The sequence below is a fragment of the Phocoena phocoena genome, chromosome 4 (genome assembly GCF_963924675.1).
Source record: "Phocoena phocoena chromosome 4, mPhoPho1.1, whole genome shotgun sequence".
Lineage (NCBI taxonomy): Eukaryota > Metazoa > Chordata > Mammalia > Artiodactyla > Phocoenidae > Phocoena > Phocoena phocoena.
The window spans coordinates 15504280-15576368 of NC_089222.1; the positions used below are offsets into that span (position 1 = coordinate 15504280).

Here is a 72089-nt window from a genome sequence, read left to right on the forward strand (position 1 = left end):
AAATATAATCCTCTTGTATTATTATATTATAAATAAAAGACACATTTTTCATTTTCACCAAGAACTTTATTGAACGTATTCACCCTTTTGTTCCACTACCTTCTGCCATTTTTCAGGCAACTTCATAATTCCATCTTCCCAAAACTTTTTATGTTTTTGAGGAAAGAACTATTCCAGGTGCCTTCTACAGTCTTCCAGGGAATTGAAATTTTTTCCATTACAAGAATTTTGTAAAGACTGAAATAAATGGAAATCCGAAGGTGCAACGTCTGGCGAATACGGTGGGTGAATCAGAACTTCCCAGCCAAGCTATAACAGTTTTTGCCTGGTCATCAAAGAAACATGCAGTCTTGCGTTATTCTGATGGAAGATAATGTGTTTTCTGTTGACTAATTCTGGACGCTTTTGATGGAGTGCTGCTTTCAGTTGGTCTAACTGGGAGCAGTACTTGTTGGAATTGTTTGGTTTTCTGGAAGGAGCTCATAATAGAGAACTCCCTTCCAATCCCACCATGTACACAACATCACCTTTGGATGAAGATTGGCCTTTGGTTTGGTTGGTGGTGGTTCATTTCACTTGCCCCACAATCTCTTCCATTCCACATTATTGTACAGTATCCACTTTTCATCGCTTGTCACAATTTGTTTTAAAAATGGAACGTTTACGTTTAAGTAGAGAATCACATGCGAAAATACGGTCAGGAAGGTTTTTTTCACTTAACTTATGTGGAACCTAAACATCAAAGCAATTAACATAACCAAGCTGGTGCAAATGATTTTCAGCGCTTGACTTGGATATTTTGAGTATATCGGCTATCTCCCACGTGGTATAATGTGATTGTTCTCAGTTAATGTCTCGATTTGATCCCTATCAACTTCAACTGGTCTACCCAACCGTGGAGCATAGTCCACCGAGAAATCTCCAGCATGAAACTTTGCAAATTACTTTGACACGTTCAAACAGTCACAGCACCTTCTCCATACACTGCACAAATCCTTTTTGCGTTTTGGTTGCGTTTTTACCTTTCTTGAAATAATAAAGCATATTGTGCTGAAAATGTTGCTTTTTTTCTTCCATCTTCAATATTAAAATGGCTATACAAAAATTCACCAATTTTGATAAATCTTTTTTAAAATGCACACTGATATGATAGCTGTCACATACAATGTAAACAACATTGTCACGAATGAAGTTAAAGACAACTAAGTGCTATTAGATCCATCTTAACGGAAAAAAACGAACGAAACTTTTGGCCAACCCAATATACACTGGAGTGGGAAAAAAAACTTTAAATTCCACTTTTATTCTAAAACAGTGAAATATGGTTATTACATTTTTCACCTTTACAATTAATACATGTTGGAATCTTACAAGTATTAAAATTGAAGATTTTATTTATATATAAATACATAAATGGTACAAAACATTATCCCAAATTGGCAATATTTATAAAATCTATAAAAATATTTAATTTTCAGTATAAAATGGCCAACTAATTTGAGTCCAAGATAAATGAAGACATAGATTTAGGCCATTTAAGAAAGAAGGTCATGTCCATATTTTGGGAAAGGTCAAAGAATGCCAAAGAGCTTGACCTGTTACTGCATTAATGACTTCAGATTGTGCAGGTACATTCTACACAGTAAAAACAATATACAGTGTAGAGAGCATGGAAAGCAGAGGGCTTGGCCCAATCTGCTGAATGAAAAGGTAGAATAAAAAAAATGTAGCAGTCAGAGATTCCTATTACTAGTTCATTTTACAGAAGACAATTCATACTTTCCGTCAACATTATCCCTTTACTCCTTGAAACTTTTCTTTGAGGTAGAGAACTGGGCCAGACTGCTGCTGAAAAGCAAGATGAGGAATGATGAGGCTCAAGTAACTTGAGAGAGGAGAAGAATCACGGAATTCTTGAACTGCTTGTCTTGGCTGCTTTGCCAGCTCTTGTAGAACAGAGACCAGTCTACTCTCCATGATCAACTCTTCATGTCATCTTAGGATTCTAATGTGTCTACATCCTTGGTTCCCACACAATAGGAAAATTAATTCTTTTAAAGAACTAAAAACAATCATGACTCAAACTTCAATGTAGTCCAATACAATTTCATACAAATATTAGTTAAATCACACAAAAATAAGTTTTCTTAAAAACTATTTTTATAAGTTTTAAATTCTAATGTTCCAAATGTTTCTTAATTATTTTATCCTAAGTTGCATTTGCAATGAATTGTAGTTGCTGCTATTACCTTTGTCCTTGATGAAGGAAAACATTAGGAGAATGGGTTGTTTTTAAGCTAACCGTATCTCCACTTGATGAATGTCGGGAAGGAGCTTTTCCACCCAAAAGAGATGTTTCTGCTTCTTTTATTTCCATTGCCCTTCTGTATAGTTCAGCAGCTTTTTCGAAATCCCCTTCTTCATAGCTTTGAGACAAAAAAAATTCTCAAAATGAGATTATAACCTTTTAACAATTTTAGATGATATTATAGGATACAGAAAAACAAGTTGTTAATAATTGCTCATTTTTTCCAGTGCATTCATTCAGGCAGACCAATAAAACAGAATACCCAAACTCTTCTCCTTTCTGTCTTGTGCTGTTAAGTGTCTCATAGGGGCACCATTAAGACTATGTTGTAATGGATGCAGTGAAACTGCTAAGGGAAGTTAGCATCCTGAGATAAACATAACGTAAAAATCAACATGTACTTAATGGTAAATCAGCTTTGAGGAGAGCAAATTGCCCAGATTACCCTAGAGCCAGTTAGCTGCAAATGTAAACCGTCCTTCTCTATTTGCCGTGATACACTCCTCACAAAATAGATCATGTCACCTTCATTCCACTCTGGATATTACTTCAGTATCTCTTGAAGTATATAGATCAACCCCAAACAACCCCTCCCACTACAAGAGAAAGCATATCAGCAATAAATATTTTGTGGAGCTCTATGATGAATCGAAGATGTTTTAAAAGGGGTTTTGGCTGCATGAGGAAAGTGAAAAATTCTTACCTAAGCACAGCTAAATTTTTTAATGTTTCTCCAACTCGAGGATGCATCCGACCCAGGCTGTCCTCATAAATCTTTAATGCTCTTTCATATAACGGCAAGGCCTCAATGTGTTTTTTCTTATTAAAAAAGAAACAATGGTCACTTGAACACACTGCGTTTCTGAAATTACTGTTAAGGTATTCTAGACTAAGCTGACCTACTTGGGTAATAAGCACTTTTAAAAAGTTAATATCCTCCTATAAGATGTGGATAAACAGATTAATTTAGGAATAATAATGGGAGAAGCAGTATAATAAAAAGTCAGAAACTTCAGTTTTAGACTCGGCTTGGTAACCAATGACATTAATCCAATTATATAAGCACAAACCTGTTTTTGCCCACAGGGTACCATACCTGTTTTTCACTCATCACAGGCAAATGATAGAGCTTAAGAACAATATTAGATATAGAGATGTAGGGAGTCTCCAGAATTTAAAAAAACTAAGCCTATGCAATGAACTAAACACTCAGTGTTTTACACTAAGAGGAAGGGACTATCTTACAAATATAACTTCAATAATTTCTCAAGTATTAAAGGGAACATTAGTAGATAACCTAAATGTCCTTTAATTATTTTTACTATGCCAGATCTAATACATGTTTACCTATATTTCATACGTTAAAACCATTCACTTATAAAGAATTACAGTGTGGGAACTTACCATTTGGCTATAAAGAACAGCTAAGTTCACCAAGGCAGTAGCTACACTAGGGTGCTTTGGGCCAAAGGATTTCTGCCGGATTTCAACAGCCAGCTCATACAAAGGTACAGCTTTGTCAAGTTTCCCCTAAAAAACAAAAGTGAAATCTAACAAAAATATTAAAGCAATAAATACTTTCTGATCAGAGCTTGTTCTATAAATACAATTTTCTATGAACAAGTAATTCTGAGGTAAAAAGTTCAGAAGCATTTCCTCCCAGTTTAATGGTTAAGTTTATAGATAACTGACATCAAATAGAACATGTAAGTACAGCTACACTGAATATGAAAACATTTTCTTTGATAACTCAGAAAGTCCTTTAGGATCATCCATTATTACTATTTCTGATGAAGTAAAAAGTATGTTTGCTACTGTACATAATTTAGAGATAGCATCAAAATAAGAACTTGTTTTCCACCAAATCCTTTCCAGATTATTCTTTCTTTTTTACTTGAAAGTTAGGCAGAAATAGCAACTATGGATCCTTCATACTAAAACATCAACTTCAGTACCAGGAGGACCAGCAAGGTTCCCACAAACAAAGTCTAAATACAGTCTAACTCTGTAACTGTGCTAAATGAAAGACTTCTCTGCTTCTCTTTCTTTTTTTTTTTTTTTTTTTTTTGAGAACAGCTATAAACACTCCAAATATCACTCAGGCTAGAACCCTATGGTAAAGAATGGTTACATTTAATTGCAAGCAAAGAAAAGAAAGAATGAAATTAAAATGGTCATTTAACCAGCTACAAGAGACTCCTCCTTCAGCCCTAACATTTGGGTGATTCGTTATGTTTCTGGTAGCTTAACACAGCAAACCTAATCCTGGTTGAATTTTAGAACTTCTAAAATGTAATAGAAGAATAAGTTCTAATTAGAGTGCTGACAAATGCATTTGTATTTAGAATGTATTTTTAAAAACTAAACCAGTTAAGTCTGAAATAATATTTTTATTTTTTAAAATTAATTTTTATTGGAGTATAATTGCTTTACAATGTTGTGTTAGTTTCTGCTGTACAGCAAAGTGAATCAGTTATACATATACATATATCCCCTCTTTTTTAGACTTCCTTCCCATTTAGGTCACCACAGATCACTGAGTAGGGTTCCCTGTGCTGCTGAACAGTAGGTTCTCATTAGTTACCTATTTTATACATAGTAGTGTATATATGTCAATCCCAATCTCCCAATTTGTCCCACCCTCCCCTTCCCCCCTTGGTAACCATAAGTTTATTCTCTACATCTGTGCCTCTATTTCTGCTTTGCCAGTAAGTTCATCTGTACCATTTTTCTAGATTCCACAAAAAAGCGGTATTATACGATATTTATTTTTCTCTTTCCAACTTACTTCACTCTGTATGACAATCTCTAGGTCCATCCATATCTCTACAAATGGCACTATTTCATTCCTTTTTATGGCTGAGTAATATTCCATTGTATATATGTACCACATCTTCTTTACCCATTCCTCTGTCGATGGGCATTTAGGTTACTTCTGTGTCCTGGCTATTGTAAATAGTGCTGCGATGAACATCGGGGTGCATACCTCCTTTTGAATTATGGTTTGCTCTGGAGATATGCCCAGGAGTGGGATTGCTGGGTCATATGGTAGTTGTCTTTTTAGCTTTTTAAGGAACCTCCATACTGTTCTCCATAGTGGCTGTATCAATTTACATTCCCACCAACAGTGCAAGAGGGTTCCCTTTTCTCCATACCCTCTCCAGCATTTGTTGTTTGTAGATTTTTTGATGATGGCCATTCTGACCTGTGTGAGGTGATGCCTCATTGTAGTTTTGATATGCATTTCTCTAATACTTAGTGATGTTGAGCATCTTTTCATGTGTTTGTTGGCCATCTGTATGTCTCTGGAGAAATGTCTATTTAGGTCTTCTGTCCATTTTTGGATTGGGTTGTTTGTTTTTTTCTTATTGAGCTGCATGAGCTATCTGTATATTTTGGAGATTAATCCCTTGTCATTTGCTTTGTTTGCAAATATTTTCTCCCATTCTGAGGGTTGTCTTTTTGTTTTTTAATGGTTTCCTTTGCTGTGCAAAAGCTTTTAAGTTTAATCAGGTCCCATTTGCTTATTTTTGTTTTTATTTTCATTAATCTAGGAGGTAGATCATAAAAGATCCACCTTGGCATGTAGGCATGCCAAGGATTACTTACCATTTTCTTATACAAGACTGCAAGATGCTTCACTGTATAAGCCAAAGAAGGGTGATCAGGAGCTAATGCTCGTCTCCGAATGTCTAAGGCTCTTTCATAAAGTTCTTCTGCTTTATCATACTGTTTCTTTTCATTGCATAGAGCCGCCAGATTATTCAAAGACTGGGCACAGTCAGGGTGATCTGGTCCTAGAACTCGCTCCCTCATCTCCAAGGAACGCTTCAGAAACTGGTCAGCTGTTCTATGAACAAAAGCCACAAATGGTTTAAACAATTTATTCTCTAGAAGTGAGAATCCCTAGCCATAGTTAGGTGGAGAACTGAAGCACTTTTATTCTTAAATCCAAGATAGTTAAAATGAAGGATTCAGCTCAAAATCCTCTCCCCCTCTTTCCCACCCCCTCATCTCTTCCTGCCCTTTTCCAAAAACTAAAAATGCTTTCCTGATAGTGTGAAAGCCTAAAGTATCTGGACGATTGTCTCAATTCTCCACTTCACTTCTAAAAGACAAACCCATAAATAGTTTCCAAAACAAATTTTTTTATCTTTAAAAATTACTAGGCCAAACTCAAAACATTTTGGTATTCTTTCTTTCTCCCTTTGTAGTACTAAATAATTTTTTAATAAAAGAACCCTTTGTGAAGTGGGCTAAATATTGTTGTGTTTTTCTGGTATCCAAAGTGTCAAATTTGTTATATTTTTCTGACATACAAAGAAGTCCAAAAACACCTCTTTGTCATAAATATTAATGCCTTTGTGAGTCTTTATGCTCAAATAAACTGAAGAATAAAAATAGCAGCCATCTACATTATTTAGTCCCAAGTTTGTTCTTATGTGAGATCTTACGTACAATATCTACACAAACTCACTTTTCATAAACATATAACACATACTAGGGAAGCTAGAGAATAACTTTTTAGTTACTAAAGAAACAATGTGAAAGGAAACAGTAGAGAAAATGTCATGGTCCTTGTTAAGTGTGGCCATGTTCATAACATATCATACATGAAATTTGGCATGGTTTCTATCAATTTTTTCTAGCTTAGCTTGATAGAAGTGTAAAACAGCTTTGTATCTAAGAGACAAAATGGATACCTGTTTTCATTATTAACACCATGGTACTCACTCCAGGTTGTTCTGAAGATAGTAGAGCACACCCAGTTCATTGAGGGTCCGAGCATTGTCAGGTGTATCCTTACCTAACGTGAGCTCTTCTAACTGTAGGGCCCGTCTACGTAAAAGGGTAAATCCATACTGCAGCAAACACAAGAAATTCACAACAATCACCAAGTAAGTGCAATCTTTGATTCTGAAGCAATATACTAGGGTTCTGAAAAAATCCTTTCTCCTTTTTTTTCCCTTTAAAGTAGATTACAATTACTTTAAGTATCATACTGAATTAATCTAATGATTTATGAAAATATATATACTTCCATGTAGCATCACATTCTTAAATTCATTAAAAAACTATTTTGTGAAAATAATTATGAGATTATTTTAGCAAAATGAACTGAATCCCAAAGTGCTTCAAAAAGATTAGGAAACAATTAACATGCATATATTTATTAACCCTATTACTAAACATTTAAATATCGGGTACTTAAAATTGCAAATAGCACTTGCAACTAGAAGACAAATAAGTCCTGGAGCTCAAATGTACAGCATAGCGAATACAAGCAAAAATACTGTATTAAAATCATCAAACTTGCTAAGAGACTAGATCTTAATTATTCCCACCACAAAAAAGAAATGATAATTATGTGATGTGATAGAGGTGTTAGCTAACGCTATGGTAATAATCATATTACAATATATAAATGCATCAGATAAGCATGTTGTACATCTTAAATTTACACAATGTTAGATGTCAAATATATTTCAATTTAAAAAATTGCACATAGCATTTTAAGTTAAAACAAACAAATATGCTATATTTAAATTTTACTAGCAGCTTAGATAAATGAAAAATTTTTTGCACTCAAGGGTAATAATTTCTTGGCATTTGAATCTAACATAAAGTGTTTACTAATTTTTTTTATTCTGTTTTTCAACACTTTAAAGAATTGATACAGCTTTTAAGTCCATCTTCTAAAATCTTAATTAACTTTAAATTAACTCAATAGTTCTACTTTTTAAAAATTAAAAAAAATTCTCCAGATTTATTGATGTAATTGACATATAACATTGTGTAAGTTTAAAGTGTAAAACATGATGATACGTATGTAGTGTAAAACGATTACCACAATACATAGTTCTACTTTTTAAAAGTCTACTAATTTGTACTTCTCAGTGATACTAATATTTAAACGTGTATTATAAATAAGAAAATGTTAATCAGTACTTCCGTAGAAGTCACTTTAAAATCTAAAGTTCTTAAATATGTGAGGTTTATGCATCTACATTATGATATTCAGAGATGTTCTAATTCCTTTTTGTTCAAAAGAAATCTGCATTACCAAGTTGCCTTTTCTCCTTGTAGCTTTCTGACGAATTTTAAAAGATTTTTTTCTAAAATGTTCAGCTTGTTCATATCTTAAAAAAAAAAAAAAAAGTCAAACGAAAGAAACATATGTCCAAAGTGTCATACTTCAGTGAAATGAAACCACCAGTGTAAAGTTTTTTTGGCTAAATACAGCATTATTTCTAGAAGTGATAGTCATATGGAATTAAAAATCTTTAACAAAAACTTTCATAAAACAAAATCTAACAAAACAAATCTAGTCCTCCAAGTAGCTGACATTTAACTGTTTTTAACTGATTAAACTCATTTTGAATCTCTAAAGGGTGATCTAACTAAATGAAAATCCAAAACTTCAGTTTGCTATATCAGCTTCCACACAGGTTATTTTTTTGTCAATCAGAAATGTGAAAATCACACAAAATCTGTGTGAAACAATACTTCTAGAAGTTAAAAGAAAAAGTTCCAATATGTATCATTTCTGACTGAGCAAAACAAATGATTTCACATAGAGGAAGAGATATCATTCGGAGGGATTATTACACTAGGGATCAGCAAACTTCTGTAAAAGGCTAGATAGTAAACATTTTCAGGCTTTGTGGGTCCTGTGGTCTCTGCTGCAAATACAAAACTGCTGTTGAAGCATGGAAGCGACCACAGACAATATGTAAAGGAAAAAATGTGGCTGTGTTACACTACAACTCTACGTCCCAAACAGGGGACCTTCTGGACTTGGCATGTGGGGGACAGTTTGCTGCCCCCTGTATTAGTAGTACACTCAATATTACAGAGCTAGCGAAGAAGCCCGGTTTCAAACCTAACTATATGACTCCAAAGTCCATGCTCTATCCTTTGCACATCTTGAAATAGAGATGAATCTTGTAGTTCTAATATTTTGTTCACCCTCCAGACCAAGAATAATATTTGAACATGGTGGATTCGAAAGAATATAGGATAAGGAAAATATGGGATATGGAAAAATACACAGCCACAAAACAAAGCCTCCCACATAAGTACATTAAGAACTGTAACTCCCTGTCATAAAACCAGAGAATTACCAATTGAAATCTTACTTATTTTGTTTCTGGTACAAAGTTGCAAGTGCTTCAAGTTCGCGAGCAATATGTGGATGGTCCGCACCATAGGCATTTTCTGAGATTTCCAATGCCTGTTTATATAGTTGTTCAGCATTGCCAAATTTCTTCCACTGCACGTACACACTCGCTAGTTGGTGGAGGGACTGAGCTACTTGTGGGTGATCTGGATCTAAAGCTGTTTCTCGAATTTCTAGAGACCTCTGCAAAGGCACCACAGCCTGGGGGAAGAAAAAGGTTAAAGGCCAATTAAAGTGAGTGAAATGCTGTAAGATCTGATTAGCACAACAAATAAAAGCTGCATTAACTCCTAGGAAGGAGAGAAGAGTAAACATGAAAACCCACAAGGTCTCTAACTCTCTGTTGAAGTTACCTGACTGAGAAGGCCTAGATCCTTGAGAAATCGCCCCAGGGTTTCATAAAGGTCAGCTAAGCAAATCATGCTCTCCTCGCCTTCACAGTTTTTCTCATACTGCTTCAATGAATCAAAGTATTCTGCTGCCATCGCGCTTTTGTCTTTGCCAACAAACTGCCAGTAACTCAGCAACTCAGCAAAGTGTCCTCTGTTGCAACAAATAACAGTAATTTAATGAAAAAGAAACTTTAAACCCCACTATTGTGTGAAGATGCCATAATTCATATCAAGCTATCGATAGTTTATTAGTAGGCTAGTCCAGTGTAGTGAAGTAAGGGTGTAGACTGGAACTGCCATCTGAGTCCACAGCAGCCTCGCTGTGTGCTCTCTTACACCTCATCATCCTCATCTGCAGAAGAGGCACACCGACACCACCTGCCTCAGGTGTTACTATAAGGAGATTATGGCCTGTAGCAAGTACTCCATAGTGTTGGCTGTTACCATTAATATCATTATGGTTACTCACCAATGGAAACCTATCATAACCCTGTTTAGACATTTCATGATATGCAGTCAACTGCTGAGTTCACCCCAAAATTATTTTAAATGATAGAAATCAGAACAGAAGACTAATGAAACACAGGCAAACTGTCAGAATATCTGCTTTGTATTTTCATCAAGGAATTGAATGATAAAAGTAAGCTTATTCATCTATTGATGGTATTAACAAGGATGGGAGAGATGGTAAACTGAAGGATGAATCTGATTTCAAATGAAATCATGAAAAACTAGGATGAGATCAGAAATAATCTATAAGGTGAAACAAAGAAATTTGAGAGAGTTCACTAAAAAGTAAAACAAATTATGCATCTAAATTATGAGAAGTGGGTACGAGGGGAAGATGGCGGAAGAGTAAGACGCGGAGATCACCTTCCTCCCCACAGATACACCAGAAATACATCTACACGTGGAACAACTACTACAGAACACCTACTGAACGCTGGCAGAAGTCCTCAGACGTCCCAAAAGGCAAGAAAGTCCCCATGTACCTGGATAGGGCAAAAGAAAAAAGAATAAACAAAGACAAAATGATAGGGACAGGACCTGCACCAGTGGGAGGGAGCTGTGAAGGAGGAAAGGTTCCACACACTAGGAAGCCCCTTCGTGGGCGGACACTGCGGGTGGCGGAGGGGGAAATCTTCGGAGCCAAGGAGTAGAGCACAGCAATAGGGGTGCAGGGGGCAAAGCGGAGAGATTCCCGAACAGAGGATTGGTGCCGACCGGCACTCACCAGACCGAGAGGCTGGTGTGCTCACCAGCCGGGGCGGGCAGGGCTGGGAGCTGAGGCTCGGGCTTCTGGGAAAAGTCTGGACCTGCCGAAGAGGCAAGAGACTTTTTCTTCCCTCTGTTTCCTGGTGTGCGAGGAGAGGGGATTAAGAGTGCTGCTTAAAGGAGCTCCAGAGATGGGCGTGAGCCGTGGCTAACATCGCGGACCCCAGAGACGGACATGAGACGCTAAGGCTGCTGCTGCCGACACCAAGAAGCCTGTGTGCGAGCACAGGTCACTATCCACAACCCCCTTCCAGGGAGCCTGTGCAGCCCGCCACTGCCAGGGTCCCGGGATCCAGGGACAACTTCCCCGGGAAAACGCACGGCGCGCCTCAGGCTGGTGCAACATCACGATGGCCTCTGCCGCCGCAGGCTCGCCCTGCACTCCGTACCCCTCCCTCCCCACGGCCTGAGTGAGCCAGAGTCCCCGAAGCTGCTGCTCCTTTAACCCTGTCCTTTCTGAGCGAAGAACAGACGCCCTCCGGTGACTTACACGCAGAGACGGGGCCAAATCCAAAATTGAGCCCCTGGAGCTGTGAGAACAAAGAAGAGAAAGGGAAATCTCTCCCAGCAGCCTCAGAAGCAGCGGATTAAAGCTCCACAATCAACTTGATGTACCCTGCATCTGTGGAATACATGAATAGACAACGAATCATCCCAAATTAAGGAGGTGGACTTTGATAGCAAGATATATTATTATTTCCCCTTTTTATGAGTGTGTATGTGTATGTTTCTGTGTGAGATTTTGTCTGTATAGCTTTGCTTCCACCATTTGTCCTAGGGTTCTATCCGTCCATTTTTTTGCTTTTTCTTTCTTTGAAAACAGTTTTTTTCTTAATAATTATTTTTTATTTTAATTACTTTGTTATTTTATCTTTATTTTATCTTCTTTCTTTCTTTCTTTCCTTCCCTCCCTCCCTCCCTCGCTTTTCTTTCTTTCTTTCTCTCTCTCTCTCTCCCACCCTCCCTCCCTCTCTCTTTCTTTCTTTCTTTCACTCTTCTTTTTCTCCCTTTTATTCTGAGTGGCGTGGATGAAAGGCTCTTGGTGCTGCAGCCAGGAGTCAGTGCTGTGCCTCTGAGGTGGGAGAGCCAACTTCAGGACACTGGTCCACAAGAGACCTCCCAGCTCCACATAATATCAAACGGTGAAAATCTCCCAGAGATCTCCATCTCAACACCAGCACCCAGCTTCACTCAACGACCAGCAAGCTACAGTGCTGGACACCCTATGCCAAACAACCAGCAAGACAGGAACACAACCCCACCCATTAGCAGAGAGGCTGCCTAAAATCATAGTAAGTCCACAGACACCCCAAAACACACCACCAGACGTGGACCTGCCCACCAGAAAGACAAGATCCAGCCTCAACCACAAGAACACAGGCACTAGTCCCCTCCACCAGGAAGCCTACACAACCCACTGAACCAACTTTAGCCACTGGGGACAGACACCAAAAACAATGGGAACTACGAACCTGCAGCCTGCAAAAAGGAGACCCCAAACACAGTAAGATAAGCAAAACGAGAAGACAGAAAAACACACAACAGATGAAGGAGCAACATAAAAATGCACCAGACCTAACAAATGAAGAGGAAATAGGCAGTCTACCTGAAAAAGAATTCAGAATAATGATAGTAAAGATGATCCAAAATCTTGGAAATAGAATAGACAAAACGCAAGAAACATTTAACAAGTACCTAAGAGAACTAAAGATGAAACAAGCAACGATGAACACAATAAATGAAATTAAAAATACTCTAGATGGGATCAACAGCAGAATAACTGAGGCAGAAGAACGGATAAGTGACCTGGAAGATAAAATAGTGGAAATAACTACTGCAGAGCAGAATAAAGAATGAAAAGAACTGAGGACAGTCTCAGAGACTTCTGGGACAATACTAAATGCATCAACATTCGAATTATTGGGGTTCCAGAAGAAGAAGAGAAAAACAAAGGGACTGAGAAAATATTTGAAGAGATTATAGTTGAAAACTTCCCTAATATGGGAAAGGAAATAGTTAATCAAGTCCAGGAAGCACAGAGAGTCCCATACAGGATAAATCCAAGGAGAAATACGCCAAGAAACATACTAATCAAACTGTCAAAAATTAAATACAAAGAAAACATATTAAAAGCAGCAAGGGAAAAACAAGAAATAACACAAAAGGGAATCCCCATAAGGTTAACAGCTGATCTTTCAGCAGAAACTCTGCAAGCCAGAAGGGACTGGCAGGACATATTGAAAGTGATGAAGGGGAAAAACCTGCAACCAAGATTACTCTACCCAGCAAGGATCTCATTCAGATTTGATGGAGAAATCAAAACCTTAACAGACAAGCAAAAGCTGAGAGAGTTCAGCATCACCAAACCAGCTTTACAACAAATGCTAAAGGAACTTCTCTAGGCAAGAAACACAAGAGAAGGAAAAGACCTACAATAATGATCGCAAAACAATTAATTAAATGGGAATAGGAACATACATATCGATAATTACCTTAAATGTAAATGGACTAAATGCTCCCACCAAAAGACACAGATTGGCTGAATGGATACAAAAACAAGACCCATATATATGTGGCCTACAAGAGACCTACTTCAGACCTAGAGACACATACAGACTGAAAGTAAGGGGTTGGAAAAAGATATTCCATGCAAATGCAAACCAAAAGAAAGCTGGAGTAGCAGTCCTCATATCAGACAAAATAGACTTTAAAATAAAGACTATTAGAAGAGACAAAGAAGGACACTACATAATGATCAAGGGATCGTTCCAAGAAGAAGATATAACAATTGTAAGTATGTATGCACCCAGCATAGGAGCACCTCAATACATAAGGCAAATACTAACAGCCATAAAAGGGGAAATCGACAGTAACACATTCATAGTAGGGGACTTTAACACCCAACTTGCACCAATGGACAGATCATCCAAAATGAAAATAAATAAGGAAACACAAGCTTTAAATGATACATTAAACAAGATGGACTTAATTGATATTTATAGGACACTCCATCCAAAAACAACAGAATACACATTTTTCTCAAGTACCCATGGAACATTCTCCAGGATAGATCATATCTTGGGTCACAGATCAAGCCTTGGTAAATTTAGGAAATTAAAATTGTATCAAGTATCTTTTCAGACCACAACGCTATGAGACTAGATATCAATTACAGTAAAAGATCTGTAAAAAATACAAACACATAGAGGCAAAGCAATACACTACTTAATAACGAGGTGATCACTGAAGAAATAAAGAGGAAATAAAAAAATACCTAGAAACAGATGACAATGGAGACACGACGACCCAAAATCTATGGGATGCAGCAAAAGCAGTTCTAAGAGGGAAGTTTATAGCAATACAATCCTACCTTAAGAAACAGGGAACATCTCGAATAAACAACCTAACCTTGCACCTAAAGCAATTAGAGAAAAAAGAACAAAAATACCCCAAAGTTAGCAGAAGGAAAGAAATCATAAAAATCAGAACAGAAATAAATGAAAAAGAAATGAAGGAAATGATAGCAAAGATCAAGAAAACTCAAAGCTGGTTCTTTGAGAAGATAAAATTGATAAACCATTAGGCAGACTCATCAAGAAAAAAAAGGGAGAAGACTCAAATCAACAGAATTAGAAATGAAAAAGGAGAAGTAACAATTGACACTGCAGAAATAAAAAAGATCATGAGAGATTACTACAAGCAATTCTATGCCAATAAAGTGGACAGCCTGGAAGAAATGGACAAATTCTTAGAAATGCACAAACTGCCAAGACTGAATCAGGAAGAAATAGAAAATATGAACAGACCAATCACAAGCACTGAAATTGAAACTGTGATTAAAAATCTTCCAACAAACAAAAGCCCAGGACCAGATGGCTTCACAGGCAAATTCTATCAAACATTTAGAGAAGAGCTAATACCTATCCTTCTCAAACTCTTCCAAAATATAGCAGAGGGAGGAACACTCCCAAACTCATTCTACGAGGCCACCATCACCTTGATACCAAAACCAGGCAAGGATGTCACAAAGAAAGAAAACTACAGGCAAATATCACTGATGAACATAGATGCAAAAATCCTCAACAAAATACTAGCAAACAGAATCCAACAGCACATTAAAAGGATCATACACCATGATCAAGTGGGGTTTATTCCAGGAATGCAAGGATTTTTCACTATATGCAAATCAATCAATGTGATACACCATATTAACAAATTGAAGGAGAAAAACCATATGATCACCTCAATAGATGCAGAGAAAGCTTTCGACAAAATTCAACACTCATTTATGATGAAAACCCTGCAGAAAGTAGGCATAGAGGGAACTTTCCTCAACATAATAAAGGCCATATATGACAAGCCCACAGCCAACATCGTCTTCAATGGTGATAAACTGAAAGCATTTCCACTAAGATCAGGAACAAGACAAGGTTGCCCACTCTCACCACTCTTATTCAACATAGTTTTGGAAGTTTTAGCCACAGCAATCAGAGAAGAAAAGGAAATAAAACGAATCCAAATCGGAAAAGAAGCAGTAAAGCTGTCACTGTTTTCAGATGACATGACACTATACATAGAGAATCCTAAAGATGCTACCAGAAAACTACTAGAGCTAATCAATGAATTTGGTAAAGTAGCAGAATACAAAATTAATGCACAGAAATCTCTTACATTCCTATACACTAATGATGAAAAATGTGAAAGTGAAAGCAAGAAAACACTCCCATTTACCACTGCAACAAAAAGAATAAAATATCTAGGGATGAACCTACCTAAGGAGACAAAAGACCTGTATGGAGAAAATTATAAGACACTGATGAAAGAAATTAAAGATGATACAAATAGATGGAGAGATATACCATGTTCTTGGATTGGAAGAATCAACATTGTGAAAATGACTCTACTACCCAAAGCAATCTACAGATTCAATGCAATCCCTATCAAACTACCACTGGCATTTTTCACAGAACTAGAACAAAAAATTTCGCAATTTGTATGGAAACACAAAAGACCCCGAATAGCCAAAGCAATCTTGAGAACGAAAAATGGAGCTGGAGGAATCAGGCTCCCTGACTTCAGACTATACTACAAAGCTACAGTAATCAGCACAGTATGGTACTGGCATAAAAATGGAAAGACAGATCAATGGAACAGGATAGAAAGCCCAGAGATAAACCCACACACATATGGTCACCTTATCTTTGATAAAGGAGGCAGGAAGGTACAGTGGAGAAAGGACAGCCTCTTCAATAAGTGGTGCTGGGAAAACTGGACAGGTACATGTAAAAGTATAAGATTAGATCACTCCCTAACACCATACACAAAAATAAGCTCAAAATGGATTAAAGACCTAAATGTAAGGCCAGAAACTATCAAATTCTTAGAGGAAAACATAGTCAGAACACTCTGTGACATAAATCACAGCAAGATCCTTTTTGACCACCTCCTAGAGAAATGGAAATAAAAACAAAACTAAACAAATGGGACCTAATGAAACTTCAAAGCTTTTGCACAGCAAAGGAAACCATAAACAAGACCAAAAGACAACCCTGAGAATGGGAGAAAATATTTGCCAATAAAGCAACTGACAAAGGATTAATCTCCAAAATTTACAAGCAGCTCATGCGGCTCAGTAACAAAAAAACAAACAAACCAATCCGAAAATGGGCAGAAGACCTAAATAGACATTTCTCCAAAGAAGATATACAGACTGCCAATAAACACATGAAAGAATGCTCAACATCATTAATCATTAGAGAAATGCAAATCAAAACTACAATGAGATATCATCTCATACCGGTCAGAATGGCTATCATCAAAAAATCTAGAAACAATAAGTGCTGGAGAGGGTTTGGAGAAAAGGGAATACTCTTGCACTGCTGGTGGGAATGTGAATTTGTATAGCCACTATGGAGAACATTATGGAGGTTCCTTAAAAAACTACAAATAGAGCTACCATATGACCCAGCAATCCCACTACTGGGTATATACCCTGAGAAAACCATAATTCAAAAAGAGTCATGTACCAAAATGTTCATTGCAGCTCTATTTACAATACCCAGGAGATGGAAACAACCTAAGTGTCCATCATCAGATGAATGGATAAAGAAGAAGTGGCACATACATACAATGGAATATTACTCAGCCATATAAAGAAACGAAATTAAGCTATTTATAATGAGGTGGATGGACCTAGAGTCTGTCATACAGAGTGAAGTAAGTCAGAAAGAGAAAGACAAATACCGTATGCTAATACATATATATGGAATTTAAGGGAAAAAAATGTCATGAAGAACCTAGGGGTAAGACAGGACTAAAGAGACAGACCTACTAGAGAATGGACTTGAGGATATGGGGAGGGGGAAGGGTAAGCTGTAACAAAGTGAGAGAGTGGTATGGACGTATATACACTACCAAACGTAAAACAGATAGCTAGTGGGAAGCAGCTGCATAGCACAGGGAGATCAGCTCGGTGCTTTGTGACCACCTAGAGGGGTGGGATAGGGAGGGTGGGAGGGAGGGAGACGCTCAAGAGGGAAGAGATATGGGAACATATGTATAACTGATTCACTTTGTTATAAAGCAGAAACTGACACACCATTTTAAACCAATTATACTCCAATAAAGATGTAAATAAAATAAAAGAAAATAAATAAATTATGAGAAGTGAGTAAATTTCTAGGTGAGACAGAAAAACACCCTCGTAGGGCTTAGAGATCAGAAGGTTGTCTCAGAAAAAGGTGGTTCTGTCAGAGGCAAATTCAAACACACCAAGAGAGACAATAAGACAGTTACGAAGGACTTCCCTGGTCGTCCAGTGGTTAAGACTCAGTGCTTCCACCGCAGTGGGCAAGGGTTCAATCGCTAGTCGGGGAAATAAGATCTCACATGCCATAGGGCACAGCCAAAAAGACAAAATAAAAATTAAAAAAAAAAAAAGACATTTATGAAAAAGGGTAATCCTTTCTTTAAATTCTGACACTAGTCAGATTCTCTGTAGAGCCCAGAGTCTGTTTTGAAGGCTATACTTTGAAATATCTGAATATCGTGAGAGGCAGACATCATGAACCGCCTCTCTGGGTGGTCTGGATTTAAACCTGCTTCAGTGAAAGATTAAGATACAAAGCTATCTCAAGAGTATTCCAGGTCTGATTTTATGAAAACTGCAATACTCTATCTTTCTTGTTTACCTCTTGGAAAAGGTAGATGTTGTGGCAATTTGCAAATTGTATTAAAATTTCTCCCACACCGTTTTATACTTCAGTTACCACTGAAACTGGACTAATTTTTAAATGAAGAATGCCATTTTTCTTTGTTACACTGAACAACTGTTTAAATCTGTTTTTCTGGGAAAAGGTGTCCTACAAATAAGTTTCTTACCTTTTATAGAGGTTTTGAGACACAAAGAGGTTAAGAAGGCAATCGTGCAGCTTCTGTTTACTTCCCTGCTGCTGGAATAGCCAAGGCAGTTCATCTGCACTCCTCCAAGTCACTCGGTCCTGACTATTAGAAGAGAAGGGACAACATTCAATAATTGCTACAATTAGATCACTTTAAAAGGCTACAGACAAATGCTAAAGGAGGAGAGAGACATTTGAGGTATATCTCTGACTCTGAGTATAATCTAATGCTGAGAAAGCTTGGTCAAAATCAGAAACTTGACCAATCTAACTATGAAAACAAAGTGATATTCAGGACCACTGACCAAACTCTAAAGTTTATTTTCCTAAAATTGAACTATTAAAAAAAACATAAATAGACACAAATATACACACACAGGTATAAACAGACACACACATATTTTTAAACTGTTTAACTAGAATAAAATAAAAATAATAAAATGATCCTGCATTGATACCACTTAAGTTTAAATCTTCAGCATAATATTAAAAGACTTACTTACATAATCATCTTTTGTTCTTTTGGCATTAACAGAATAGGAGAGGACTTAACCTTTTAAAATAATAAGGAAATTTTTATACATTAAGTTACACAAGAAAGAGAAATAAGGACACAGAGGTAGAGCGTGTTGCAGAAGCTACAGAAAAACAACATGGACATTTATAATACCTTAGCTGCATGGTGAAATAGTTGGTTAGCTTTTGCCTATATGAAGAAATAATGGTGGGACCTTCCATGTACTCTAGTCTCACTGTTTCCCAAGCCTATGGAGAAAAAGAAAAAACATTACAGTCTATTTTCTGTAAGTCACTGTACAATCTAACAATGAATTTGTAAAAAGAAATTTATAATTATTTCAATTTTATAGTTGTATAATAGAAAGAGCATTAGAATACTTTAAAATTTGGTATATATTTATGTGATAAACTGACATGAGAATTCCTGTAAGAACTCAAAATATAATTCAATTCAAACTTCTGGTGAACACATTAAAAATCTGAAATGTGTTTTGCAAAAGTACTAAAAAGAGCAAATTATATTTAAGTGATATACAATAAAGGAGAAAGATAAGCCTGTGAAATTACAAACATTCCACACCTGCATATATAACACAGCATACTCAAGTGAAAGACTTCATTTACATTTGTTTACATGTATAAATCAACCATGGCATTGCAGATGATAAGAATTATATTGGTATCTCTGTGGTATCTGTTGTGATTTCTCCTATTTCTTGTTTCATTTGGGTCTTCTCTCTTTTCTTCTTGGTGACTCTGGCCAGAGGTTTGCCAATGTTTTAAATTTATTTATTTAGTTTTATTTTTGGCTGCATTGGGTGTTTGTTGCTGCACACGGGCTTTCTCTAGTTGTGGTGAGTGGGGGCTACTCTTCGTGGCAGTGTGTGGGCTTCTCATTGCAGTGCCTTCTCTTGTTGCAGAGCACGGGTTCTAGGTGCACAGGCTTCAGTAGTTGTGGCGTGCGGGCTCAGTAGTTGTGGCTCATGGGCTCTAGAGTGAAGGCTCAGTCACTGTGGCACAGGGGCTTAGTTGCTCTGCGGCATGTGGGATCTCCCCAGACCAGGGCTTGAACCTGTGTCCCCTGCATTGGCAGGTGGATTCTTAACCACTGTGCCACCAGGGAAGTCCCGAGGTTTGTCAATTTTGTTTACCCTTTCAAAGAACCAGTTCTTGATATTATTGATTTTTTTCAATCTCGATTTTATTTATTTCCTCTCTGATCTTTATTATCTCCTTCCTTCTGCTGACTTTAGGTTTTGTTTGTTCTATTTCTAATTCTTTTATGTGGTGGGTTAGGCTGTTTATTTGAGATTTTTCTTATCTCTATGAACTTCCCTCTAAGAACTGCTTTTGCTGCATCCCATAGATTTTGTATGGTTGTGTTTTCATTGTCATTTGCCTCAAGGTATTTTTAAATTTCTTCTTTGATTTCACCATTGACCCACTGGTTTTTCAGTAGTATGTTGCTTAGTCTCCATGTAATTGTTTTTTTTCTCATTTATTTTTCTGTGGTTGATTTCTAGTTTCATGACATTTGTGGTCAGAAAAGATGCTTGAAATAATTTCTATACTTTTAAATTTGTTGAGACTTGTTTTGTGCCCTTGTATGTGGTCAATCCTAGAGAATGTTCCATGTGCACTTGAAAAGAATGTGTATTCTGCTTTATTTGGGATGTAATGTCTTGAAAATATCAATTAAGTCTAACTGTTCTATTGAATCATTTAGGATCTCTGTTGCCTTATTGATTTTCTGTCTCAAAGATCTGTCCATTGATGTGAGTAGGGTATTAAAATCTCCAACCATTATTGTATTCCCATCAATTTCTCCTGTTATGTCTATTAGTATTTATTTTATGTATTTGGGTGCTCCTATATTGGGTGCATATATGTTGATGAGTGTAATATCCTCTCCTTGTATTGATCCTTATATCATTATATAGTGTCCTTCTTTATCTTTCTTTATAGCCTTTGTTTTAAAGTCTATTTTGTCTGATATGAGTATTGCAACCCCACTTTCTTGTCATTTCCATTTGCATGAAATATCTTTTTCCATCCCCTCATTTTCAATCTATATGTGTCCTTTGCCCTAAAATGGGTCTCTTGTAGGCAGCATATTGTCAGCTCTTGTTTTTTTCTCCAATCTGCCACTGTGTCTTTTGACTGGAGCATCTAGTCCATTGACAGCTGAGGTAATTATTGATAGATATGTATTTATTGCCATTTTAAACCTTGTTTTCCCATTGATTTTATATTTCTTCTTTGTCCCTTTCTTTTTCTTTTTGTTTTTCCTTTCATGGTTTGATGATTTTCTTTTGTATTATGCTTACGTTCTCTTCTTTTTGGTTTTTGTGAGTCTATTGTAATTTTTTGATTTATGGTTACCCTGTTTTTCAAGTATGTTAACACCTTCCTATATCTACTTGCCTTACACTGGTAGTTACATAGGCTTAAACATATTCTAGAAAAAAAAATCTACATTTTCTTATGCTCTTCTCCCATGTTTTATGATTTTGATGTTCTTTTTTACATCTTCACGTTTGTCCTTTTGTTGTTTGTTGTGGTTCATGTGTGATTCTGTGAATCACCACTCTCACAGAAATTGTTCTTTTTAATCTGTGTACTGGCTTATTTAAGTGATTTACTTTCCAATTGTGGTTTTCTCTTCCCTAGAGTCTTACTTCTTTTCTATTTAGATAAGATCTTTCAATATTTCCTTTAGTATAGGTTTAGTTTTTGCTTGTCTGAAAAATTTTTATCTCTCCTTCTATTCTAAATGATAATCTTGGTGGGTGGAATTTCCTAGGTTGCAGGTTTTTCCCTTTCAGAACTTTGAATATATCTTGTCACTCCCTTCTGGCTTGCAACACTCCTGTAGAGAAATCAGCTGATAGCCTTATGGGGGTTGCCTTGTAATCAACTCTTTGTTTTTCTCTTGCTGCCTTTAGAATCATCTCTTTATGTTTAACTTTTGCCATTTTTAGTATAATATGTCTTGGTGTAGGTCTGTTTGGGTTTATCTTGTTTGGGACCCTCTGTGCTTCCTGAACCTGGATATCTGTTTCCTTCTTTAGGTTTGGGAAGTTTTCAGCCATAATTTCTTCAAATACATTTTCAATCCCCTTTTCTCTTTCTTCTACTTCTGGGATCCCTATTATGCATAGATTGGCATGCTTTATATTATCCCATAGGTCTCTTATATTGCTTTCATTTTTTTTTTCATTTGTCTTTCTGTCTGCTGTTCTGATAGGGTGATTTCCATTAGTCTATCTTCCAGATCATTTATTCATTCTTCTGCATTATTCATTCTGCTATTCATTGTCTTAAGCTCAGTTTTCATTTCAGCAAGTGAATTTTCTAATCTTTCTTGGCTCTTCCTTATAGTTTCTAGTTCCTTTTTACAGTAATCTGTATTTCTATCAATAGTCCTTCTTAATTCCTTCAGTATTTTCATTATCTCTTTTTTGAACTCAGTGTCTATTAGACTGAAGAGGTCTGTTTGTTCTTTAAGAGGAATTCTCTTGATCTTTTAATTGGGAGTGGTTCCTCTGATTCATTTTACTTATATTTCTCTTGCTCTATGAGTTTAGGAGAAACAATTGTCTACTGTGGTCTTGGAGGGCTATTTTTACATGGCAGCATCCCTGAGTAGGCTGTGTGGGTTTAATATTTTTTGGTTCAAGGCTATAAGAGAATACTATGAACAATTACATGCCAACAAATTCAACAACCTAGAAGAAATGGACAACTTTCTAGAAACATACAACCCATTAAAACTGAATCAAGAAGAAATAGGTAACTTGAACAGACTGATAACTAGAAGTGAAATAGAATCTGTAATTTAAAAACTCCCTACAAACAAAAGTCCTGGGTCAGATGGCTTCACAGGGGAATTCTACTGAATGTACAAGGAAGAACTTATACCAATCCTTCTCAAACTCTTCTCAAAGACAGAAGAGGAAGGAACACTCCTAAAAACACTCTGTGAAGCCACCATCACCCTGATACGAAAACCAGACAAAGACACTACTAAAATAGAAAATTACAGGTCAATATCTTTGATGAATATAGATGCAAAAATTCTCAACAAAAATGTTAACAAACTGAATCCAACAACACATAAAAAAGATCATACACCACAATCAAGTTGGATTCATCCCAGGGTCACAAGGATGGTTCAACATACGCAAATCAATCAATATGATACACCACATCAGCAAAAGAAAAGACAAACATCACATGATCATCTTAATAGATGCAGAAAAAGCGTTTGAGAAAATTCAATATCCAATCATGATAAAAACTCTTACCAAAGTGGGTACAGAGGGAACATATTTCAACATAATAAAAGTTATTTATGACAAACCAATAGCCAATATAATACTCAATGGTGAAAAGATAAAAGCTTTCCCGCTAAAATCTGGAAGAAGACAAGGGTGACCACTCTCACCACTTCTCTTCAACATAGTATTGGAAGTCCTAGCCACAGAAGTCAGACAAGAAAAAAAGTAAAAGTATTCAAATTGGTAGGGAAGAGTTAAAATTGTCATTATATGCAGATGACATGATACTATATATAGAAAACCTTAAAGACTCCACACAAAAACTATTAGAACTGATGAACAAATTCAGTAAGGTAGCAGGATACAAGATTAACATACAGAAATCCATTGCATTTCTATATACTAATAATGAAACATCAGAAAGGGAATGTAAAAAAACAAACAAAACAATCCCTTTTAAAATCACATCCAAAAAAAAAAATATGGAGGAATAAACCTGACCCAGGAGGTGAAAGACTTTTATGCTGAGAACTACAAAACATTAATAAAGGAAACTGAAGATGATTCAAAGAAATAGAAAGATATCCCATGCTCTTGGATTGGAAGAATTAATATTGTTAAAATGGCCATACTACCAAAAGCAATCTACAGATTTAATGTGATCCTAGTCAAATTACCCATGACATTTTTCAAAGAACTAGAACAAGTAATCCTAAAATGTATATGGAACCATAAAAGACCCAGAATTGCCAAAGCAATTCTTAGGAAAAAGAACAAACCCTCCCAGACATCAGAGAACACTACAAAGCTATAGCAATCAAAAACATGGTATTGGCACAAAAACAGACATATGGATCATTGGAACAGAATAGAGAGCCCAGAAATAAACCCAGACACCCACTGTCAATTAATCTTCAACAAAGGAGGCAAGAACATACAATGGGGAAAAGACAGTCTCTTCAGCAAGTTGTGTTGTAAAAGTTGGACAGCCACATGTAAGTCAGTGAAGTTAGAACACACCCTCACACCATACACAAAAATAAACTCAAAATGGCTTAAAGATTTAAATATAAAAGACATGATACCATAAAACTCCTGGAAGAGAACATAGGCAAGACATTCTCTGACATAAATCGTACCAATGTTTTCTTAAGTCAGTCTCCCAAGGCAATAGAAATAAAAGCAAAAATAAACAAACAGGACCTAATCAAACTTACAAGCTTCTGTACAGCAAAGAAAACCATAAAAAAACCAAAAAGACAACCTATAGACTGGGAGAAAATATTTGCCAATGATGCGACCAACAAGGGCTTAATTTCCAAAATATACAAACAGCTCATACAACTCAATAAAAAAAAAGCAACAGAATCAAAAAATGGGTGGAAGACCTAAATAGACATTTCTCCAAAGAAGACATACAGATAGCCAATAGGCACGTGAAATTATCTCATCATCGTTAATTATGAGAGAAATGCAAATCAAACTACAATGAGGTACCACCGCACATGAGTTAGATGGCCGTCATTAAAAAGTCTACAAATAACAAATGCTGGAGAGGGTGTAGAGAAAAGGGAACCCTCCTACACTGTTGGTGAGAATGTAAGTTGGTGCAGCTACTATAGAAAACAGTATGGAGGTTCCTTAAAAAACTAAAAATAGAATTGTCATATGATCCAGCAATCTCACTCCTAGGCATATTTCTAGACAAAACTATAATTCAAAAAGATATATGCACCCCTATGTTCACAATAGCACTATTTACAATAGCCAAGACATGGAAAAAATCTAAATGTCCATTGACAGATGGACATTCATGAAAAAGAATGAAATAATGCCATTTGCAGAATGGATGGACCTAGTGATTATCATACTAAGTGAAGTAAGTCAGAAAGAGAAAGACAAATACTGTATGTGGAATCTAAAATATGACAAAAATGAACATATCTGTGAAACAGAAACAGATTCACAGACACAGAAAACAGATTTATGGTTTCCAAAGGGAAGGGTGGGGGGAGAGGGAAGGATCGGGAGTTTGATATCAGCAGATGCAAACTAGAATATGGAAAAAAAAAGTTATATTAGTCATTATTTACTACGTGCTAGACATCATGTCTAGGACCTTACCAGGATCAATTAATTATTTACCACCTCAATTAATTATCTTTACAACCCATGAGGTAAGCTGCAAACATCTGCCCAAGGCTCAGAGAACTTGCCCAAGTTACATTAAGCTGTGAAGAGCTGGGCTGTGTATTGAGGCAGAGTGACTTACAGAGCCCAAGTTCTTAAAACATATATAATATACCAGCAATTCAATGAAATATAAAATTGAAAAAACTACCTTTTAAAGTAATAGCCATTTCACAAAGGTATTTACTTCATAAGAATAATATTAGCCAAATTTGGTATCTAACCTAAAATCACTGGAAAAAATTTTTGTAATGCCAAATTTGAGATTTCAATTTTGTCTTGTAATTGAAATATTTAAAATGATGTGGTATTATATAGCATAATACATATGCGATGATATGTGGACATTTCAATAAGTGAAAAAACCTTATTAAGATAATATTTACCTGTAGATGTTGAAACTTGAGCAAACCACAACCATAAGTCAACAAACACATTTTGTGTAAACTGTGAATAAGGGAGGTCAAGACAGCCCAGGATAACTCAGGATAGAATTCCATCAATTCTGATTCACTCACACCATTGTGACTAACATTTACAAGGCAGAGAATCTAGGGAGAAAAAAGAATTAACAATGATTATAAAGCACTTCTATTAGTAACTAACAGCCATTATTTCCACAATTCTTTTAAACTTATTAACTTATTTGAATTTATCATTCAAGTGATTTAATAAACTAAGAAACAGATTTCTTAAAATGAAACACACTTTCCAAAAGGCACTAATAAGATAGTGTACATATAAAGTCTAGCACACCAAAGATAACACACATATAGAAAAAGTTTAGTGAAAATTAAAACTGCAGGAAATGTATTATTAAAACTAACGACAGAGTTCTGATTCTGAGAAGATGGTGGAAGAAAACAGTCCTCCTACTACAAATGCCTGTTAATGTCACATAACACGTAACAAAACATTTCCAAAAGCACAACTGAACCTGCAGAAAAGAAAGGGAAATCCCCCAAGTATCCCAAATAAATAGGAAACTGAAAATTAGAGGGCTAAGTGCTGGAGCTGCTGTCCCTGGGTGAAGTGAGGAGAGAGGATAAGCAACAGTCTCGTAACTTAGCTTGGGTTTTCACACCCACAGTCAGGATGGAAGGGGAGCCTTTAAGCTCTGTGAAGCAAATGAGCTGGAACTATGATAGAATGCTTGCCAACACAGGGACCTTTCAAAGGCTGTCCCCTTAGTGATGGAGTGCCTGAGGGAAACAGCGAACAGACAGAAGACTGTGGGCTTAGAGGCAGAATGAAAAGTCAAACCCAGGGGAACCCCCAACCTGAGAAATAGACATAAAAATGGATCCAGGTTAAAACTATAAGAGTTCTGCAAGGTTGCTAGTAAATTTCCAAAAACTAAATTGAATAACCAGAAACAAACAATTTTAAAATGTTATTTTAACTATAAAGTCCTTAGAAACAAATTTTAACAAAAGATGTTTAAGACTTTTATGGGGAAGAAGATAAAATGTTATTGATAATCATCATTCAAGAAGATGACTAAATAAATGGAGAGCTATTTAGCTTTCCATGAAGGAGAAGACTTATATGATAATTTCCCCCAACTTAGCCTCTAAATCCAATGCAACTACAATTAAAATTGCATATTGACAGGAATAAAGACACAGACCTACTAGAGAATGGACTTGACGATATGGGGAGGGGGAAGGGTAAGCTGTGACAAAGCGAGAGAGTGGCATGGACATATATACACTACCAGACGTAAAACAGATAGCTAGTGGGAAGCAGCCGCATAGCACAGGGAGATCAGCTTGGTGCTTTGTGATCACCTAGAGGGATGAGATAGGGAGGGTGGGAGGGAGGGAGATGTAAGAGGGAAGAGATATGGAAACATATGTATATGTATAACTGATTCACTTTGTTATAAAGCAGAAACTAACACACCATTGTAAAGCAATTATACTCCAATAAAGATGTAAAAAAAAAATTGCATATTGAGTTTCCATGGCACTTTGCTGAGCCAATTCTAAAAATACATGTGGGAAATTAGCCAAGACAACTGTGGAAAATATTAAGAGGGGGTTTGCCTAACCAAAGTTCTAATAGTTAAGACAGTGGTATTGACAAGGAATAGTAAATTGGAACAGAAGAGCCTAGAAACAGACTCTTGTTTATATGTGAGCTTGATATTTGACAGATGGCATTCCAAATCAGTAGAAAAGATGTATTAAGTACAATGAACAATTAACTAGCTGTATTTTAAAAGATTGAGAAGTAGGTTCCTGGGAATTCCCTGCCGTGGCCCAGGTTCAATCCTTGGTCAGGGAATTAAGATCCCACAAGTCATGTAGCTAAAAAAAAAAAAAAAAAAAAGAAGTAGATTCCTTCCTCACACAATAAATAAAAATATATCATATGAGTTAAGGACTCACACATGAAGAACAAAATTATAAAATATTTTGAAGGGAAAAAAATATAAGAATACTTTTATGATAGCAAAGGATTAAAAAAAAATGAGATACAACAGGCATAAGCCATGAAAGAAACTGTTGATAAATCTGACTTCATTAAAATAAAACTTTGTATAATTACACCATAAAGTTAAAAGACAAGAACAGGAAAAAGACACTGATTTGCAAACTCTATAACAAAGGATTTGTATTCAATATGTAGAACATTTAAAAACTCCTAACAGATCAACAAGAAAAAGTCAACTCTGTTAAAAAATGGGTAAAGGACTTGAACAAGCAATTCACCTAAGAGGAAACAAGAATAACCAAGAAGCATGAAAAGATGAAAAATCTCCATGATAATCAGGAAAATGCAAATTCCCTGAGATATCACTTCTGGCCACAGCACACTATGGTAGTGGGTATAGTATATGCTCGAATCATATTTAGCATTACACGGATTTACTGTTTACTTCAATTCACACACAAATACAAACAAGGCAAAATAATCTTCACTTTATAAGTTTACTACACTTTACCTGTTTCATTAGCTCTTTATCCATATCATTTGTCATGGACTCCTGGATAGATCGAAGAACAAGTCTATATAATGAAACAGTATCTTGACACTGGAAACACTGAAGAAGGATTTTATCTAAATTGCCTGCTCTCCCAGCACTGTTGGAATTGAGAACAGATTTAATTTCTTACAGTCTGCCAACATCTGCGAAAAATTTGGGGTAAATAAAAACAGTGCTCTATTTTAACTCTGTTTTGTACTGTTTAACTGATAACAACAGGAATTCAATAAAACATGGCACAGGAAAACATTAGTTTTATGGGGCTGCTAGAGTCATCACAGTTATTTTAGTGTATTACCATTTAATTCAATTCAATAAACATATGCTGGGACTTAGCTATGTATCAAGTAATTACTATACATTATGGAACATAAAAATGAGTAAGACATGGTTCTTATCACCTAGAGGCATGCTGCCTACATACAGGAAGCAGGAAAATAATTATAAATAAGTATTATTAGTTAGCCATGCAAATTAAATTAAAAAAAATAGAACCAGAATTTGGAAAACATCAGGCTAAAGAAAATCAGTAAATGGGGTTTGTTTTAAAATATTACACAATATTTACCAGTAGTTTCCTTTTTAAATACAAAGATATGCAAAGAATAGGGAAAAAACAAAAAAAAGGTTCCATAGTCCCTCTTAAAAGAGATAATTTCAATAACTATTATGAAAGGCATGACTCTTGAACTGTACTTATGCAAGCCACTGATGTTCACAGATGTACCGCCACAACTCTGGGGACAGCAAAAATATCAAATATCATGGACAATTCAAAGTTTCAGAAGATTTTTTTCGTTTCAAATTTGGTGCTTCAGGTGAGAATGTGGAATTAAGAGACAAGAGTACTAGATTTAATGTCTAGAATATGATTTGTGCTAGGATTACAACCTACTGTAATGAATACCAAAGCAAGTGTTGATCTTTTTACCTCTGGTTGCGAACAGACAGAGTAGGTGAGGCTGTACTGAAGAAGAAGTAAAAGTAGTAAAACTCTCTACTGCTTATCTAAAGGCAAATTATGAATGGATTTCTAAAATAGAAGACCAATTGTAAGATGAATGGCTTATCAGGACGTGGGAACAGAGACAATTAAAAATTCCTACCTACATACCTACCTACTGATAGTGAAAGACACCTGAAATAACATTTTTATGCCTTAATTGTCTCCTCACTTTCTCAAAGCTAGGGGCCTCAAGGAGGCGACAATGAGCACTTCTGGGTGGGCCCCAAATTGAGGGCAAAGATGGCCTTCTTTTGCAGTTGTCTCCTCACTTTCTCAAAGCTAGGGGCCTCAAGGAAGCAACAATGAGCACTCCTGGGTGGGCCCCAAATTGAGGCCAAAGATGGCCTTCTTTTGCAACCTCCAGTCAGGAGAAGGTTATTGTGATGAAAACCAGACAGATATATCCAACAAGTTCGGATATTCAAGGACTAGCAGCAATCTTCAGTCATAAGTCACATTCTCATGGTTGTTAGTATCACTGTTAGAATAAACAGAATCTTAGTGGCCCAAGAGATTGTCATAATGATCAGTTTTCAGTTTCACACGGTGAAGAAGCGTTCTGCAGCAAACACAAACATGCTGAAGATGACATAAAATAACCACCACTTACCACGCAATCATTTTGCCGAAAAGAGTGACATAAAGGGCATTGCAGGTTGTAGCAGAACGACAGTGTCGTTCTAGCTTCTTCTCCTGCACCAGTTTACCAAAAAACAAAACAGAAATACAAAACCACCCTGGAATTAAGCGGTCTTTACAACCAAGCCATCAACAAATATCCCTGCAGAAATAACACGGTTCCTGCCACCTCATCAGCGGCATCACTGCCGTGTGGTAGGTACTGGACCACAGATGCCGTCAACATGCAAATGCTATTTTGCTTTTAAAATACTGCTTAATATAATACAGTAAACCTTAAGAGCAAAGTCTTTTTTATTGCTTCTTCTATATCTGTTATTAGTTTAAGAGTAAATGCATTTAAGAAAGTAATTATTACTAAGTTCCAATTTTCCTTAGAACCATATAGAGTACTAAATTGAATTTTAAGTCTCATATAAGGTGTTTTTAAAAGGAAAGCTATAGAGAGTAAAAGAAAGCAGCAAAATTAAAAATACTTACCTGCTCTTTACTCAGTTTAATGTCTACAGAGTGGCATTCTGCGATTATAATAGATTTTGCATCTTTAGGATTTAAAGGGTCAAGATGAAGTGTAGGCCACAACCTTTTATTTAAAGAAAAGAAAAATGAAATTCTCTTTTAATAATACAGCAAAGCTGTAATCTACCCAAAAGACTAGTCAAAGTCCATTACAAGAATTAACTTTTTATACTGCCTTCATAAAATAAACAAAATTAATCTCTGTTAATCATATTAATAGTATTTCATTTTTTAGCAATTAATCACAACAAACACTGTTATAAATAGCTTATACACGAAGTGTATAACATTTCCAGTTCTATACCATCAGTAAAACAACACAGGTATTAGTGCCTGTGAGGAATAGTGTCAGACAGTCTTCGTCCACAGATTACTTGTAATCCAATTAGAATTTACACCCTACAACATCCATTCTCAATGGGGAGGTGAAAATTGTTTGTTGGGGAGGGGAAATCTTACTCTTTTTATGCATAAAGCACAAATATACACACATATCTATTTATATTCATGAATTGATATATGATATATGTATGGTATTAACACTTCTTGGTAGGAAGAAAATCACTAACGGGCTCCTAGGGTGGGGAGGCAATAATAGGTCAAGAAACACTGCCTTACAGAACTCAACCACTGCAGTCCTTTTTGAGGACTGTTAAGGTGAGCTTACATTTCAGGACCACAGGTCTCTGGTCTATTTTTCCTAGCCCGGCCTTCCCCGTTTTCCTCACCCATAAATTTAACTGCCTACTAGACATCACCAATTGGAGCTACAATCGGCAACTCAAACAGACCATGTCCAAAGACAAAAGTCATGACCTTTGCTCCACAAACCTGCCCATCCTTTGTGTTTCCCATCTCAGTTCATGGAACCACAGTTTACTTAATTTCTCAAGCCAGAAACCTGGGAGCTATCCTAGCTTTCTTTCTCACATCTCTGATCTAACCTCCCACCAAATCCTATAGATTGCATCCTTTTCTTGAATTTGTCCACTTCTCCCCATCCTCACTGACATCATATGAAAAATATGAGAAATACACATATCAAAAACCTTTCTTTGTTTATACTTTAAAAAGTTCATGTAATCTGAAAGAATTAAATTTAGCACTTACCTCCATGCTGGAGGGCATGTTTCCACATTCACAGAAACAATTACTCTTACATTCACTGGCAGTGGATCTATCAGCCATTTCATGTGTTTTTCAACTTGCTTAAAAATATAAAAACAAAATTCCATCTATTAATTCAAAATATTTCAAAAGCAACCCAATAACAGCTCCCCAAGTAAAATGAAATTCTCATTAAATTTCTCATTATTATTAAGGATAAAATCTTATTTTTTGGATGATTTATCTCAGAATATTAGAAGAACAAGTGGCAAAACACTACTATCACTGATCTGAATTCTGGGCATGTAAGGAAATGTCAAGGCCCTAAAACCATGTCAAAATGAACAATATTTGCTAATTGTGAAAATACAGTTGGTCCTTCCCAATAAGATACTAACATCTACTGGCATATATATATATATATATATATATATATATATACTGGCATATATATATATGTATATATTTTATCCACATGCTTCCTCTCTAGAAATTAAGCAGAAATAAAAGAAACAACATCAACATTTTCTTCTCACAAACATATGATTTAAATGTTTGCTATAGTCACTACAAATTTTTGTCTCTTTCTGAGTATATCAACAGGTTAAAAAGTGAAAACATACCTGAATTTGATCTATAGAATCAATAATGATGATGATGCTGCCTTGATGACGGGCAGAGAGTTTTTCCAGCCAATGTGGAAATTCTTCCAGAAGCTTAGCAGGATCCAATGTCAGAGCAGATACTGACCAAGAATGCTGCATCAACTACAAGGTAAGAACACATGCAAATTAAAGTAGCTACACTGTATCACAACTGGTGAGAAGTATTTCTGTCTCTGCATTTTAAACCAAAATTGTCACCAAAAGGACCCAACTGCATTGAGTATAATTTTTAACCTTATGCAAAACCAAAACAAATGTGTAATACTGAAAATTGGTTTATCATCAGGTACTCAGGCCTGACAACTTCTGAATCTAAATAAAATTTCTGATAACTCCAAAAGATGGTGTACTTTTCTACCTTTAGAGTCAGTCGTTTAATAATCAAGGAAGACTCTGAGCTGGTTGACATGGGCCTCCCCACAAAATGAGAAAGAATTAGTGTGTTAGGGGAATTCTTCTGTTGTAACTGGATCCTGAAAGAAAAAGACCTTTTATAAGACTGATGAAGCTCCTTTACGGTCAACAAAAAAAGAATTCACAATGCATTAAGCATCAAATGCTACCTGTTAGTAATTACATGGTCAGTCAATTTTGAATTAATACGGGAAATTTCCATTTTTACACCACTTTTAGATTCTTTTAAATAAACCATTAAAAATTATAGCTTCATTTTAATTACAAATTGGTGTTACTAACGTAAACCAAAACACTATACATTTGAGGTTAAAGTATTAGTAAAATGAGCATTAACCTTTAATTACAAGTATGCTATTAAAGGAAAAAGGAAGTTTCTTTGTTAAGTACAAAAGTAGTATTTCCAAACATAACTCTGAATAACAGGGCAATAAAAAGGAAACAACATACACCAACTCCTCAATGTAAATAATAACTATAAGTGAAAGGAAATGGTCTTACCACTTGTTTTTCAATAATATGATGAACTAAAATAAAACTAAGAGTTTATTAGCTTATATGAACCTTAGTCCATAATTTGAAGAACTAGTTTGCATTCATAGTAAAGATTATCCTTTATTTTGATATTCTTTATGATTTATTCCACTCTAAATAGTCAGTCTTTGTCTTGTTTCAAATATTTAAAATCCCAATGAAACTTTTAAGATGAAGCCAGTAATTGAAAATAAAGGCACATGCCCTCTATAATTCACCTAACTCCATGCCACAGTGACCACTCCCTTAGCTCTGACCTACATAATTTATGTACACAATCACAAATGCTCACATTTCCTATTCCTTTCTCATTCTGTATCTTCTCTCTAACTTTCAAATTGTATATATCTCAGGGCATGAGTCTGTTATATTACTCCTTTTGCTTTTTTAATGTTCAGTACAGGCCCTGCAGCAAGGTAGACATTCAATAATTCATTTTGTTGAACGAGCTCAGTAATTCAAATGATGACAACGTTAACAATTTAATTGCACTGAATCATACCACTTTGATAAAAGAAGGGACTTTCCAGAGCCTGGTCCTCCAGATACAAGAAGGGGTGGAATTGGTGCTGGTGCTGCCACTAGATCATTAAGGCGCTGGTAATACTAGAAATAAAAATGAATTTAAATTGTGAAGAACATGCCTCTTAGAATACGAAATAGAGTCAATTTCTGATTATCCTCTGAAATCAGTGGAGAAAAGCTGCATGAAAAAATGAAATCTACTTTTAATCAATAGCACCCTCATAACTGCTTATTTTTATGGCTGGTTAAATATGTCCAAAGTAGTAAACTAAGAATGGGCCCCAATTTCTCCTACCATAGTATTAATGGATGAGGGGCAACCTTTCAGATCTCCACGGGGCTTTGCACCATTCAGATGTCCTGCAGAATGCTGCAGAGAGACTACTGCATTACCCCAAGTTCCTGAACCATGGAAAGTACCACAGGTGGCCTTGAGGGCACCAGCAGGCACCCTACATCTCATGGTCAGAAGAACACCTGTCTAGAAGAACACCTGTCCTGTCTCAGTTTCTAGAGAAACAAGAGAGGGTCTTGTCTGGGGCCTTGGAGTCTCCCAACATGCTACTGAGAACCAAGCTAGGACACCTGAGATCTTTCTGAAACTGCATGTGTTCCATGCAAAGCCTGAGAACTCCTATTTCCTAGGCTTTCCCCAGATAGGAAAACCTCGTTCAGAGCTGAAAAGGACATGCTCAGAAAACTGAAATATCTCAGTCGTTATAAAGGAGTTTCCAAAGTCATCTTGGGGGTTAGGATGTTTATTAAGTGTACCAGTGGTCTAAATGATAGCTGATAAGGAATCAAAAGAATGTGTAATACATAAGTAGTTTATGCGAGCTTTAGGGTAGCAGAAATTTCCAGCAACTACAATAAATAATTACTTGGTATAGTTTTTCAATCAATTTTTCTGTTTGTCATATCATATTCCCCAGGAATTCAAATATTTCTCATAGAAATGATACTTCTCAAGAAGAAAAGGGCTTAATTGATTTATGACCTTGTAAATCCTAACAATTTAGTTCGTGGTCCCAACTAAAGCCCATTTATAGACCCATGTTTCCCACATTAAGACCCCTTGCCATAGAAGAAAGCATAGGATTTGGAGCCAGAAGACCTAGGTTAAAATCTCACATCTGCAATCTACACCCTGTATGCTCTTAGGCAAACTATAATCTGGACCTTAGGTCCTTCATTTATATAATAAAATAGTGATAGCAATGCCTCTCTTATAAAATGACAACAATTTAACATTTACCATATGCCAGGTACTGTGCCAAGTGCTTTATGTGCATGACCTGATTTAGTCCCCCAAACAACCATGTGAGATAGGTGTTATTAATTATCCTCATTTTACAGACAAGAAAGTCAAAGTTTAGAGCTAAGTAACTTGATCAAAATCCATAGTGAGGAAATGGTGGAACCAGGACATAAACACTGACAGTCTAAATTATGAAAGTCATTAAAAATCCTATAAAAATACAGCTGTTAGTGACAGCTACTGTAATATTCTTCAAGATATTAGTTCTTATATTAATTTTTAAATATTATTAAGTATTTTTGAACTTGAACACAGATTCTTTGTGCACTTCTAGTTTTGTTTATTTGCTTAGATATTTAAGGATGCTGAAGGACTGACCTGCCTACTGCATTAACTACTCTGCTTTGTTTTCTGAATGATTGATATTTTGATTCCTCCAAGAATTGGAACAATAGAGAGCCTTCCTATTTTTATCAAGTTTCCTAGGTATCCTAAACTTGGTCTGGTGAATTGCAAATGGTAGCATAATAAACATGTAGTTGATAAATCCTAATCTGAAACTAAACATGTTTGATATTCATATTTGAATCTCACACATCTTTCACATGATACGAACCTAAGCACATGTCTCAACATGGATAATTAAGCCATGAGGGTAGATACTAACACAATCCTTAACCTTGACTATAATTAGGTGAAACCACAATTATGATACAGCCTTTAAGCAGTAACTGATCTTTGTTGGAACAATACTCCAAATGCTTACTTTCTCAAATCCCAACTCATGGGCTGAATTTGAAGCCTGCTGAAAAGCTTCCATTTGCTCTTGTTCATCATGTATGTCCCACAGAACATCACCAAAATCATCTTCTTCTGGAATAGAGTCTTCACTGCCCAAATCCTTAGTTTCCAGGTCTGTAGTTTCAAAGCCCAGGATGTCCTGAACACCAAGAGCAAGCACACAAAAGCAAACAAAGGAAGTGAAGACCTTGTACAGTATTGTCAGCACACAGGCCTAAGGTGGCCCTCACCTACCTCGGAGGGCAAGCCCAAACCTATGGCCTTTGTATGGTACCTCCAGGGATCAATTTATAACTATAAAAATAAGTAATAGTTTAAAAATAAAGAAGTAAAGAGATATTAAAATAATAAAAACAAACACCACTCTCATTCATTAAAAAAAAAGTTAGAGGGAATCTGGTTTCTGAAAAATGTTACACAATATCTTTGGTTATATCTGGCTGGTGAACAATTTTAAAGACCGTGCTAATGTCTAAGAAATATGCTGCTTTACATTTTTACAAGCATTTAATTACAAAGATGGGGTTTCTTGATATCAAATATCTCTGCTATGATGTCTAGTCTTTATATTAATCACTGAAAATATGTTATCCTACAAATGGTAAAGTTGGTCAATATGTCCATTTTCACTTACTGCCATTTACTCTGTTCAATTCATCTTATTTTGGGGCTCACTCTTTTTCTCTGATAACAAATCTGCATACTTGTAACACAAGTTAATTTACAAAAGTAATTTAATCCCTTACTTCTCAAATAGGGTCCCTGGTACTCTGAGGGAGGGGCCAGCAGGTAAGGATAAACACAAGCTAAACATCTGGTGCCCATTTTACTTGAAGATAGGGAATTATTTTTCTTTTTCTTATCATTATTAGAATTTTTGCTGATACATAATTTTAAATGATTTTTAATATTAAAAAAGGACAGGTAAACATCAAGCAGAATATATAATTCACATAAAGTTTCAAGATAATACTGAGACATCATAGAAACTTTCAGTTTGAGACACCTCTGTGATCCATGGTCTCAGACACCTAGAGGTGTGTTTTCACCCCTCTCTATTGCTAGGGGGATAATGTGGTAGAAAAATTCAAGATAGATTTTTCTAATATACAAAAACTCAAGGTGCACACAGAATCTAAGGAGACTCTCTGTTGAATAGGGTGAACATTATCCCTCATATACTTCCTTTTTACCTACCACTTTTGTAATCCATTTTATACTTAACGGATATTAAAACATCAAATCGTTTGCGAGACAACTGACAGATACAGATACATGGTACTGGGAATAACACAATAATACCACCAGATGGACTCTTGCCAGAAAAGAGGGCACTTTACCCCGGTATTGTTTTCAAAAAAAACCAAACACGTGATTTTCTCTGGAAAACCCAATTTTACTGAAATCACTCTTAAGATATTTGAGCAGAAATCTTACAGGGAATGCACATTTACCTGTTTAATAATCTTTTCTACATAAATATAGGTTTTATAGACTCCTTCTGCAGGATCTCCTGAGTGATCAATGATCTGGGGGGAAAAAAAGAAGTTTAACAACAAGAAAAAAACAAGACTAACAGGAGGAGGAGGTGGCGGTAAACACTTTTAGAGTGCTTATATGTTAGAAACTGTTCTATGTACTTTGCATATATTAGCTCATTTACCCTCACAACCCTATGAGGGAGGCACTGTTATTCTCTCCATTTCATAGAAGAGGAAACTGAGGCAAGTTAAAAAACTCGTCTAAGGTCACACAAGGGATTTAGTGTGAACAATGTTGCAAATAAAACAAAAAATATGCTTTCTGTTTTGCTTATGTGTCCATCTGAGAAAGTGACTGGAGTTGGTGATACCAAAACTCTGTCCAGAACCTGGTGTCACCACTGAAAGTCCACTTTGGTCTGGATGATGCACACACCTGCCCATTTTGACATGTGACAGCAGGAACCTGTTAAGGAAACAGATAGGTGGGATGGTGTGTGCTGGGGCCCTGGTAGCAGCGTCTGCGACCCCACGGTGCATAGTGAGGCCATGGAGCCTCTGTCCCTGCCAGCACTTGGATGCAAACAGAAGTAAACTTTATCATGTGGAGCAGAGAGTGTGGAAAATGTTCCTAAGTTTGGCTTGATTCTTTTCAGCTCACAGCCTTGGGGGAAATAGTTTTTATTTTTTTCTTCTTGTCCTATAACCTGAACACATAGGTTCATATAAAAGCCCTCCCTGAATAGTGCTTGCTTTCTGCCTGTTTGTTTCGGAAGGGTAACCAGGGTAACATGAGGAAATATGGAAGGGTTGGGGTCCCAGGTTGTAGTGGTCAGAGGGAACCAACCTTTCATTCGTAGGAGACAATGGGACCCCTTCTGCTTTCCCCTGTGGGCTGGGGCCTGGCACACAGTAGGTGCTCAACAAATCTGTGGGTTACTTATGGAATGGTACAGAGGAGTGGTGGGGGAGGAGCCATGTGCCAAGGCGGAGGGAAGCTCCACGACCTTCACTTGGGGGACAGGTCGGGGAGCTGGTACAGAGGACAAGGCAATCCCCCCACCGCCGCCCCAACTGTCACTCTCAGTTCCTCCCCTGCTTGGCTGGGGGGCTTGGCCCAGGGTGAAAGGAATGGTCTTTTTTCAAGAAAATTCCAATGGCTGAATTCTCACACTTCTGCTTCAGGTAAGAACTTGTGGATACCTTGCTAATCAATTCACCTTTGTGGGTATGAACATTCCAAAGCTGGGAAAAGCCCAACACCAGCCTTTATTGTTTTAATCACTCTGCTGAGTGTCCCTTCTCTTGATGTCCTGAATAAAGGTCATGTTTTTTTTTGTAAACACACAGACACATACATACACACGTACACATGTGTACACACACGTATGCATGCCAACACATTGACACACACACATGAGTTAAACAGCTACTTTAATTTCATCTTATGTATCTCTGTACCATTCAATACACATAACCTTCAAAATCCATCTTTATGCCAATAAAGCAAAGAAGTTTATCCTACATTTAAATTTATAATCATAGTAGAGAGATCTTATTTGACTCCTATATAAAAAAATGCATCCTCTAGTATACTAATTTTTAAAAGCAATATTTATAGAATAAATAGAAAAAAGATAAAGATTAATATCTTTCGTTGTGGCACCTAGTGAACTAGGCTGGTACTAAAATAATTCAAACAAAGAATGAAATGGCTCTGGAGATTAACTGTAATAAAAATGTACTCTTGTCTTAGACCCTTCACTATGTTATGCTGGCCTCAAGAAAAATGCCTGTATTCATATTTGATCTTATTTTCTGGCTAGGCATAGAGAAACAGAAACTTCGACAAAATCCTAGAGTTGTTTTTGATTGTATTCTTAACACTAACTATAAACATTTACTATAAACATTTACATTAAACATTTACCAGGTTAGTAATGTAAAGCCTGTAATCTCTATTCTAAAATATATCCTACCACGCATCTAGGGATGATCAAATCCTTCTACTCATCATCAGTTTTTGGCTTTTCCCAATGCTTTCAGCAAAGGTTACCATGAAAAGGCTCCTCCTTACACTAATCCTTGGTCAATAATAGATAGAAGGACTCTGTGCTTGGGAAAAAAGCACAGTAGAGATTCTGATTTATCCACTACAGATCATACACTTTTGAGGCACATATTGCTGTTGATGCCTCTCTTTCTCTCATAGTCCACAACTAATCTGTTAGGAAATCTATTGGCTCTGTCAAAATTTATCCAGAATCCTACTGCTTTATTTTTTTATTTTTTTGCGGTACGCGGGCCTCTCACTGTTGTGGCCTCTCCTGTTGCGGAGCACAGGCTCCAGACGCGCAGGCTCAGCGGCCATGGCTCACGGGCCCAGCCGCTCCGTGGCATGTGGGATCTTCCTGGACTGGGGCACGAACCCGTGTCCCCTGCATCAGCAGGCGGACTCTCAACCACTGTGCCACCAGGGAAGCCCCCTACTGCTTTTTATCACATCCTCTACCACCACCCTGGTCTAAGCCACCAGCATCTCTCATTTGGATGATGGCAACAGCTCTCCACCTCTGCCCTATGCCACTACCTTCCCTCCAAACCACAGTCAATTCTCAACACAGTCAATTCTTCCTCTTTGGTTAAATCCTTCAACGGCTCCCCACCTCACTCTAAGTAAAAAAAACAAGGTTCTTCAGCATCGGCCCCAATGACCGCTCCTACTTATGTCCCCTCACTCGTTCTGCTCCAGCCCCGCTGGCTTCCTTCCTCTCCCCAAACACGCCAGCGCCTCTCTCTGCTAAGCATGTTCTTAAAAAACACCTATGAATTTTACCTTGGCTTTGTTGGTCTTGTTCAGGTTAGAAACTTGATCAATCAGGTGCTGGACAGAGTCAGAACTGACTTTCCCATCTTCCAAACGATGATAAATTAATCGTGGTTTGCCTTCAGGGTTTCTCAGAAAAGCTTCTTCACAGTCTTCCAATAACAGGCTAGATTGGAAATCAGTATTTCTTGTGCTATGCTGCACTGTAGCAGCACACAGTTAGTCAATTAACCTAAGTGCCAAGAAGGGGGATTTACTACAATGACAAGTGGCCAGAAAAGGCCCTGCTGCAGAATAAGCGAAACTTTCCAAAAATGGATGTTTTTATAGCTCTGTTCTAGCTTAGTGTCAATATTAAAGTATAATATATTCACTAGCAGACAATGAGAGTAGGTACAATAAATTAAATTTTAAAGCATACATAATTTAAATTTTTTAAAATCTAATTTAAAAAAACTTCTCAAAAATACTGTTAAACATTGCTCAAAATAATGGTCCATACTCATGAGACTTTGCAAATAAATGGAAAACCTAATTCTATTCACAATTATATAATTTCAAGTTAAAACACAAAAATCATCAGCCTCAAGGTTTCAAGAATTTTCTCTTCTCTAATCCTTTAGCCTTTACTCATTCAATAAATGATCTGAACACTTATACCCCAGATACACTGTAAGAAAGATCCAGAGGCAGATGGGGAAGGTTAGATAGCTATTAATCTTGACTGTGGTAAAGGTTAAAAAAAATTCTAACTATGCTCAATGTACTGTAACTACAGTTTGTACTATTCCTATTTAAATTCCAGAAAACTCTTCAAATAACCTACTAGTGTTTTCTACACCACAAGGAAAACTAAACAATTCCCCTTTCTAAAAAGCATTAAATGAAAGTTTGTCTAGAAAGGCAAATTACTGTGTGTATACAGGGGAAAGCCATTATATGATTCAGAATTTGCATAAAAAACTAAAATACCAGCCCCAATACGAAACAGAAAAAAAAAGCAAAAAGAAGAAAACAGAAAGAAAAGACAACATGGTTTTAAGGATTAAAGCATTAACAAGAGAAAAACAACAAGTGACATATACTATCACCTAGGATAAAATACTACCTAGATATTAAAGAATAAAACAGGATATATATATATATATTTTTTTTTTTTTTTTTTTTTTTTTTTGCGGTACGCGGGCCTCTCACTGTTGTGGCCTCTCCCGTTGCGGAGCACAGGCTCCGGACGCGCAGGCTCAGCGGCCATGGCTCACGGGCCTAGCCGCTCCGCAGCACGTGGGATCTTCCCGGACCAGGGCACGAACCTGTGTCCCCTGCATCAGCAGGCGGACTCTCAACCACTGCGCCACCAGGGAAGCCCCAGATATATTCTTAATATAAAAACAAAACAGGAAAATAAAAGAGAGAAGGGGAGGTAAAGGACTCCAACTAAAGGAAATCAAGTTGAAGGAATCCTTAAACTTATTTTGGGAAAAGCTTCCTTGACCACCTGGTCTCCGGGTAGAGTCTTAAGGATCAATGATAGGTTATATTGCAGGAACTCTCATAAAGCTTAGGGCTCCAAACACTTCCAAACACAGTTAAAGTCAGAGTTGGTCCTCAATAAAAAGAGAAAAATGCTTTGGAAGGATTAAATCCAATCAGATAGAAAATATAGAAAGAAAAATTAACTTCTTATTTAACCTCCTATCTATCTTACTTTGTCTTCTATCTATATATCTAACTGGTAACAAAAAAAAAAGCTTCATTTGCATACTAGGTTCATTGATGTGATATTTCACATTATAAGAAAACTGCTCACTTTACTGGATTTAAGTAGTTAGCTCCTCAGAGAATTAAAAATATGATTTAACACCTATGCAAGTGTTCAAGTGCCTCTCAGTCTGTATCTGAAGAAAGAAAATAATGAAGGTTAATGCTGATTATTGAAATCAGGGGTCACCACCTTCTTCTGTAAAGGGTCAGCTAGTAAACATTTCGGGCTTTGCGGGCCATACAGTCTCTGCTGAAATACTCAACTCTGCTGTTGTAGTGTGAAAGCAGCTGTAGACAATACATAAATGAATGACCATACCTGGGCTCCGATAAAACTTTATTTATAAAAACAGGTGGCTGACTGGATTTGACCTGAGGGCCATAGGTTGCTGACATCTGATTAAAATGATCTTTACATTAATGATGTTAATCTTATAACCTATTAACAAGCCTAACAGTGTGAAACTTTTAATTTTTTATTTTATTCACGTATTAAAAGTCATAGAATTTACTGAATTTCATGGATTGTTTTGATTGTAAGAATGCAATTAGAACTTATCTTTCAAGTTCATCTGGTAATCTCAATTTCTATTTATGAGTTTAACTTCTATAATAAATTATAGAATTTTCAGCTTACCTTGGTAAAGTTAAATGAATGAATAAGATAACTAATGAACTCTTCTCAATTTCCCATTTTCTTACAGTGAGGTACTGATTTTCAATATCAATTGGAAAATACACAGCATGGAAAAAATATCCCATTGTCTCACACATTCTTTTAAGTTTAGGTGAATAGTCCTAAAAACAAATTAAAACATAAGAAAGCACAGCTTATTTAACTAAAGATCTAGTCAGCTTCATACTACTTAAAATCAAAAGGTTATGTTGGATATTCTCTGATTTAAAACTTTAAAAATTATATGATCACATCTTAAAGAAAATCTTTAAGAGAAAAGGCAAGTTTCTCTATAAAATAAAAATAGTAATAGCTTAGCAACTTTCCTGTTTCCTAGCTCAGAAAATGATTTATCTCATAATAAACCTAAAACAACAGGAGTAAAGTATTAGACTATTTTGCTTTGGTAGTTATTTATTATTATTATTATTATTATTACAAATGACTTGTTTATTGTTATAGGGTGAAAAATGTAAATCCATAGATTTATATAGTAAAAAGTATCCGCCGTGATATATTAGAACACTAAAGCAAACAGATATAAAAATATGTTGGTCTATAACAAATTAAGGCACTTAGTATGATGATTATTATTATGCAATACGTTAGTAATTCCCTCAACATGTGTTTGGGAACAGCCTATACTCAATGAGTAGAAGCTTTGGTTTTCAAAATACTTTGTCTTTTTACCAAAATTGAGTATTATCAAAAAGGAAAGCTAAATGAACTTATTAATCAACAATCTGGACGATGTTAATATAGCAGGTATAGCATGTGACATGCATATTTATGTAAAATTCAGTTAGAACAGTAGTTGGTAAAGTTCTCTGTAAAGGGCCAGATGGCAAATTAATAACAGCTTAAGAACTTGGCTGTTTTGGCAGAGGTTTTTGTGGTCCATTTAGTCTCCATCATAATTTATTCTGCCATTAGTGAGAAGCAACCTGAGACAATACATTGCACGTGGCTGTGTTCCAATATAACTTTATTTATAGACACCAAAATTTGAATTTCATATAATTTTCATGTCTAAATATTCTTCTTCTTTCGACTTTTTTCAACCGTTTAAAACTGTAAAAACCAATCTTAGCTCTAGGTCATACACAGACAGACTGCAGGCCAGATTTGGCCCACAGGCTGTAGTTTGCTGACCCCTGCCTTAGATGAAACCCAATGGCTGCCTTGAAAAATTTAAAACCATGACAAGGATTAAATTTTGACATAATCTGAAACAGATTCAAGAATAGAGCTGGCAGGTATTAACTATAGCAGGCACCATCAGTAAGGGCCGTAAACACTGTGGAGAACGTGTAATGAAGTATTCAAAAGCATAAAGTTCCAAGGCCTTAATTTGAATATACTGATAATACTGAGTAAGACGTTTTCTTAAGAAAAGCCCAAGATGCTTCCTACTCTTTAAGACATAATCTAGTGGGTAGTAAACTACTTGGTTCAGGCAATCAGTAGTATCATAACCAGGACACAATATTAACTTTATTTTAAATCAGTGGATACAGAATTTATAAATGCCCTCACCTTAAGGAAAAGATCCATTTCGGGCTGGGTTTCATCTGTATAAATGAGGTAACATCTGACAGTGTTGCTCCACAGAGAATGTGAAAACAAGGGGGTAACTTGTAATAAACTAGCTACAGCAATATCCCAGTCATCTGAAAATAAAATTTCTCATAAGTTCCCGAAAAATAATTACTAGAAAACATGTGACAAAACGATTCCCCAAAAGTCTGAAAGAAAACAACAGGCATCATCTGATCTCACTTGTAATACCAACAAAGCTTCTAGAATAAGATATCAGAAGGCAATCAGTTCTCTAACCTCAAATTCTATCCTGGGGCATAAAGCAATCAATGTCACCAGTGGTCTTTGCTGGGGTACCCGTGGCTCCAGTCAAATGTCAGGGAACTAGGCAACATGGGCTGTTCAATTAGTTTGCTACTTGAGGAGAGCCTACATTCCCAGGCTGGCCTATAGTTTTATCTACTTATTATTTTTGAAATACATTGAGTCAAAAAGAAAGTTCAAGAACGGTACAAAACAAAAAATAACCAAAAGATAGTTAGTGAGAATGAATATTTTAAGACATATTTGACTAATTCAAAATGCATAATTAAAAAAATAATTTTCATTTTGCTAATAGATAAATAATTTCAGGTTTTTAAAAAATTTTATTTATTCATTTATTTATCTTTGGCTGCATTGGGTCTTGGTCACTACGCAAGGCTCTCTCTAGTCGCAGTGAGCAGGGGCCACTCCTTGTTGTGGTGCATGGGCTTCTCACTGCAGTGGCCTGTCTCTGTCGTGGAGCACAGGCTCCAGGCACGTGGGCCTCAGTAGTTGTAGCACGTGGGCTCAGTAGTTGTGGCTCATGGGCTCTAGAGCACAGGCTCAGCAGCCCTGGCTTTAGTTGCTCCACAGCAGGTGGGATCCTCCTGGACCAGGGCTTAAACCCGTGTCCCCTGCATTGGCAGGTGGACTCCCAACCACTGTGCCACCAGGGAAGTCCCTATATTTCAAAGTTTTAAGAAAAGAGTGGAGCTACTTATAACATTTCAGATCTGAGGTGGTACTGAAATTCTGAACAGATCTTAAGAGCTGTTTTGGATACCAAATTATATAAAAGATAATGAATAAGAATACTATATTATATAACTGAAGTTTTGTACTCTACTCCACAACTTCTCTAACCTTCAACACCATCAAAGATGCAGAGGGAAGACTAAACACTACTGTTTTTCCGTTAATCTACATTAGGCTCTCACCGCTCAACTAAAATATCCGAGAACTCAGACCAGAAATTCAGTTATTAGAACCTATTGACCAGTCTGGCCGGGAGGCACCAACTGATCCTGATGTGAATTATGTAACTTCATCATTCCTGGTCAGTGACAAGCACCAGTACATGATGGTTTGACAGTGGAAGACACCCAGAACACAAGTCTCATGCTCTGCTGATGGCAGTTTTCCCAGCATAAGATTATAGTACACAGTCACTACCATTAACCAAGGTAATTGGCAAATGGTGTGTATTACCTCTGTTGACGTTAGCAAAGGGTCCTTCTATATCTATAGAACTAAGGGCAAACTCAGGGCCCCGGAAAGACTGCTGAAGCTGAATCATACTCCCTATGGAGGGCTCACTTCCCAAGGCTCCACCAGTCCAATACTCGCACTGGGGTCCAGCAGCTGTAAAAGCAAGAGATTTCATCTGATGAAAACCAAACTATATTGGAATTTCAAAAACTTATCATATATATTCAATGGATTTCTAATGCAAAAAATACTACAATATTATAAATATAACAAATATTCAAAGTTTGATTTTGAAATCAAAACAATGATTTTGAAAGTACTTTGCCACCAACTTCTGGCAAGTTCTAAGGTGGTGGTTAACATAATTCTGGTTATCATCTCAAACTTAAAAAGGGGATTAAAAAGAGAAAGATGAAAAGAAATTAGGAATACAATAACCAAAAGAATTATAATAACAGAGAGGAGTTAAAAACACCCCCCAACAAAAAAATTCTAAAAAACATTCCTAACTATATGATTTAGGTATCAGTGTAAAATGTGAAGGAAAGAATTTCAAAGGAAGACTATTACTGGCACACCAGTAATTAATATAGGTAATTCATTAGGATGTAAGCTAAGGATGTAAAGAGCACATTTTCTTTAACCTCTCAGAGCAAAAAAAATTGTCTGAATCAACAGGTACTTATGAACACGTTGATTTTTTTTTTAATAAATAATAATTCATGGCATCCTTGACTAAACATAAGTAAACTGGTATTTGGGCTAAATCTCTGGCAAAACTGAGATTATTTGTGGGTGACAAATAATGAGTGACATTCCCTCAAGCATTCCTTCTTCATGTTTATATCGAAATAGGAAGAAAGACCTATGAGGAAATATTAACTCGTTTTTATTAACTTGCTAAGAGAATTAGAATATAATAGTTTTGAAACCCTGTACATTTTAACATATGTCAATACTGAAATAATCACGAGGACTAATGCCATTAAGAATCACTTCACTTTTTTTTCTCAAAAGTTAGTAATAAAAGTCCCAGGATGCTAGTTGCCATATTTCACTCCAAAATACATCAGTTTGTAAGAATATAATTATAGTTTTTTTAATAAATGGTAGAGTGACTACATTTTTCCACTGCATTTAAAATAGAATATTTCTCAAAATCAATCACACTTCATTATTATTTCCTTGGAACACAGTGGACCCTTTCAGTCTATGATTCCAAGTTTTTCTTTATTTCTAGAAAAAACACTTTCTATGTTTAATTGTAAAACAAAAACTTTAAAAGTATTTCACAAAACTGCATTGGAAACCACTCAGTGAAATATTATGCAGATATTCTGATAGTTGCAAAGAATATATCAATTATGTGGAAAAATAATGTGACAAGAGACTACTGTCCTCCAACATCCATTCTTCCCTTCCTCCTTTAGTGACACAGCCCCAAATTTTATGTGGATACATGGCTCTCCCGCTAATGATTACACTTTCCCATCTTCCTAGGTAGAGTTCTGGCCAATGGGGTTTGAGTAATCCCATTACTCCTGTAATACAGATTACAGGAGTAATCTGTATATCTTTCAGATTGTGCTTTCAAGGAAAGTAAGGTATTCCCTCCCTCCCCCTGGCTAAATTGTAGATGTGATGTTGGGACTTAGAGGGGCTTAGACCAGAGAGAGAAAAGCTATGGGTTAAGGTTGGTAGAACAATGAGAGAGAAGGAACCTCAGCCTCTACATCATGGACTTCATAGAAAAGAGCTGTCATAACAACTGAGAAAGAGAAAGTGCAACTCTATTTGTAACAGCAATTACTTATAAGTAAAAGGATTCAAAGATGGCTCTATAATCATTATACCTATATTGAAATCTCAAAATATTATATATAGGAAATAAATTTACCAGTAACATCTGTACAGTTGTCATCTGAATCAGACTCTCCAGGATCAAATACATGGATCCCCTGAACCTGTAGCCTCTGAAGTTTACTCTCCAACTCTCGCTTGGCCCTCAGTAAATCCTGAATTTCATTTTCCTTGGTCTCCCTAAAAATCTTTAAAAGAAGGATTTTAATTTTGAAACCGTTTTCCATAATCAATAATTGTATCATCAACTTTTAAGAGAAAATTCTTTCTTTCACAAAATCGATATTCACTTGGTCCTTGATCTCCCCTTTCGTAGGATGAATAATCTGAGTACCTCTACATCACTGTTTTGTAACTGGAACCCACTGGAATTCCAGCAGGATGTGTGTCTGTAGTGTGGAGCTGCCTGGTGTGCTACCTGATGTTTAGCAAATTTGTCCCCCTCCCATTTAATGCCAGTAATGCTTATCCATAGAAAACATCCCCAAACATTCTAAATGCTTTCCCCTAATATAAACACTTCCCTTTCCCGCTCCCCCCCAAATCCCTATTAAAATGTTCACTTTTATATCTTTTCTTTGAAACTACCTTAAGTTTACCTCATCCAACTCAAAAATGTAAAAAGTGCTTTAGTTTAGTTCTTATAACTTTCATGGCTCCTACATCATTTACTTCTGGCTATTCATTGCAGTATTATATGAACTTTTAAAATATACTGCTTTTATTCCATATCACTTTGGGGATAAAGATGTATGAAATTTACCTTAAATTGCCTCTTAACTTTATCTCTGTCATGTTCAAATGTAGCTGCTCTCTCCATTGCTTGATATTTTGCTTCTAAAGCACTTTCCTTTTCCCGAAGTATCTTCTGGTAAGTTTTCTGAAGTGCCTGGAATAATTTACCTCGTTATTTATAACAAAAATAGCATGCCTCCCAAATTTATATTATCTTATATATATATTAAATATCTTAGAATTTCAACGATCTACTTACTTTTTCACCAGTTATCAAGAACTGCATATTGCCATTCTATTCAAACACATAATGGAAAAAAAATGCAAATATGCTTGAATTATAAATGAAGATATTTGACATTAAGCTTTCAATGGAAATTAATGCTTTTTCTTTGAAATACTGCACTAGTTCTTAATCTTCACTACACCTCAGCTTTCCCATCTTTAAGAGAACAAAAAGTACAACTTGTAAGGCTTAACCTGAAGGATAATTACTTCTGTGAGACTGTGCACTCCTTGGCTCCATGTCTTACTCCTCTTGCTAGCCCCAAGCACTAGCAGTGCCTGATACACGTCAGGCTTCCAGTAAATGTCTGACTGAATGGATTAAATAAATACAGAAGGTTTTTAAAAAATGTCTAGATATGTGAGAAAGGAATCAAAAGGGTTACATAAGGAATCAGGATTGGTAACAGGAAATAACCTGGGACTGTGACATTTGTCAACACTTAGTGCACTCTACCCTGGTTGGTCTGGCTTTCTTTTCTACCTCCACCTCAGTCTTTTGCAATATGCAGTGAATCCAAGACAATGGCTTGGATGCATGAAATCAGATATCTGAAATGCATAAGTCCACTTCATATATGCAAGTGCATTAAGACTGCCCAATAGGAAAATCTGTAAGACAACAGATAAAACTGCTTATGTATTCTCAGATAACTGCTAATTATACAACAGCTAATGGGGGTGGGGTAGGGGTGGAGAGGGATTGACTAGAAGGACTAGTCTAGAAGGAAGAAGGCTTCTTCCTTCTAGAAAAATCAGGTCTGAGGTATTTATTTTATTCCTCCAGTAATGAGCTCAGGAACACTTGGGCTGTCCAGAAGTCTCTTCCATAGTAAAGAAAAATAGAGTAAACAAACTACAACCCTCAGAGGGGCCCCAAACTGATGACACAAAGTCTCACGCCTTTGCTCACAAAAAAATAACTTTCCTAATAATCAGTTAAAATAGATCTATTACAGGAAGGGCATGTAATAATTGTTTTTAGAGTAATTTAATCAAGTGGATTAAGGAAATTTGACTATACCTAGGGAACATTTTCAACCACAGCAGTTAAGGTGGTGAAAATCAGGGGCTGCCAGAAAAATTCACTTCAAGATCACTGAAATCCAACAGCTATGGAACTTCACAAAGAAACGAAAATAGGGGCTTCCTGGTGGCGCAGTGGTTAAGAATCCACCTGCCAGTGCAGGGGACACGGGTTCAAGCCCTGGTCCAGGAAGATCCCACCTGCTGCGGAACAACTAAGCCCGTGTGCCACAACTACTGAAGCCCGTGTGCCACAACTACTGAAGCCCGCGTGCCTAGAGCCCGTGCTTCACAACAAGAGCAGCCACGGCAGTGAGAAGCCTGCGCACGGTGATGAACAGTAGCCCCCACCCTTGCCTCTGACTAGAGAAAGCCCGCTCTTAGCAAGAAAGGCCCAATGCAGCCAAAAAAACAAGAATAAATAAATTAAAAAATATATTTAAAAAAAGAATAAAAATAAATTTTAAAAAAATTAAAAAAAAAGAAACTGAGACAGAAGCCCCACCTCCGAGGTATGTAAATTTTTGGGGGGGTGGAGGGGTGGGAGGGCGAGGCGTGGTTAAAAACTCCTAGGAAGGGTTTGATGAGTTTCCTCAACAAATGTCACCAAAGTCTTTGGTGTATATGTGTGCCCCGTGTGGACCTACTTCTCTGGAGATTAGCATTTGTTGCTTCAGGACACTTCCAGGCTAATTGCTTCAAGGCATCTGAATGAATGGACCAGAAATAGAAAAGAGGGGGGGCGGTTAGTTAAGGAATCAGTTTAGACCCCAAGACAGTACGTCCCCTCAAATTAAAATGCAGAGCAGTCAGGCGTCCAGGGGTCCAACTGGCAGTGCGGCCAAGAGGCTGCGGGGCGGTGGGCAGGCGGCCCCGGGGCTCAGTTTCCCGGGTGTCGCGGCCGTCTCCGGTGAGCGCCCGGGCCCGGCGTTACCTGCAGCTCTGCCCGCAGCCGCTTGTTCTCCGTGTCCAGCTTGGCCTCGCGGCGGCCCATGGATAACAACTCCTGGTTCTTGCTGACCCGGAAGATCTCGTACTCCTTTTTCAGCCGCTCGTACTCGGCCGCCGCGTACTCCAGCTCGGGCACGGACGAGCCAGTGGACTTGAAGCTGGCCCCCAGCAGCCCGCCGCCGCCCGCCCCGCGGGGCAGCGAACCCGGCCCGGCCCCCGCCACCGCCCCCGCGCCCCGGCGGAACGAGCTGCGTAGCAGGCGGGCTTTGGGCTTCACCTCCACCGGGATCTCGCAAGCCTCGCCGCCGCCCGCCCCGTACGTGTCCTCGATCACCTCCCCGCCAGCGGGGCTCACGAGCGACGAAGCAGTCCCCATGGCGCCGGCGGCCGCCGCTCCTTGCCACCAGGTTACCAGGAGGGGGCGGGACCAGACGAGGGAGATGGGGCGGGGCAGCAGGAAGGGGCGGGGCGAGCGCATCGAGAAGGGGAGGGCTAGTGGGCGGACGACAGGGATGGGGCGGGGCAGCCGGGTAGTACGGGGCGGGGCAGGGTGGCTAGGCGGGGCCAGAGGAGCGGAACGGATGGGGCGGGGCAGCAGGGCTGGGCTGGGAGTGAGAGCGGAGCGCGCGGGGCGGAGTGAGCAGCGTGGCGGTCGCGCAGTTCCACCAGTGCGCTAAGTCAGGGCCTACGGACAAGGTGAGGTTTTGACTTTTTGCAACAAGGGACACTGCAGACAGCACTTCACAGGAATATGGGGCATCTCACCAAGTAAAGGAAAGGATAGACTATGACAGTATTTGAGGGATATCATGAAAAATGGAGAGAGATGGGAAAACAGTTTTAAACTTTTAAGTCAAGAAAAGTGTGGGGTTGGCGTCTTCTCTCTTATGGTACCTTGTGTTGTTGCCCCTCTGCCGGGTTTCTAACCTCTCCAGGTTTGGAGCCCTGGGAAGGAGGACAGGAGAGGGGAGGGAAAGGCTTTATTTGATTGACACTGCTGTGAACTGGATGTTTGTGCTCTTTGGACTTGGCAAACGGTTAAAACTGGCCCTTCTCAGAGATAGTTTTGTAAGTTCTTCAAAGACTCTCTCCCCCTCATAACTGGAAATCTTTAATCTTCAGTTTTCTTGACCTGGGCTGGTGCAGCTATATTCCAGCTGGTGCTCACTGCTTCCCCAACTGTAAGGAATTCAGTGATACTTTAAGGATCCTGTCCACTGATGTTTATTCCTCCCTACAGGGCCCCACTTGGACAGACCCAAGATAATTCATGCTAGTTGACTTACTGGTGGGGTCCATATCTGATCTACAGGTGTTACAGGTCAGGTTTCCTGGGAAACAGATTCTGAAATGGAGATAACCATGCAAGATGTTTATTTGGGAGTGTCCTTGGGATCAACACCTGTAGAAAGGAAGGGAAAGAAGCAAAATTGGTCAGCGGGAGAAGCTGAGCTTTGCTGCAGCCTCAGCAGAGACCTTAGCCAATCTACAGGGAGTTCTGATCCTGGGATAGCTCTGCAGAGTTGTTCTAAATTGGGGTGGGGGGCTGGGACTTTGTACCCCATACCAGACAGTCATCAGCTTTCTTCAGCCAAAGCAATCCCCTAGGAGACTGACAGTTGAGGACTGTCTGCTGGCATCACTTCCAGTGGCTGGAGGAACAAGTCTTTCAGGCATCACAACATCTACCACAACAGGAAACACATTTTTACCTCAAAGAACTCTGGGAATGCAGGCCAGTTCTCACTCCCTCCATCAAGGTAGCTAGTCATCCTTTCTTTTACCCTATAAATTTTCTTCAGGAGGGAATCAGATACCAGGCCACTGTGTTCTTCAGACTCCAAGAGATACATATTAACTTCTTCAAATAGTCTCCTGAGATAAGGGGAAACATTCCCACCATCCAGTATCTCAAGAACTCCTCTCTTTTAAAGTCCTTTCTGATCACCAGCTTCTAATACTTGTACCCTCAATGTGGGTCAGTGGTTCAGGGAATCATTCACTAGGTTTCCGCCACCTCCTTTGGAATGTGCATCAGCTGGAGACTTCCACTATTATACTTGCATACTAAAATAAAAAGCCATCACTCATTCCCTCCAAACCAGTAGCAAACTACAGTAACTTCCCATAACTTGTGGAGTAAATTCAGATTCTGCAGCCTAGGACCAGTGCCCTGGAGCAATGACTCTCCTTTCCTCACCTCTAATTTATCCAGTAACATCCGTCTACCCACGTCCTTCCACCCTAGTTGGGCTGATTTTCTTCTTGTCCTCATACCAATGTAGTTTCTATTTCCTTTCAGTACTCTGCCAACCCTCATTTCTTTCAAAGTCTAGCTTCTTTCTCTAAGAAACTTTCCCTGGATAATAATACCTTTCAAGAGTTTATCATATCAATATTTTCAATTCAATAATCTTTGCCTTTGTGCAAAATACTGTACTTAACTTTTCCTGACCTTGTTCTCCATTAATTGTGTCCCCATTCTATTCATCTTGGTTTTTGGTAGTTGTTATTGTTATGATGCCATTTGTTGCTTAGATTCATCACCAGCAATCATATTCAACTCCTGCTGAGAACATAATGAAGTGCAAATGACTGATGACCCAAAGAGATGTCAGATGTGGCTGGGGTTCTCAAAAAGCATAGGAGTTGTCACTGCCTTCCCTAATAACCTTTACATAGTTTTGCAGATACCCCCCCAAAACAAATCCAGGTTTGCTGAGACCATGGAGACTCCTTTCTATATAGTGATTACTGGCTGTCTTTCTCATCAAGGACAATATGTATAAATTCAGCACACATACTGATCTTGGATAACTGTTGGTTAATGCCTAAGTGACATAACTGAGTGAGTGAGCCCAGAGGTGACCAGTTACTCAGTGCCAGCAGATACTCAGTGTTGTTGGTTTCCAACATATTTATTAATCCTAAACTTATCACAGAATTTGTTCCAGTTTCTAACCTTATAATTTGTTTCCCTTCTTTATGGTGAATTTAACCCACAAACATCAGTCTTCATTTTGAAAGGATAATTTTGAATACAGAACTATGGTGTGGAATGAAGTCTCTGGCAGGCAGCTTATGGCCCGTTAAAGATGGCTACAAAATTTTTAATACTCTATCTATTGAAAGGTGAGGTTTATGATGAGGACAGGCTACATAATTTGTGGGACCCAGTTCAAAATGAAAATGTAGTGCCCTTTGTTCAAAAATTATAAAGAATTTCAAGACAACAATAAACCAAGCATGAACTCCTTTTGAGTTCAGGTTTCTATGCAGCTGCACTTGAGATTTTTCAAAGGGTCACACAGCCATGACTCCAGCCTGTTTATGACTCCTCCCTTTGAATCTGGTTGAGCACTGGAACTTTTTTGACCAGTAGACTATGGCAGAAATGACTCTGTTCCACTTTCTTTATCTTGGAACACTCTCTCTAGGAGACTTGAGCTGCCATATAAGGAGACCTACTACTCTAGCCAAGGCTGCCAGACTGGAGAGGTTGTGTGTAGGCATTCCAGGCAACAGTCCCAGTTGGCCTAGCCTTCCAGCCAAGGCATGTGAAATGAAGCCATCTTGGACTCCTCAAGCCAAACTATTTGCTCATTGGGTACCACTAAGTGACTTTTTTTTTTTTTAACATCTTTATTGGGGTATAATTGCTTTACAGTGGTGTGCCAGTTTCTACTTTATAACAAAGTGAATCAGTTATACATATACATATGTTCTCATACCTCTTCACTCTTGCGTCTCCCTCCCTCCCACCCTCCCTATCCCACCCCTCCAGGCGGTCACAAAGCACCGAGCCGATATCCCTGTTCCATGCGGCTGCTTTCCACTAGCTATCTACCTTACGTTTGTTAGTGTATATATGTCCATGCCTCTCTCTCGCCCTGTCACAGCTCACCCTTCCACCTCCCCTTATCCTCAAGTCCGTTCTCCAGTAGGTGTGTATCTTTATTCCTGTCTTACCCCTAGGTTCTTCATGACATTTTTTTCCTTAAATTCCATATATATGTGTTAGCATACGGTATTTGCCTTTTTCTTTCTGACTTACTTCACTCTGTATGACAGACTCTAGGTCTATCCACCTCATTACAAATAGCTCAATTTCATTTCTTTTTATGGCTGAGTAATATTCCATTGTATATATGTGCCACATCTTCTTTATCCATTCATCCGATGATGGGCACTTAGGTTGTTTCCATCTCCGGGCTATTGTAAATAGAGCTGCAATGAACATTTTGGTACATGACTCTTTTTGAATTGTGGTTTTCTCAGGGTATATACCCAGTAGTAGGATTGCTGGGTCATATGGTAGTTCTATTTGTAGTTTTTTAAGGAACCTCCATAGTGTTCTCCAAAGTGGCTGAACCAATTCACATTCCCACCAGCAGTGCAAGAGTGTTCCCTTTTCTCCACACCCTCTCCAGCATTTATTGTTTGTAGATTTTTTGATGATGGCCATTCTGACTGGTGTGAGATGATACCTCATTGTAGTTTTGATGTGCATTTCTCTAATGATTAATGATGTTGAGCATTCTTTCATGTGTTTGTTGGCAGTCTGTAAATCTTCTTTGGAGAAATGTCTATTTAGGTCTTCTGCCCATTTTTGGATTGGGTTGTTTGTTTCTTTGTTATTGAGCTGCATGAGCTGCTTGTAAATTTTGGAAATTAATCCTTTGTCAGTTGCTTCATTTGCAAATATTTTCTCCCATTCTCAGGGTTGTCTTTTGGTCTTGTTTGTGGTTTCCTTTGCTGTGCAAAAGCTTTGAAGTTTCATTAGGTCCCATTTGTTTATTTTTGTTTTTATTTCCATTACTCTAGGAGGTGGGTCAAAAAGGATCTTGCTGTGATTTATGTCATAGAGTGTTCTGACTATGTTTTCCTCTAACAGTTTGATAGTTTCTGGCCTTACATTTAGGTCTTTAATCCATTTTGAGATTATTTTTGTGTATGGTGTTAGGGAGTGATCTAATCTCATACTTTTACATGTACCTGTCCAGTTTTCCCAGCACCACTTATTGAAGAGGCTGTCCTTTCTCCACTGTACATTCCTGCCTCCTTTTTCAAAGATAAGATGACCATATGTGCGTGGGTTTATCTCTGGGCTTTCTATCCTGTTCCATTGATCTACCTTTCTGTTTTTGTGCCAGTACCATACTGTGCTGATTACTGTATCTTTGTAGTACTGAAGTCAGGGAGCCTGATTCCTCCAGCTCCGTTTTTCGTTGTCAAGATTGCTTTGGCTATTCGGGGTCTTTTGTGTTTCCATACAAATTGTGAAATTTTTTGTTCTAGTTCTGTGAAAAATGCCAGTGGTAGTTTGATAGGGATTGCATTGAATCTATAGATTGCTTTGGGTAATAGAGTCATTTTCACAATGTTGATTCTTGCAACCCACGAACATGGTATATCTCTCCATCTATTTGTATCATCTTTAATTTCTTTCATCAGTGTCTTATAATTTTCTGCATACAGGCCTTTTGTCTCCTTAGGTAGGTTTATTCCTAGATATTTTATTCTTTTTGTTGCAATGGTAAATGGGAGTGTTTTCTTGCTTTCACTTTCAGATTTTTCATCATTAGTATATAGGAATGCAAGAGATTTCTGTGCATTAATTTTGTATCCTGCTACTTTACCAAATTCATTGATTAGCTCTAGTAGTTTTCTGGTAGCATCTTTAGGATTCTCTATGTATAGTATCATGTCATCTGCAAACAGTGACAGCTTTACTTCTTCTTTTCCGATTTGCATTCCTTTTATTTCCTTTTCTTCTCTGATTGCTGTGGCTAAAACTTCCAAAACTATGTTGAATAAGAGTGGTGAGAGTGGGCAACCTTGTCTTGTTCCTGATCTTAGTGGAAATGCTTTCAGTTTTTCACCATTGAGGATGATGTTGGCTGTGAGCTTGTCATATATGGCCTTTATTATGTTGAGGAAAGTTCCCTCTATGCCTACTTTCTGCAGGGGTTTTATCATAAATCCGTGTTGAATTTTGTCAAAAGCTTTCTCTGCATCTATTGAGATGATCATATGGTTTTTCTCCTTCAATATTTTAATATGGTTTATCACATTGATAGATTTGCGTATATTAAAGAATCCTTGCATTCCTGGAATAAACCCCACTTGATCATGGTGAATGATCCTTTTAATGTGCTGTTGGATTCTGTTTCCTATTATTTTGTTGAGGCTTTTTGCATCTATGTTCATCAGTGATATTTGCCTGTAGTTTTCTTTCTTTGTGACATCCTTGTCTGGTTTTGTTATCAAGGTGATGGTGGCCTCGCAGAAGGAATTTGGGAGTGTTCCTCCCTCTGCTATATTTTGGAAGAGTTTCAGAAGGATAGGTGTTAGCTCTTCTCTAAATGTTTGATAGAATTTGCCTGTGAAGCCATCTGGTCCTGGGCTTTTGTTTGGTGGAAGAGTTTTAATCACAGTTTCAATTTCACTGCTTGTGATTGGTCTGTTCATATTTTCTATTTCTTCCTGATTCAGTTTTGGCAGGTTGTGCATTTCTAAGAATTTGTCCATTTCTTCCAGATTGTCCATTTTATTGGCATAGAGTTGCTTGTAGTAATCTCTCATGATCTTTTGTATTTCTGCAGTGTCAGTTGTTACTTCTCCTTTTTCATTTCTATTGATTTGAGTCTTCTCCCTTTCTTTCTTGATGTGTCTGGCTAATGGTTCATCTATTTTGTTTATCTTCTCAAAGAACCAGCTTTTAGTTTTATTGATCTTTGCTGTTGTTTCCTTCATTTCTTTTTCATTTATTTCTGATCTGAGTTTTATGATTTCTTTCCTTCTGCTAGCTTTGGGTTTTTTTTGTTCTTCTTTCTCTAATTGCTTGAGATGCAAGGTTAGGTTGTTTATTCGAGATGTTTCCTGCTTCTTAAGGTGGGCTTGTATTGCTATAAACTTCCTCCTTAGAACTGCTTTTGCTGCATCCCATAGGTTTTGGGTCGTTGTGTCTCCATTGTCATTCGTTTCTAGGTATTTTTTAATTTCCTCTTTGATTTCTTCAGTGATCACTTCATTATTAAGTGGTGTATTGTTTATCCTGCATGTGTTTGTATTTTTTACAGATCTTTTCCTGTAAATGATATCTAGTCTCATGGCGTTGTGGTCGGAAAAGATACTTGATACAATTTCAATTTTCTTATATTTACCAAGGCTTGATTTGTGACCCAAGATATGATCTATCCTGGAGAATGTTCCATGAGCACTTGAGAAAAATGTGTATTCTGTTGTTTTTGGATGGAGTGTCCTATAAATATCAATTAAGTCCGTCTTGTTTAATGTATCATTCAAAGCTTTTGTTTCCTTATTTATTTTCATTTTGGATGATCTGTCCATTGGTGAAAGTGGGGTGTTAAAGTCCCCTACTATGAATGTGTTAATGTCGATTTCCCCTTTTATGGCTGTTAGTATTTGCCTTATGTACTGAGGTGCTCCTATGTTGGGTGCATAAATACTTACAGTTGTTATATCTTCTTCTTGGATCGATCCCTTGATCATTATGTAGTGTCCTTCTTTGTCTCTTCTAATAGTCTTTATTTTAAAGCCTATTTTGTCTGATATGAGAATTGCTACTCCAGTTTTCTTTTGCTTTCCATTTGCATGGAATATTTTTCCAACCCCTTACTTTCAGTCTGTATGTGTCTCTAGGTCTGAAGTGGGTCTCTTGTAGACAGCATATATAAGGGTCTTGGTTTTTATCCATTCAGCCAATCTGTGTCTTTTGGTGGGAGCATTTAGTCCATTTACATTTAAGGTAATTATCGATATGTATGTTCCTCTTCCCATTTTCTTAATTGTTTTGGGTTCGTTATTATAGGTCTTTTCCTTCTCTTGTGTTTCTTGTCTAGAGAAGTTCCTTTAGCATTTGTTGTAAAGCTGGTTTGGTGGTGCTGAACTCTCTTAGCTTTTGCTTGTCTGTAAAGGTTTTAATTTCTCCATCAAATCTGAATGACATCCTTGCTGGGTAGAGTAATCTTGGTTGCAGGTTTTTCTCCTTCATCACTTTCAGTATGTCCTGCCATTCTCTTCTGGCTTGCAGGGTTTCTGTTGAGAGTTCAGCTGTTAACCTTATGGGGATTCCCTTGTGTGTTATTTTTCCCTTGCTGTTTTTAATATGCTTTTTTTGTATTTAATTTTTGACAGTTTGATTAATATGTGTCTTGGCATATTTCTCCTTGGATTTATCCTGTATGGGACTCTCTGTGCTTCCTGGACTTGATTAACTATTTCCTTTGCCATATTAGGGAAGTTTTCAACTATAATCTCCATAATATTATAATCTATAATATTTTCTCAGTCCCTTTCTTTTTCTCTTCTTCTTATGGAACCCCTATAATCCGAATGTTGGTGCGTTTAATGTTGTCCCAGAGGTCTCTGAGACTGTCCTCAGCTCTTTTCATTCTTTTATCTTTATTCTGCTATGCAGTAGTTATTTCCACTATTTTATCTTCCAGGTCACTTATCTGTTCTTCTGCCTCAGTTATTCTGCTATTGATCCCATCTAGAGTACTTTTAATTTCGTTTATTGTGTTGTTTATCGTTGCTTGTTTCATCTTTATTTCTTCTAGGTCCTTGTTAAATGTTTCTTGCATTTTGTCTATTCTATTTCCAAAATTTTGGATCATCCTAACTATCATTATTCTGAATTCTTTTTCAGGTAGACTGCCTATTTCCTCTTCATTTGTTAGGTCTGGTGCATTTTTATCTTGCTCCTTCATCTGCTGTGTGTTTTTCTGTCTTCTCATTTTGCTTATCTTACTGTGTTTGGGGTCTCCTTTTTGCAGGCTGCAGGTTCGTAGTTCCTGTTGTTTTTGATGTCTGTCTCCAGTGGCTAAGGTTGGTTCAGTGGGTTGTGTAGGCTTCCTGGTGGAGGGGACTAGTGCCTGTGTTCTGGTGGATGAGGCTGGATCTTGTCTCTCTAGTTGGCAGGTCCACGTCTGGTGTTGTGTTTTGGGGTGTCTGTGGCCTTATTATGATTTTAGGCAGCCTTCCTGCTAATGGGTGGGGTTGTGTTCCTGTTTTGCTAGTTGTTTCGCATAGGGTGTCCAGCACTGTAGCTTGCTGGTCGTTGAGTGAAGCTGGGTGCTGGTGTTGAGATGGAGATCTCTGGGAGATTTTCGCCATTTGATATTATGTGGAGCTGGGAGGTCTCTTGTGGACCAGTGTCCTGAAGTTGGCTTTCCCACCTCAGAGGCATAGCACTGCCTCCTGGCTGCAGCACCAAGAGCCTTTCATCCACACTGCTCAGAATAAGAGGGAGAAAAAGTAGAGAGAATTAGTAGAACTATGAAGAAAGAAAGAAAGAAAGGAGGGAAGGAAGGAATGAAGAAAGAAAGAAGAAAAGGAAAGAAGGCAAGAAGGAAAGAAAGGATGGAGGGAGGGAGGAAGGAAGGAAGGAAGGAGGGAAGGAAGGAAAAATGACAAAGAAAGAAGATACAGTAAAATAAAAGTATAATAAAGTTTTTGAATTAAATATAATTATTTAGGAAAAAAAAGGGGACGGATAAAACCTTAGGACAAATGTTGGAAGCAAAGCTATACAGACAAAATCTTACACAGAAGCATACACATACACCCTCATAAAAAGAGGTAAAGGGGAAAAAATCATAAATCTTGCTCTCAAAGTCCACCTCCTTAATTTGGGATGATTCGTTGTCTAAAGGAGGAAAGGAAGGAAGCAAGGGAGGGATGATTCGTTGTCTATTCATGTATTCCACAGATGCAGGGCACATCAAGTTGATTGTGGAGCTTTAATCCGCTGTTTCTGGTGTATCTGTGGGGAGGGAGGGAAGGAAGGAAGAAAGAAAGAAGGTAAAGTATAATAAAGTTATTAAAATGAATTATTAAGAAAAAAAATTTTTAAAAAAACAATGGACGGATAGAACCCTAGGACAAATGGTGGAAGCAAAGCTATACAGACAAGATCTCACACAGAAGCATACACATACACATTCACAAAAAGAGGAAAAGGGGAAAAAATCATAGATCTTGCTCTCGAAGTCCACCTCCTCAATTTAGGATGATTCGTTGTCTATTTCATGTATTCCACAGATGCAGGGCACATCAAGTTGATTGTGGAGCTTTAATCCGCTGTTTCTGAGGCTGCTGGGAGTGATTTCCCTTTGTCTTCTTTGTTCTCACAGCTCACAGGGGCTCAGCTTTGGATTTGGCCCCGCCTCTGCTTGTAGGTCGCTGGAGGGCGTCTGTTTTTTGCTCAGACAGGACGGGGTTAAAGGAGCCGCTGATTCGGGGGCTCTGGCTCACGCAGGCGGTGGGGGGAGGGAGGGGCACGGATGCGGGGCGAGCCTGCGGTGGCAGAGGCCGGCATGACGTTGCACCAGCCTGAGGCACGATGTGCGTTCTCCCGGGGAAGTTGTCCTTGGATCCCGGGACCCTGGCAGTGGCGGGTTGCACAGGCTCCCCGGAAGGGGGTTGTGGATAGTGACCTGTGCTCACACACAGGCTTCTTGGTGGCGGCCGCAACGGCCTTAGAGTCTTATGCCCGTCTCTGGGGTCCGCAATGATAGCCGCGGCTGGCGCCCGTCTCTGGAGCTTCTTTAAGCAGCGCTCTTAATCCCTTCTCCTCCTGCACCAGGAAACAAAGAGGGAAGAAAAAGTCTCTTGCCTCTTCGGCAGGTCCAGACTTTTCCCGGACTCCCTCCCGGTTAGTCGTGGCTCACTAACCCCCTGCAGGCAGTGTTCACGCCGCCAACCCCAGTCCTCTCGCAGCGCTCCGACCGAAACCCCTGAACCTCAGCTCCCAGCCCCACCCGCCCTGGCGGGTGAGCAGACAAGCCTGTCGGGTTGGTGAGTGCCAGTAGGCACCGATCCTCTGTGCGGGAATCTCCCCGCTTTGCCCTCCGCACCCCTGTTGCTGCGCTCTCCTCCGTGGCCCTGAAGCTTCCCTCTCCGCCACCTGCAGTCTCCGCCCGCAAAGGGGCTTCCTAATGTATGGAAACCTTTCCTCCTTCACAGCTCCCTCCCACTGGTGCAGGTCCCGTCCCTATCCTTTTTGTCTCTATTCATTCTTTTTTCTTTTGACCTACCCAGGTGCGTGGGGACTTTCTTGCCTTTTGGGAGGTCTGAGGTCTTCTGCCAGCGTTCAGTAGGTGTTCTGTAGGAGTTGTTCCACGTGTAGATGTATTTCTGGTGTATCTGTGGGGAGGAAGGTGATCTCCGCGTCTTACTCTTCCGCCATCTTCCCCTCGTCCCCCCACTGAGTTTTAATTTGTGACACTGGAGCTTGCAAATTTGCATGTTTAGTTAGCTTCCAAGTGATACTTACATACTTTAAGGTCTCAGAACCACTGAGTTTGTATGAAAATTGTGGCTAGTGGCTAGGGATGATCTAATTCATTCCTACGCAAAGTGTGGTCCACCTTGCAAATGTCCAGCATCACCTTAAGAGATGTCCCAAGTAATTCTGACGGGGGTCAGGATTTGGCCATCATCATGTTTTAAAAGCGACTCAGAGGATTTTAATCATTAGTCAAGGAGAAAACCAGTGGTTTCATACTCTGCTGACTCATTATTGCCAACATGGGTGCAATCCGCCTTGGTAACCATCTTGGCATTTATGTGTATGCATCCAGATTCCTGTTTAAGCTTTCTTTCCTTTCATCACAGTTCATCATAGTGAGTGCACATGTGATTTTGACCATATTGATAGTATTGTGCTTCAATTTTGGAGATGGTCATGGCATTACAAATGGCTGAAATGTCCTCAAGAAATGTATCACCTTGGGATAAATGACTATCTAATTGCATATGCAAAGAGTAATAGTCTTTGAAGAGAAAGGAATTTTACAGAGGGAAGGGATTCTAATTCTCATTAAAATTGTCCACCTTCTCTGAGCCCGTTTAGTCCTGCTCAGTTCTACCACCTGAACTGATTCCTGAAGTCCCTTGCTACAAAGTCTATAGTGACTGATTTCAGGAATTGATTAACAATGGGGAACATCTAATCTGATTAAGCATCTGTGATTTAACATTTCTACCATTAGGGGACAGTATAACTCAGGAAAAAATTTGGCTGGTAATTTGTATATAAAAAACAATCATTTTTCTTATATGAAGATAAAGATTGTAAAGAATTCAGTCCAGGTATTATTGTTTTCAGTAGTGATCATCTGCATTGCCTTACTTAGTTCCCATCACAAGTAATCACATGACTCTGGAAATTAGTCATGAAATAGACAAGAGTAAGGGTTTGCAAACTTTTTCTATAAAGGACCAGATAGTAAATATTTTACATTTTGTGGGCCATATGGTCTCTGTCTCAGTTACTCAACTCTGCCATTATAGCACAAAACAGCCATACACAAGATATAAATGAATGGGCATGTCTGCATTCCTATTAAGCTTTATTTACAAAAACAGATGGCAGGGTTTGCTTTAGCTTAAGGGCTGTAGTTTGATGACCCCTGTACTAGAGGGGTAGTTTTCAAACCTGGATAATTTTCAGAAGTACGTGGGGAGCTTGTTAAAAATTTAGAGTCCTGGACCGCACATGAAATCTACTGAATCAAAATATCTGTGGATGGGGCCCAGGCATCTGAATTTGTAAAAGTTCCCACATGATTCTGAAGTAAATTCTTATTTAGCAACCATTAGACCAAAATACAGTTCCCCTTTTAGGGAACTATAAGGTCCTCCTCGGCATATTGTAATATTTTCAGTATCCGAGTAACTATCCATGGTACAAAAGATATAAACGTAGAGCTTAGGCACAGATTATCTCTGTGGGTACTTTCAAAGCACATCAATGAAGGTCTCATTCCCATATAAATGTTTGTATTAAGTGACTGGTTTGGGGGTTGTTTTGTACCACAGCACATCCCAGCTTGTCCTGACTGATAGAGGGCCATACTGAATTACTTTGAACTGGGAAGGGGAAGAGATTGAAGACGTGGAAAAAGGGGAAGGAAGAATGTAGAGAGATGGTGGAATGTTGCATAGTACTTCCCCAAAATGTCCTTAACTTCCACTCTCACAAAAAACTTGCTGTGATTGGATTTTTGATTTTTGATTTTTTGATTTTTTTTAATTTTAATTTTTTTTTTGCAGAAATTGGTGAAGGCGAGGGGTTTAATGCCTAGGTGAGTACAAGGCTGAAACAAAGGCAACACACACAGATGCAGTGGAAGGGAAGTTGGATAAGAATATTTTAAATATGGAGTATCCATTCCTCATGAAGTATGTTCTCTAAAGATAGGGTTGCCCTGGGCCATTTTGCCTTGGACTAAGGAAATGTATGGGTATATAGAAGGCCATGCATTGAAAAGAGCTGCAGTGGGTCTTGTTAAGAATATGCTATCAAAGATATTTACTTGTGGTTCTAAAGCATACTGCACATTTTGGACATTTGTTTAATAAATAAAATAGGCCTATTTTTCTGGGGAAGAAGCAGCCTCTGAGATGCAAGAAGCCATTTATTTCTTGCTTGCTGAGGCATGTCCCTTTGTTTCTGAAGTTCAGGACTGTTCTCCCTACTCCTCCCATCCCTACTCATATTCAGCTGTAGAGTTGAATGTAACCTTAATTTCTTTTATGGAACCCCCCATTCCAAATCTGGTACCCAATGTCCACTTCAGACTGTCGTTAGTGACATCACTTCTTACCCACACTTATGACCCACATGGCAGGAAGCAGTCAAGGAGCCAGATTTAACCACCTCCTACAGAGAAGAAATGTAGTCTTCTTCACTACTCTATAAAATTGAGAAAGGATATGCCTTTTCTGACTTAAGTCAGACACTGGGGAGTCAGATGAGATCTGTTGTTGCAAGAAAGAACTATATTTTTTCGTAAGAAATATATGGATAGTATTTAGTATTTGAACCATATTTTCTCAAGAAACAATGTTAGACAAGGTGGTATTGTTTTAGCTCAGCACACAGAATACTATTTATGCTTAGTGCAGAATAAAAACAACTCAAATACCATTGTATTTTGTATTCTGTGGAACCATGCTCTCAGCATATTAACTCGGATTTTCTAGGAATACATCCATCCTCAGGTTATGAAATCTTAGATATCACCCCTGTTCATGTTTGTGGCCTGTTAAACACTATGAAGAGGACACCTACAGAAGGAAATGATAAAGAGTAGCATAGAAGTAAATGAAACAGAGAATAGGAAAACAATAGAAAAGATCAACAAAACTGAGTTGTTTTTTTGAAAACATAAACATAACTGATAAAACTTTAGTTGGGCTAAGAAAAAAGGAAAGAAGACTCAAAGAAAACACAGAGGAAAAGCTCCTTGACATTGGTCTTGGCAGCAGAAGCAAAAATAAATGAGTGGGTTACATCAAGTTAAAATGCTTCTGTATAGCAACAACAAACAGAAAACAATCAATAAGATGAAAGGTGAACTATGGAATGGGAGAAAATATAAAGGGTTAATATCCAAAATATATAAAGAACTCATACAACTCAATGGCAAAAATTAATCCAATTAAAAAATGGGCAAAGGACCTGAATAGACATTTTTCTGAAGAAGACATACAAATGACCAACAGGTACACAAAAAGGTATTCAACATCACTAATCATTAGGGAAATACAAATCAAAACCTCAATGAGATACTACCTCACACCTATGAGAATTGCTATTATCAAAAAGACAAAAGATGGTTGTTGGTGAAGGTATGAAGAAAAGGGAACAATTATGCCCCACTGTTGGTGGGACTATAAATCAATACAACCATTATAGAAAACACTGGAACTTCCTCAAAAAATTAAAAATGGAACAATTATATGATCCAGCAATCCCACTTCTGGGTATATATCCAAAGGAAATTAAATCACTATCTCAAAGAGATATGTGCACCCTATATTCACTGCAGCATTATTCACAATAGCCACGACATGGGAGCAACTTAAATGTCCATTGATGGATGAATGCATAAAGAAACTGTGGTATACATACACAATGGAGTATTATTCAGCCCTAAGAAAGAAGGAAATTTTGCGATTTGCAGTAATGTGTATGAACCTGGAGGGCATTATGCTAAGTGAAATAAGCCAGACACAGAAAGACACTTTTAGATTTCACTTGTGTGTGGAATCTAAAAAAGTTGAATTCGTAGAAGCAGAGGGTAGAATAGGGATTACCAGAGGTGGGGGAGGTAGAGAAAATGGAGAGATATTGGTCAAAATATCAGTTATAAGATAAATAAGTTCTGGGGATCTAAGGTATAGCATGATGACTGTAGTTAAAATGTTGTATACTTGAAGTTTGCTAAGAGAGTAGATCTTAAATGTTCTCACCACACACACAAAAGAATGGTAACATATGAGCTGATGGTTGTGTAAACTAACCATATTGTGGTAATCACTTCACTATATATATATATATATATATATATATATATATATATAAAATTATCACTTTGTATACCTTAAATTTATGCAATGCTATTTTCAATCATATCTCAATAAAGCTGGGAAAAAATGTGAAAAAGACAGACTGGGAAAAAATGTGAAAAAGACAGACAATTTTAAGTGTCTGCAGGAACAAGGATTTGGAGCAACTGAACTTTTCTACTCTGAGGGAGTGTAAATTGACACGAGCACTTTGGAAAATTGTCACCTAATATCTCTTAAAGCTGCATATCCCAGCTATTCTGGTCCTAGGCACAAACCTTGCAGAGATGCATACATATGTTTGCCAAAAGACATGTACCAGAATGTGAAAAGTAGTATCATAACTATCCAAGTTCTCATCAACAGTAAAGTGGATGAATATGTGGTGGTATAGTCACAGAGGAATACTATACAATAATGAAAATGAATAAATTACTTCAACAGGCAACAGCATAATTACATTTCACAAATGTAGAGTGAAATAAGCAGACACAAAAGAGTTCATGTTTCATGATGTCATTTCATAGCATGTTCCAAAGCAGACAAAAATAATTTATGATGATAGAGGTCAGAGTAGGAGTTTCTTTGTGTGTGAGAGAGAGCCTGGGCCTTCTAGGGTGCCATACGTTCTACTCTTTGATCTGGGAGGTAGTAACATGAGTTGTTCACTTTATAAAAATTAACTGAGATTTAAACTTATGATTTTTGCATTTTTCTGAATGTCTACTATATTTTAATAAAGGAAATTTATGCTTAAAATATTAAAAAGTATTGTTCACTTTTTCTTTAGAGGATTTTAGATTTTGATGCCATCTTTTTCATCTCTGTGCAGTTTTAGAGCCACAATATTGCTCAGAATGTTGGAGCTATGTTTTCACCATAGAACATTCTCCAGCATTCATCCTTTCCAGTTAATCCCTGAGATTTTCCGAAGCTTTGGTGTAGTGGAAGGGAAAAAAAGGAGGCACTGAAACATATCAGGGTTTTAATCTCAGCTCTGCTATTTTCTAGCAATGTGATTTTTGGCAAGTCAGTTTACCTTTGCCTTTTTCCTGCAAGTCTTTTTTTTTTCCTTAATAGTAAAATGGAGTTGTCAATAGGTGTGTCATAGACCGGCTATAAGAATTATATTTGATATCACAGGGTGACTGAGCTTTATTTCACATGATCCCTTCTCAGTCGATGGTAGCCTCCTTGTTCCCTCACCTCCCACCCCACCCTACCCACTTGCATCTGGGAACTAAATAGAACCAATTTCCTGAATAAGTTAAAAGGTGAAGTTCAGATGGAAGTAGGTCTGACATTATACACATCATTAATAAAAGTCAATGAACATATAGCTGTCACTTCCATGAGTTCACTTATAGGGAAACCTCACCTATGGGAAATTCCACCCAAAAGCCATAAATGGAAAAGGAGAAAAGTGGTGTCTGTAAAAGTCCTTGCACTTTCCGTGGCCAACATTCACCTAATTCACAGGAGAGGATCTGAGGTTGCCATGAAGGTCCTATGAACTATTATGTTAGATATTGGCTCCCAAATTTACAGTGGATTACAGGGCAGGAACACTGCAGCAGTGAAAACAGGAGCTGTGGTCTGAAATCAAGGAAGAAGCAGGGAAACTGTAAAACTTAGGAGAACTTTGTTTTTAAAGGGGGTAGTGTAGAATTTTTTAAAAAGGAGTTTAGCATTCCTGTTGTCCCTTTGAACATTGTAAGATAGTATAATAATTTATGTCAATAATAATTATTCCTTAATTGTCAATAAAAGTATATATTTTGTTATTTTTAGTTGTTTTAAGTATATTGGAAAGTATGTAATACTTTTTTAATTTCCATTTTTTAAAAAGTAGGTAATATGTAATATGTAAGTAGTTAATATATTTCCTTATAAAAGATGTTGGTGGCCCTTCATCAAGAAATTTAAGTCATCTTGAAATTTCAGTTTATAGAATAACTGTGGATGTCAGTTACTTCCACTCATGCCTCTGTGTGTGCATGTGTGTGTACATACACACATATAATTAATTCTTTTAAAAGATTTTTCTATAGGGCTTCCCTGCTGGCGCAGTGGTTGAGAGTCCGCCTGCCGATGCAGGGGACTTGGGTTCGTGCTCCTGTCCGGGAGTATCCCACGTGCCGCGGAGCGGCTGGGCCCGTGAGCCATGGCCACTGGGCCTGCGCGTCCGGAGCCTGTGTTCCGCAACGGGAGAGACCACAAGAGTGAGAGGCCCACGTACCGCAAAAATAAAAGATTTTGCTATAAAGATAATATATTCATGTAAAAATATCCTCTGTGAACTCTACATTGGGAGATTTACCCAGTTACTAAAAGAATAAAAATTCTTAATTCTAATATGGTTTCACAGAACATTGCTGCCGTGAGATCTCAGAGGATACACATCTATCAAATACTATTTCCTTGGATTATGAACAAACATCCTTTGAGTAAATTATATCCTTCTTTACCTTAAGAAATAAAATATCAGGCATCTCATCATCTCCTAAAAAGTAATTTTTGTCACTGTTTTCTCCACATTAAATTATCTTGAATGTTTCAACTTCTTAGAGTAAATTGGCTTCCCCAGAACTACCTATGTTTTTGAAATTACTTTTCTTTCCTTAGAAGTAATTTCTATACATGATTGAACTCTGTGGCAAAGTTCCTGTCCTGGGTAATTTTTCGTTAGTAACTTCATGGACTTAAATGCAATACTTACAGAAGCCACATATAAATTGACAACATTTATTGTCAATACTCATGACTTAATTTTTAATTTTTTTCCTCTTCTTTTAAAAAGTTTTTTCCTCAAAATAAATCAAAGACTTAGATCCAACAGATTCTGGAGTTCTACTTCCATTTAAAAGGAAAAAAATTATATCTTACCTTCATTTAGATTCAAGTATTTAAAAATATTATTCCATCTCAGTATTTGCTTGCTAGTTACACATTTATGTATTAATCTTTTCATGGTTGCTATAAACATTTCAACATGTGTCCGTGGTTTATTAGAGTTTATTATGAATTAGAACTTTTAGCATTTCTCATATAATGCAAGAATTTAAAAACTTAAACTCTATATACTCTCCTTAACTTTTGTGCTTTTGTTGTCAGGCATTTTATTCACATATATATTTAAAATCCTATAAGACGCAATTCTTTTTATATAGTTGATGCTTATTCATATTTATGCCCTTTTTACCCTTTCTGTTGCTCTTCATTCCTTGCTGCATTCTCCTGCTTCCATCTGGGTCACTTGAAAATTCCCTTAGTAATCTTCTTTTAGGAAAAGTCTGCTGGTGACAAACACTCTCCATTTCTGTTTGTGTTAAAACATCTTTATTTCACTTTCTTTTTTGAAGGATGTTTTTGCTGAATATAGAATTCTAGACTGGCAGGTTTGTTTAATTTTAAATGTGTCATTCCACTGATTTCTAGCTTTCATTACTATGTTTCACATTCAGCTATAAGTCTTATTACTGAGACCTTGAAGATAGTGTCCCCCCTACCACTGCCTTGCATGCCTGCTTTTTGATCCTCTCTTTATCTTTCATTTTCAGCAGTTTGACTATGATTTTTGCATCCTGGTTGGGATTTTAGTTTCTTGAGCTGAAGGCTTGATATCTTAGGTTGATAATTTTTACAAATCCTAGCAAATCTCTTTGACTCAAATAATGTTTTTGCCCAAATCTCTCTCTTCCTATTCTGGTTCTTTGATTAAATGTGTGTTTGACATTTTCACTTTACCTTATATGTCTCCTATCTGTTTTCTACATTTTCTATTATTTTATTCTCATACTTCAGTCTGGATGTTTTATACTAACTATCTTTAATTTCACTAATCCTCACTTATACTGACTTTAATCTGCCTTTGGAATCATCTATTTGATTCTCATATTTATTCATTTAGCTATATTTTCTTATTTATACTAGAATTTTTTTTTTTTTTCTGTATGCGGGCCTCTCACTGTTGTGGCCTCTCCCGTTGCGGAGCACAGGCTCCGGAAGCGCAGGCTCAGCAGCCATGGCTCATGTGCCCAGCCGCTTCGCGGCTTGTGGGATCTTCCCGGAACGGGGCACGAACCCGTGTCCCCTGCATCGGCAGGCGGACTCTCAACCACTGCGCCACCAGGGAAGCCCTATACTAGAATTTTAGGTTAATTCCTTGAAAAGAGTTCAGTCCTTTCATAAAATTCTCCATATTGTCATCTATTTTCTTTTTTAGTTATTCTATTTTTTAATTTTTATTTTTTGTATATTTTTAATTGAAGTATAGTTGATTTACAATGTTGTGTTAATTTCTGCTGTACAGCAGAGTGACTCAGTTATACACACATACACACACATACACATACATTCTTTTCTATATTCTTTTCCATTATGGTTTATCACAGGATATTGAATATAGTTCCCTGTGCTATATGGTAGGACCTTGTTGTTTATCCATTCTATATATAATAGTTTGCATCTGCTAACCCCTAACTCCCAATCCATCCCTTCCCTGCCTTCCCTCCCCCATGTCAACACAAGTCTGTTCTCTAGGCCTGTGAGTCTGTTTCTGTTTCATAGATAAATTCTTTTGTGTCATATTTTAGATTCCACATATAAGTGATATCATATGGTATTTGTCTTTCTCTTTCTGACTTACTTAGTATGATAATCTCTAGGTCCATCCATGTTGTTGCAAATGGCATTATTTCACTCTTTTTCATAGCTGAGTAACATTCCATTGTGTATATGTACCACATCTTCTTTTTCCATTCATCTGTCGGTGGACATTTAGGTTGTTTCCATGTCTTGGCTGTTGTAAACAGGGCTGCAGTGAGCATAGAGATGCATGTGTCTCTTTGAATTATAGTTTTGTCTGGATATATGCCCAAGAGTGGGATTGCTGGATCATATGGTAACTCTATTTTTAGTTGTTATTTTTTAGGAACCTCCATACTGTTTTCCATAGTGACTGCACCAGCTTACATCCCACCAACAGTGTAGGAGGGTTCCCTTTTCTCCACACCCAATCCAGCATTTGTTATTTATAGGCTTTTTGATGATGGCCATTCTGACTGGTGTGAGGTGGCACCTCATTGTAGTTTTGATTTACATTTCTATAATAATTAGCAATTTTGAGCATCTTTAAAAGTGCCTCTTGGCCATCTGTATGTCTTCTTTTTTTTTTTTTATTAGAGTATAATTGCTCTACAATGTTGTGTTAGTTTCTGCTGTACAATGAAGTGAATCAGCTATATGTATACCTATATCCCCTCTCTCTTGGACCTCCCTCCCACCCCCCCATCCCACCCATCTAGGTTGTCACAGAGCACCGAGCTGAACTCCCTGTGCTATACAGCAGGTTTCCACTAGCCATCCATTTTACACATGGTAGTGTATCTATGTCAAACCAAATCTCCCAATTCATCCCGCCCTCCCCTTGCCCCTCTGTGTCCACATGTCCATTCTGTACATCTACATCTCTATGGAGAAATGTGTATCTAAGTCTTCTGCCCATTTATTGATTGGGTTGGTTGTTTTTTGTTATTGAGTTGTATGAGCTGTTTGTATATTTTGGAAATTAAACCCTTGTCAGTCTCATCATTTGCAAATGTTTTCTCCCAGTCTGTAATTTGTCTTTTCATTTTGTTTATGGTTTCCTTTAACTGTAAAAAAGCTTATAAGGTTGATTAGCTCCCATTTGTTTATTATTGCTTTTATTTCTATTGCCTTGGAAGACTGACCTAAGAAAGTATTGCTACAATTTATGTCAGAGAATATTTTGCCTATGTTCTCTTCTAGGAGTTTTATGGTATCCTGTCTTATATTTAAGTCTTTAAGCCATTTCAAGTTTATTTTTGTGTATGGCATGAGGATGTGTTCTAGCTTCATTGATTTATATGCATTTTCCAACTTTCCCAATACCATTTGCTAAAGAGAATTTTTCTCCATTGTATATTCTTGCCTCCTTTGTCAAAGATTAATTGACAGTAGGTGCGTGGGTTTATTTAAGCACTCTCTATTCTGTTCCATTGATCCACATGTCTGTTTCTGTGCCAA

General features: G+C 37.6%; 1 protein-coding gene across 1 annotated transcript; it reads right to left on the bottom strand.

Moving 5' to 3' along the window:
• Window positions 1-2167: 2167 nt before the first annotated feature.
• On the bottom strand, window positions 2168-51033 carry NPHP3 (nephrocystin 3). The gene is made up of 27 exons (XM_065876764.1): window positions 50641-51033; window positions 48424-48549; window positions 47698-47848; window positions 45801-45953; window positions 44286-44419; window positions 42711-42871; window positions 40322-40478; window positions 37459-37533; window positions 35970-36143; window positions 33923-34026; window positions 32831-32945; window positions 32431-32574; window positions 31811-31908; window positions 30662-30764; window positions 30153-30235; window positions 28495-28633; window positions 25931-26095; window positions 19226-19320; window positions 18536-18658; window positions 9842-10031; window positions 9448-9689; window positions 8373-8448; window positions 7043-7170; window positions 5918-6158; window positions 3713-3838; window positions 3012-3127; window positions 2168-2426 (listed from the first exon to the last, which is right to left on the bottom strand). The coding sequence occupies exons 1-27, from the start codon at window positions 51031-51033 to the stop codon at window positions 2246-2248; spliced, it is 3993 nt and encodes a 1330-aa protein (XP_065732836.1). The 3' UTR covers window positions 2168-2245.
• Between the last annotated feature and the right edge of the window lie 21056 nt (window positions 51034-72089).

Bases quoted from the DNA above. Each gene is read 5' to 3' on its own strand.
- NPHP3 (XM_065876764.1), bottom strand. From the start codon at position 51,033: ATGGGGACTGCTTCGTCGCTCGTGAGCCCCGCTGGCGGGGAGGTGATC. The intron at 32,946-33,922 runs GTATGATTCAGT...TTTTTCTTTCAG, and splicing joins TCCCTTCTTTTATCAAAGTG to GATCCAGTTACAACAGAAGA. The intron at 19,321-25,930 runs GTAAATATTATC...TTTTCTCCATAG, and splicing joins TCAAGTTTCAACATCTACAG to GCTTGGGAAACAGTGAGACT.